Source organism: Carcharodon carcharias, chromosome 22, assembly GCF_017639515.1.
Source record: "Carcharodon carcharias isolate sCarCar2 chromosome 22, sCarCar2.pri, whole genome shotgun sequence".
NCBI lineage: Eukaryota > Metazoa > Chordata > Chondrichthyes > Lamniformes > Lamnidae > Carcharodon > Carcharodon carcharias.
Window position 1 is genome coordinate 10,510,642 of NC_054488.1, and position 72,089 is coordinate 10,582,730.

The window sequence follows — 72,089 nt, forward strand, 5'->3', positions numbered from 1 at the left end:
TGTTTACAATTTATATAAATGACTTGGATGAAGGGATTTGCTGATGACACAAAGATAGGAAGGAAGGTAAGTTGTGAAGAGGACATAAGGAGGCTACAAAAAGATATAGATAGGTTAAATGAGTGGGCAAATATCTGGCAAATGGAGCATAATGTGGGCAGATGTGAAATTGTCCATTTTTGCAGGAGGAATAAAAGAGAAGCATATTATCTAAATGGTGAGAGATTGCAGAGCTCTGAGGTGCAGATGGATCTCGGTGTCCTAGTACATGAATCACAAAAGGCTAGTATGCAAGGACAGCAAGTCATTAGGAAAGCTAATAGAATGTTATTATTTACTGTGAGGGGAACTGAATAGAAAAGTAGGGAGGCTATGCATCAGTTTTACAAGGCATTGTTGAGACCACATTTGGAGTACTGTGTACAGTATTGGTCACCATATTTAAGGAAGGATGTAGATGCATTGGAAAGCAGTTCAGAGAAGGTTTACCAGACTAATATCTGGAATGGGTGGGTTGTCTTATGAGGAAAGGTTATACAGACTAGGCTTGTACCCGCTGGAGTTAGAAGAGTAAGAGGCGACTTGATTGAAACATATAAGACCCTGAGGGGCCTTGATAGGATGGATGTAGAAGGTGGTAGGTGGGAAGCAGATTTCAGGTTACTATCAAATCAGCCATGATCTTATTTAATGGTGGAGCAGGCTTGAGGGGCTGAATGGCCTACTCCTGCTCCTTGTTTGTATGTTCATATGTAAAATATCCAGAATGTTTCAGCAAGATTGGCAGTTTCCAGCGAGCTGCAACACTAGGGTTGCAGAACAATCTAAGTTTGTCAATGGATCCACCATGCAGCATCCACATACAAGCCAAATTGAAGGTTGAACTAAGCACAATGGAAAAAGATGGAATCATTAGAAAAGAGCTCACAGCTTGGGGCAGCTTGATCACATGTGTCATAAAGAAGGACAGCTTGTTGAGAATATGCCTTGATCCACGACATTTAAGCGCAGCTTTGAAACGTTGTCCTTTTAAAATATCCTCAATAGAAGAGTTAACTCAGAGATTTGAAAGTGCAAAATTCTTCTCGAAGCTTGATGCTGTGCATGGTTTTTGGTCAGTACATCTCATGGAAAAGTCTCAAGAGCTAATCGAGTTTTGTTCCCCATTCGGACAATATTGTTTTCAAAGACTTCCTCTCGGGATCTCGGTTGGCCAGGATCTCTTGGAGTGCATTGCATGCACCGTACCAGGATGCATATGTATCACAGATGATGGAACTGTTGTGGAAGAACAAAACAAGAACATGACCATAATTTACATTCACTGAAGTAAGCGGCACTTAAAGAAGGATTTGTGCTCAACAGTCTGAAATGTGACATTAATGTGTATCAGTTTCTTTTCAAAGGAAAATCAGTTTCCTTGACTCTCTTCATTCAAGTTCCTACATATATATCTCAATCCAAATAAGTTAGAGGATATTCAAGCCATGCCAACACCCAAGATCAGGGAGATCATCAGAGATGCTTTGGTCTCTTTAATTTCATTTCTTCATACATTCTCAATTTTGTTCAGGAATCTTCATCACTAAGTGAATTGTTGAGAAAGGATGTGCCTTTCCTGTGGCACAAAGACCACCAATACCTCCACGGAGCACTGAAACAGATATTATTAGAGGCATCGGCATTGCAATTTTACGACCCTAGGGAGACAAGTTACAATGGAGACAGAGGCATTACACAAAGGCTTTGGAGCATGCAAACTATAAAAGGCAAACCTTGTGCATTCACTTCAAAATCTCTGTTTGTAATGCAATCCTACTATTCCAACATTGGGTGGAAACATTAACCTTAGTGTTTAAAATTGAGTTTTGATACCTATTTATTTGGTAAAATATTTGTGGTAGAGACCGATTACAAGCCATTGGAAATGATTTGGTGAAAACCATTGACCAGTGCACCATCCAGATTGCAACGTAACTTGATAAAGATCCAAGGTTACGACTGTGAGATTAGGCACAAGCCAGGTAACTTGATGGTCGCATTGGATACACTTAGCAGATTGTCTAACCCAGTGAAAACAGAAGATATTTCCTTAGACCTACAAGTTAACTTGATCGATATTGAAAGTAAATATGTTCTTCAAATTGATCTGATCACATTTTGTACAATGCAAATGTCAGCAGCTACAAGAAGAAATGGTGAAAGATTCTACATGACAGAAACTGTGGAAAACCATTTTGGAAAGATGGTCTTATTCAATTCAGCATGTCCATGAACATATGAGACCATTTTGGCCTTATCGGGATGGGCTAGGCATCTCCCAGGGAGTCATTTTTAAAGGCCGGCAGGTTCTCATACTGGAATGTTTGCAACCTGATTTTATTCACCAGCCTCTTCATTCACACAAGGGCACAGATTGGACAAGAAGACTCGCAAGAGAGACAGTCTGTTGGCTGAGCACGAACAATGGCATTGAAGTTGCTGTCAAGAACTGCGAGGCATGTTAAGAGAATCTGCCGATCAGCACAAAGAACCATTGATTCCACATGAAGTTCCTACCCATCTTTGGTCAAAAATCACTTTCAACCTCTTTTATGTCCATGACACTGACTTCATTGTCATCATCAATTACTTTTCCAAACATCCCATTATTCAACAGTTGTACGATACATCAAGCAAAACTGTTGCACATACTCTAAATGCTATTTTCAGTTTATTTAGTGTGCCTAGAGAGATCAGTTCAGATAACAGTCCAGTTTATTGGTAAGCCATTTCTTGATATGTGTGACAAGTGGAATATCAATCACACTACATCTTCTCCTCATTACCCTAGATCTAATGGCCTAGCTGAACAAATGATTCACATGGTAAAATCCCTAATTCTTAAACCTAGACAAAATCTATATATTGCAATGTTACATCTGAGAGTGACACCTTTAAGTGCAACCACTTCATCGCTGGCAGATCTTATGTTTAGCAGCCCACTGCGTTCCAATTTACCTACTCTTACCCACTCTTCTCTCTCAAAAATTAGAGCGCAACTTTTAAAACCACAATGGAAGGTGATCAATGTGCACATTGAAAATGCAGGTATAGAATTGCCAAGTTTAAAGTTGAGACAACAAGTTCATATCCTAAGATCCTACAGAAGGTATGTGGTAACCGGCTGAAGTGACAAGGGTTTGTTCAGAACCAAGGTCCCGTGAAGCCATTACACAAAAAGGCGCAATGGTGAGATGTAACCGAGGACAAATCAGATCCATTCTATTTCCTTAGTTCACCATGCAGCCCTATTTTATCTAGGACAAGATCCCAAATGCAACCAGGAATAACATCCAAGAATGACAATCTCACAGATCACTGTGAGCAATTAAAGAAACCTCCAGACAAGGTTTCTAACAAGATCTGGGCATACCAGCAGATTACTTTATGCTTTAGAGACTAGTGAATATATCAATTCTATGCAATTATGTAAGAGTAACTAAACATGAATATGTGTTGTAAATATTTATACTTCTAAAGAAGAAGGAAAGTCGTCTTAAAAAGAAAGGGGGATGTTGTAGAATAACTTTTGAGAACATGAGCATTTCTCTGTATACATCACTAGGAGGGAAATGTATTGTGTGTTCCAGTGTTAGTTTCAATTTAATTTAAGCAGCAGAGCAGACTAGACAGCTCCCAGTGTTTTCAAGGTTTACATCAACGTAAGACTGTTTTCAGGTGCCTAGTCTTAATAAATGAACACACAATATTGGGGCAGAACTTCCATGGAGTGGCAGTCACAGTTGGATTGCCACTCCACCCCTAGTTATTTACACTAGAATGCAGCTGCACATATCTTGCCCGACCTTCCAACTCAGGCCGGGTGAGAATAATGAAGTGCAGCGGGTTCCTGAGTGCGTCAGTTGAGGGCAGGAGAGACAGGGGACAGGAAGCCATGCTCCATTTTTTACACGCTAGCTGACATAAAACAGGTAAGTTTAAAGGTCCAGCCACTTTGAGAAGCCAAGGAGAAGGTAAGTGTATAAGGTAAATGGGTAGGATGGGGTGGGGGGGGGGGGGTGTGGGGTGAGTCGATTGGAGGGGGGAGGTGTCAGATGGTCAGTGGGGGGAGGGTTGAATGGTCAATGGGGGTGTCAGATAGTCAGTGTGGTGGGTGATCATTGTGGGGGGCTAGGTGGTCAGTGGGGGTCAGATGGTTAGCTGGGGGGAGTGTTAGATGGTCAGTGGGGGGGTTGTATGGAGGGTAGTTGGGGGTTGGGAGGGTACTCGAGGGTTGGGAGTAGTCGGGGCTGAGAGGGTATTCAGGGGTGAGGGTAATCGTGTGGTTGGGAGGATACTCGGGGGGCTGGGGGTTTGGCGGGGAGGTTGGATGCGTAGTTGGGGGCTGGAGGATACACGGGAGTCAGGAGGATAGTTGACGGTTGGGGGGCAATCGGATGGTTGAGAGGGCTGGGGGATACATGGGGAGTTGAGAGGATCATTAGGGGTGGGAAGGATAACTGAGGGTAGTAGGGTAGTTGGCAGGTGGCCAAGGAGTTGGGAGGGTAGTCATGGGGTTGGGAGCAGTCGGGGGCTGGGGGAACTATTGGGGGGTCCCATGGTGGGCCAGGAGGGTAGTTGGGGAGGTCCAGTGGGGTGTTGTGGGCAGGGGGCAAGGCGGGGAGGGGGGTGGAGGCGGTGGAGGGGGTTGAAATAATAGTATTGTTACCCAGGAGTTAGAAGTGGGTTTCAATTCGTCTAACTTTTCCTGACTAACTATTCTGGTAAGAGAGCCACAGCTATCCAAAGTTTGCCATTTAAACTGAGTTATTGGATGGTTCCATTCCAGGATAGTTGCCCAACATGGGGGCTTTTGGGGAGACCCCCAGTGCATGGGTATTCTCCTTCCCCTGGGTATGATGCCCTGGTGATCAAAAGTAATGGACCTATGTATTTACCCAATGCCTTATGAGTGATTAATGTCTTGTGTCTCATATAGTAAATAAGCTGAAAGACTGACATCATTATAGGAAAACGACACACTTTCAACTAAAATGTCCTCAACTCCATTCTTCAGCGTTCCACCTGGCTCAGCCTCGATGCTAGGCCTGGTCCAAAGCGAAGTTAAAAATGCTATTTGACAACTGATAAACAACAAAGCCCCTGGAGCAGATGGAATCCCTGCCGCAATTCTGAAATATGGCGGAGGTATACTCCTGGCACAGCCGCGCAACCTCGTTTCTCTTGGCTGGAATGTTCCAGTCCTTCCCATGGCAGGACAAGTCGTGGGTGGGAGAGAAAGTTTGGCGAGCCAGCAAAACATCCATTGACTCCCACCAAGGGTGCGAATGGAAAATCCCGGCCCTTATGTGGGAAGAAGAGCGCATGCCAGAGGTTTGCATGGACACTGTGAGTGTGACTATATTTAAGAAGGAAGGCAAGTCCAGTTATGGTGACTATGGGGAGGAGTCTCCCTACAGTTTGCCACAGGAAAAATCATTGCAAGGATCCTCCTTTATTGACCTGTTCAAACCATTCACCCGAAAAGTGACAAAAGGCCCTCTGTATCAATGGTCCTTGTTAAGCTTGTCACCACTTCCTTCATCCGGTATTGCAGGACAGTCAAAAAAATTCAACCAATGTCAATAATCAATGAGACTTTGACAAACAGACGATCTGGACAAAGTAAAAAGGGGCCATATATAAAATTCCCAAATGTGAATACTTACACACAGAAGATTGAACTAAAACTTTTACACCCAAGTGTTTAACCCATGGTGCTTTCTTTAACTGGAGGTTTCCTCACTCTGCTACCCCTACGAGGTGCTCTGCTAGTGGCTTCAACAGAGTTGGCTGAAAGCTGCTGTTGCTCATGCGAGGGATTCCTAAGGGGACCTTGGCCCCAGCTCCTGCTTTCTTGTGCCTGAGAGATCCTGGCTGCAGACTTCGCTCCAGCCGAAGCAACCTGGCCCAGCTGAATGTGAATGTGAGAGAAACAGAAGGAAGGGGAGAGAGAGAGAGAGAGAGAGAGAGAGACCAGGGTGGGACAGTGCCAAGAAAGCTGTGGTATCCTATCAATCAAACTCCCCTCTCTCCATTAGATCACATTTCATATGTTGCACAAGCTGAATGATGGTTTTATTACAGAGCAATGTGGAACAGCCTGGCTGAAGGAAGAAAAATGGCAGGAGCAAGTTTCAAACCTTCAACACACTCCCTTAACAAAAACAATTCCATCTTTGAAAATAACTGGCTCTTCTAAGCTTTATCGTCACTTACCCTGACAGCGTTTGCCCTCAAGATTTTTTTAATCATGTAAGCCATGAAGTACCCAACAAATTAAACCATAGAAATCTCCAATGAACGGTAATAGCTGATTAAATTTTTAAACTGGTCTGACATTTCATTCATGTGACACACATCATTGGCAGCCCCTGTTGCGGACAAATGTTGGAGTCTAAAAGTCACATGAAGGTCTTAAGGGAGCATTGTTCTGGGTCAGGGAGCTTCTGATGACCTGGTTCCTGAAAAAGCCTGCTGAAAATTGGAAATATTTATCGGGGATGAATGTGCTATCTGTCAGAGTGTAAATGATTGAAGCAGAGACCTTTGGTGGAATTTAATAACTGCAACAGGTGTCGGCTGGAGAACCAGTGAGAGCCCCATGTCACCCCTTTAGGGGAGACCCATTGGCTAACTGCCCATCAGGCACTTAAGTGGCCAATGTCAGGCCTCCTCCGGGATTTAGGACCCCAGGGATGGAAATGTCACCCTTGAGTTGTCAGCCAATCAGAGGCTGGCGGCTCTCCATTGCCCATCAGCACCCAGCAGAGGCCTAGGATCAAGGAAGGCTGTGTGGGGTGGCGGTCACATATGCAGGGAGTCAGAAGCAAGGGCGCCTTCTGTGCCCCCCACCCTTCCTGCTGTTGGGTTCCTCAATCAGGCACTGTTTATCTTTAAATGATGGACCCCATCTGGGAGCCTTCTGGTTTGCTTTTTGGAGTTCTCACATGTGACTCCCCTGCCCACTGCTGGTTGAATACCAGCGGTGACAGGATGACTCCCTTAAGTGGGCAGTTCATTGCCTGTCACTGCCATTCTTTTTGGTTGCCCACCTCTGTGCCAACCCAATTCGGTGTGTAAAAATCCAGCCTCAACTATTTGGGAGTAACCAAGGTGTTGGTGTGGATTTCAAGTGCTACTTAAAGGGGTACTCACCATTCATGATCACTTAATGCTGGAGCTGTGAAGAGAATCTCAGAAACACGTTGGAAGACTTTCTGGGACACTTTGTCAAGACTTCAGCAACGCTTGATCAATTTTTAATCTGCAAGCCTTTTGAGGACTTCACCTAAATAAAGAGCAGGAGCTGTGCTACTCCACCTTATAGGAGTTACCAGCAGAAATGGAGTGCTTGGTCTTGCTAAGGGTCCCTCATGGTTTGGACCAGGAATAGGAAGAGGACATGAAGTTAGGCAGGACAGTACCAGCTGCTGCTGGAGAGTGGGAGTGGAGGCTGAGGACGATGAGGAGGGCGAGGTGAGACCCTTGCCAGCTGCGGGTACAGGACAATTCTTCTCTTCTGGACCTCCTCCACCAGAACCTGTGTGCGAACTCTGTCAGTCCTTGAGCAATCTTGCGCCAAATAGTTGTGCATCAGCAAGCACACGCCACACCTTCAGTGGAAGTGGATTTGAGGAGTCCACATACACTTGCTCCACAAAAATTGCATCTAATCAGCACTTGGATGCTAAACCTGCAGGTTCCCGCTTTTGCACCTTCAAGCAAGTTCAAACTATGACAATTAGGAGTCAGGACCAAAATTGTGTGCCAAACTCTGACTTTCAAATAAACATGTCTTTTTATAGCACTGTACTTAGTAAGTGCCTGTTTTCATCCTTTGGCCAAAGTCATTTCCAGAAACATGTTACACAGCGTTCAAATTCACAGCAAAAATATTTCCCCTTGACCAATAAAAAATTCTATTTTTTTTACAATAAGTGAGTTAATTAAAATAGCTTTGGGGTTAGTCCCATGTTTTTTTCATTTTTTTTCTGTTGATGAGATATATTAGACGAGCAATATATATTGCTTCCCCTGCCTTTATTGTAATGTTTGAATTTATCTTCCACCTTCTACCGTGAAAATGTCTCAAAGTGTTTCACACAATGAATTACTCTTAAATATAATCATTGTAAGCGAGCACCCATCTTTCTGCACCAGTAACACTCAGATACAATACAGGATGAATGACCGGTAACTCTTTTCTTATCATGTTTGTTGGATGAGGGACATCAGGAGAATTTCCTGCAAAAGTTGTTGGAGATTTTAATAATCATCTGTACAGATAAGATAATATTTTAATACATATCCTGAAAGGGTAGCAGCCCTCCAACAATGCAGCATATTGTCACTATTTTGCAATGTCATTGCAGATTTTCCACTTAAATCTTGTTGTGTATCTCCAATGCAATGTTCCAATCTTGAGGCAAGAGTGCAGGCAACTGAGCCAACAAACATTTCCCTTAATCTTCTCCCATCCTCCTTCAACAGCACCTTCCAAATCCACGTTCTCCACCACCTAGGAGGATAAGGGCGGCACATACATGGGAACACCACCACCTGCAAGTTTCACTCCAAGTCACGCACCATCCTGACTTAGAATTATATCACGGTTCCTTCACTGTCGCTGGGACAAAATCCTGGAACTCCCTTCCTAACAGCACTGTGGGTGATTCTACAACACATGGACTGCAGCAGTTCAAAAAGACGGCTCACCACCACCTGCTCAAGGGTTATTAGGGATGGCCAATGAACGTTGGCCTAGCCAGTGATGCCCACGTCCCGTGAACCAATAAAAAAAAATTCCTCCCCTGAGTTAGTCAGCTCATGCTGATCTGTGGTTTCCTGGGTTTTCTGCAAATTTCCAGTACCCTGTCAAGAGGCAACTCTTGATGGCTGAACCTGTATGGTGAATGCTGGAACTAACTGGGAGGAGGAAAGAGATAAAAGCCAGCTTTTCATTGTTTGATCTGCTAACAGTTAATGATAGCCATTCTCCTATGTCACTACAACACACCTGGTGCGTGTCAATAATTTCCATGGGGCATTTGATTACTCTGCGCATGCTCATCTCCCGGAGCTTGTAATGTCATTTCTACTCAATTATTCATCAATTAATGTCAAAGATTTCTAATTTCTTTAAGGTAAAAACAAAATATTGCGATGCTGGAAATCTGAAACCAAAACAGAAAATGCTGGAAAAACTCAGCAGGTCTAACAGCATCTGCGGAGAGAGAGAAAAAAAAGAGTTAACGTTTCGAGTCTGTTTGACTCTTCTTCTCTCTGACTCTGAAGAAGAATCATATGGACTCGAAACGTTAACTCTGTTTTTCTTTCCACAGGCGCTGTTAGACCTGCTGAGTTTTTCCAGCATTTTCTGTTTTTGCTTCTAATTTCTTTGATCTATGGAGTTCATTCTAATTAGCACTGGACACAAATCAGAAACAATAGCTTGCTTTTTGTGTTGTAATATTGGTGAAACTGTCACGCCCACCACCACCATTATGATGTGAAACTTCACCGCTGGCTGCAAAATCCAAACCAAAGTTGGCACCAGTCCTTTTAAACTATAGCACATTATCCCATTTAGCAGGAAACACTTTCAAAACAGCTGGGCCACAGGCTGACCAGATATAATGGAAACTGAAAAATAGTTAGGCAAAAGTTAAAATCAAACAAGTTGGACCAATGTGAACAGTTCTATTTTTCGAAATTTGTGTTTATGCTTCATTGGACATAATTGGACCATTCTAATCACTTTGTTTGATATTCTTCTCTTTCCTTTTATCTTAGCCCAGTTATTTCAAACCAGATAAACCCCTCTTAAAATAAGGGAGGGAAGAGTATCAGGCAAAGAGGTGAAACACGCAAAAAACAGCCCTACGCTGTTATTTCATGGCCTATGTTTCCTATTTTACTTTACCAAAATGTTTTGCGTTGGATTTCACAGTTCCATTGTTACATTATTTGCCTGCACTGCATTTGTAGGAGCACATATTAATACAGTTAGTCTGTTGTCATAGCAACTAATTTCTTAATTAAGATATTTTGTTTTATTTTCAGGGTAGATGTCTGTTTGATTTATGAGCCAATATTGTGTGGAGGGGTCAATCCAGTACAAAGGCTGTCAGAGCAAATTACTATTCTTCCCAAACACTCTCCAGGCATAGAGTGTGTCTGTCTTACTACAAGCATTGATATGAAGTTCTGTTTTGAGTGGCCCCATTTGGTCGGATGACATGTGTTGTGATGTAACAAGTAATACCTGTCGATTCAAGGTTAGCAGAACTGGAGTTAATATGGCTCAAAATCCTGTTCAATTGACTTTTACTATTGAACTTGATTAGGCAGAGAGTCACCATGAATGTTTGGAAAGATTTGGACCTCGCATCTGGTTGATAATGCCTTTGGTGAGTTCCTGATCTTGGCTGTGCAGCATAAGGAGCAGAGAGCTGGTATCTCTGGGATTTGGGTGTATAATTAAACTGAGTCTCATAATACATCTCTTTCTCAAGCACCCTTGAGAAAGCCGGTGTTAAAAGGAACTTGTTTGAGGCAGTGGTATCAAGGCAGCTCACATATTTTGGACATGTGATGTGAGCAGGAGGAGAGTGTTTGGGAAAAGAGGTAAACATCTGGAAAACTTGCTCGAGGAAGAGCCAAGATAGCATAGATGGATAATATTGGAATGTGGACTGGCATCTCTATGGCTCAGGCAGTGAGGGCAATGGAGAAGAGAAGTCAGTGGAAAACAGTCAAACAGAGCCAAACAGAGCAAAAAGAGCCAAACAGAGCCAACCAGAGCACAACAGAGCCAGACAGAGCACAACAGAGGTAAACAGAGCAGAACAGAGCCAAACAGAGCAAAACAGAGCCAAACAGAGTCAAACAGAACAAAACAGAGCCAAACAGAGTCAGAATGAGGAAGGATGAAAGACAAGATAGACACATAAGACATCCCTCTCTCTCTCTCACCCACTCACTGTTGATCATCCAAGAGCAGCATTCGTGGCACCCAAGAATCAGGCAACATATTCCCTCAGCTACGAGGTGTGCTTTGCACAAAGGGAAAGGAGTTGTGGGCAGGGGTGGGGAGGGCAGAGTGAGTGAGGGGAGTGGTGTAGAGAGGATGAATATTTGCTTTCAAAAAACAAAAGAACATTTCTTTCGGAGGGTTAAAGTCCTGGAAGGGTGAACACCAATTTTCTTGTCTGATGTCTACATTTTAAGGAAGCTTTCAGCAAAGACTGGAATTTCACTTCAATTCTTGAAACCCTGAAATTCAGTGAAGTGGGAGAGCCTCCCCATAACTATCAGGGCAATGCAGACCAGCATCAACTCAGCTATAAGTAAGTGGAATGTATTTTCATGAGCTGTGAGTGTGAGAATAAATGATGGCATTCCTTCATCGTCAGCCTCTTCTCCACTTCCACGTCTTGCCTTTGCACCACTTCCTGGAGGTTGCAGCCCCTAGGTATCTGAAAGCAGAAAAGCACAAGGTTAGAGTTGTGTAGAGGAGGTGTGGGGGTTTGGGGAAGCAAGAGATGCAGCTTGTAAAGCAGGACAGGTTGATAGATGAGGGAAATTAGAACTTGAGAAGGAGGATTAGGTATAAGCAGAGTATCACCTTCAAGGCGTTCAGATCTGCTGCTGGTCAAATGCTGCTCCAACGACCGCCAGGGTGAGGAGATTCAGCCATGCCTGTCCTCCACCAATTGCTGGCACCTGTAGTCTTGCAAGAGAGAGGGATGTATGTCAGTGAGTGCAGTTTATTTGGGGCATGTGACTAATATGGCCTAACAGCTTTACCAGGCCAAACTCATTTTGAAACAACTTCCAGCACCTGCCAAAATGCACCTGTCCTTTATGAGGCACAGGCTGGCTGTAAGTAGTACGGGCTATAGTTTGAACGTGATTGATTTTGTAACCCCTGCACCGCCACACCCCACCCCCCCCCCACCCCCCCCCCCGCCCTTTCTTCGAGTCATACTGGCTCGAAACATTAACTCTGTTTCTCTCTCCACAGGTGCTGTCAGACCTGCTGAGTTTTACCAGCATTTTCTGTTTTTGTTTCAGATTTCCAGCATCTGCAGTATTTCGCTTTTATCGTAAATGTCAAACAACTTGGCAGAGTGCCACGTTTCTGTGTAAACTGGTGAATTTGACATTTTTTAATAGGAAACAAAAGTGCCAAGTATCATTCAGGCCACACAAAGTGCCAGAAAATGACAACCTCCAACACAAGGGGATCCAACGTTTCCCCTTAACATTCAATGGCCTGACCATTGCTGAATCCCCCACTTTCAACATCCTGGGAGTTACTATTGACCAGAAACCTAATGGGACCAGCCATATAAATACTGTAACTACAAGAGCAGGTTTGAGGCTGGGAATTCTGTGGTAAGTAACTCACTCCCTGACTCCCCAAAGCCATCCACCATCTACAAGGAACAAGTCTGGAGTGTGATGGAATACTCTTCACTTGCCTGGATGAGTGCAGCTCCAAAAACACTCAAGAAGCTCAACACCATCCAGGACAAAGTAGCCTGCTTGATTGGCACCCCATCCACCACCTCAAACATTCACTTCCTCCATCACTGAAGCACAGAGGCAGCTGTGTATACCATCTACATGATGCATTGCAGCAACTCACCAAGGCTTCTTAGACAGCACCTTCCAAACCCCCGACATCCACCATCTAGGAGGACAAGGGCAGCAGATGAATGGGAACACTACCACCTGCAAGTTCCCCTCCAAGCCACTCACCATCCTGACTTGGACTTATATCACCGTTCCTTCACTGAGTCAAAATTCCTTTGCTGAGTCAAAATCCTGGATCTCCCTCCCTAACATCACTATGCGTGTACCTGAACCACATGGACTGTGGCGGTTCAAGAAGACAGCTCACCACCACCTTCTCAAGGGCAATTAGGGATGGGCAACTAAAGTGCTGGCCTTGTCAATAACGCCCACATCCTGTGAAAAAATAAGAAAAAAAGCAAAATACAATTGTTACGACTGATCCCCAGGTGAGTTCCCCCAATTTGTTAACTTCCCAATTTTGTTATGTTCCCAGGTGAGAAGGGTTGAACTGGCTCCGCCTCTTTATTCAAACCCCTCAGTTGTTTGCAAGAAGGTTAATTTAAAAGGAATCCCATACCTCCGTGGATACCTTTTCCTAGTCTAAATGTATTTATTTTTTTAGAAGGAGCCAATTTAACAGGGGAAATAGTCATTTTGCACATTCTAAGGTATGAATCAACAGGAGATGGATTTTTGGGTAACTGCTGAGATGTGCAAATCAGTATTTTGTCTCTGCAACCACAGGAGATTAAAGTTCAGTCATCTGTATCTTTCCTATCTCCCTTTAAAGTGTCTCTGCTTAAAGAAGGCCTTGACACCTTTTCAGGTGCGAACTTCCATGTTCACTCAGGACAGGTCTGTCAGTATAATCCACATAGGAATCTTCCAGAAAGTGGTCACTTTACATTATCAGCCATCTTTTGCTCAGTGTCTTTGCTTGTGTTTCTTTAAAAAGCACACAAGACTTCCCTATAAAATTCAATACGCCCGTAAGCAATTTATGGCAGTGAATCAGCTTTTCATGACAATAATAGATGCTGAAAATTTTGAACTAGGAATACAAATTGCAAGAAAGGTTCTGATGAAAAGTCACCAAATCTGAAATGTTGAACTGAATTGTTCAGTGGGTTTTGGAAGCCCAACATTGAAACCTTAGGTCCTGAGCCCATGTTTGTCATCAAGGTGCCTGCTGGCGGGACTTCGCATGAGACGGGCTCTTAATCGTCTGCCTCAGCATTTGCCGACCAGTTACGAACAGCGGGCAGGTTTTTGAGGCAGGAAGCTCAATGAGAGGGCCCACAACACTGGCCTGCTGTCAGCCCCGCCGGGGCAGAAAGATGAACACGAGGGTGGCTCAAAATGGAGGTGCTTTCGCAAGCCTGCTGAAGATTTAAAGTTAAAGAGCGCCCACAGTTGTGGAAGTAAATTCCTTTACGGGAATGGTATTGGCCTCGGCTGCAGCCTTTTCACACTTGCAGCTCATTCATTGGGTCAGTGGAGAGGAGTCACCGATGGCGCCCCAAGCAGCTACCTACAAGTTATTGCCAGCCTCTGGGCTCAACGTGGGGGTGGGATGTCCAGACCGATGCCAGGAAAATGCCGGCGGCTTCTGAAGATGGCCCCTAAGTGGGGCCTTAACTGGCCTTTGGCTGCACATCTCCATGGAGCAGCTTGCTGATTCCTGTGGCAGGCAGCCCCTGGAAAACTCTGTAAATGGGACAGTATTGATGAACTGTTCCAATGAACAACTATTGGAATTTCCCTGTCCTCCTCTGCCTTCAAACCCGCCTCCTCCTCTGTGGCAAAATTCAGCCTGTTAACTCTGTTTTACACTCCACAGATGTCGCTTGATCTTCCAGCATTTTTAGATTTTATCTCTTTGAATTGCGTTGAGCTCAGCTTTAAGATTCAGAGATCAGTTTGTACAATTCGAGTATGAAAACTAAACCATTTAACACTATTTTGCTGCTATTGATTGTTATTTGTGAATCTACAAGAATTGCATTCTGAGCCAGCCGTGCTTTCAATCTTTAATGTGTAATGGCAAAACTAAATCAGATGAGCTCAAGCAATGAACCTTTCAATCAAGGTGCTTGATATTTCTACGAACCTTGCAATTAATATTTTATTCTAAACGTATTTGCGACCTATGAAATAGAGCTTTGCAGCTGATGCTTCAACTAACCTGCACCTTGGTTAAAGATGTCAATAGGGCACCACAAAACTGCCAGTGTACAACAGTATTGAAGGCAGTGAGATGCCATACATGCTTTGATATAATTTACGTTATAGTTTTTTTTAGAGGTGGTGGAACAATGTGCCATTTGCAAGTCCCCTCATAACTTAAAAGCCGCATTTGCAGAGATAAGGTGCAGGTTAATTGGTCATCCTGTAGTGCAATGAGAGAACAAAAACAACATTGTAGAATTCACAGGCAACCTTTATCTTGGAGTTCTGTGCGTTTTCCAATGTAAAACAGGGCCTGTTATTTGAAAAATATTGCTAGAAGGTTTGTTGAACTGTTTTCCTATTTAACATGGATTGGGTGTTTAATATGCAGTTGGGTTTCAGATACATGTTTGACTGTGAAATAGTTCATATTGTTTGCATAAAAATCACATTAATTGCCCAGAATGCACCGGATGAACAGAAACAAGAGTTGGTGCCTGAATTCCTTCGGAGTACCGTGTGGGTCAGACAGCTTGTCAGTGCTGTGTCTCTGCATAATTGATTGAAACTTTAAATCCAGAGCTCAGCCTGTACAAATAGAGTCCAAACACTAAAACATTGAGCAATGTATTGCAATGCTGTTGAAAATTGTATTTGAGTATTGATAAAAAAGGAGACATGCTGGTGAATCAGGACACTCATCAAGACAGATGCAAGAATATCAAATTTCAGGCATTGTGACTGCTTTGAATGAATTAAAAGTATGGGGGCCAATAGTTCTCTGGAGTCAACTTGTTAACCAATTAGCACCTCATCTTTCATGCAGTATAAATCGTTTCTCCCTTTGAAATTTGGCATTCTTGCATCTGTCCTGATGAGTGCAAGCCAAAAAGCTTCGACAGCATGTCTCTGTATTCAGCAATTTTCAGTTTCCGTACTACCAGGCAAAAGCTGTATCTGTTTTTTCTTGTCCTATTTTCCTCCAACAGGAGTAAGTTCAGATTCATTCACTCAGCTCCTATTTACAACTACGCAGCATTACACCATGATATAAACTGAGACTCAAGATAAGGGCCATTACACTGCTTCACTGTGAATCATAGGCCAAAAGATCCAAAGGCAGCTTGAATAAATTGGTCAGAATTCATGGGAAAGCTTTGAAACAAGTAAAATTCATTTCTGACCTGCAGGTAATATGGCAAAGCTCTAAGTCAGTTATTAAATACTACAACCTACTAGTGCATTGCTCAAATGATATTGCAATGGCCCCAACAAGGTGGGAGAGTTTAATCCAGGGATTGATTGACACCTAGGGCAGGATCTTCTGTTTGGCAAGCGGGGGCGGGGTCCGCTCGTCGATGTGTAAAATAACGCAGGATGATGTCGGGTGGAACTCTCGACGTCACCCCGCATTATTTCCATTTTCAGGTCGGCGGGGGCACAGCCGAGTCAGCTGTGCGCCCGCCAAACTGTCAACGGCCTATTGAGGCCATTGAGAAACTAATTAAGGTCATTAATGGACCTGTCCGTCCAACCTTAAAGTTGGCGGGCAGGCCGGGAGCCTTGGGGGGGCTTCGGAAAAAGCATCAAACCTCATCCACGGGCGGGATGAGGTTTCATGAGGGTATTTACATTTTTATTAAAGGTTTCAATAAAAGTTTTGGACATGTCCCAACTCATGTGACAGTGTCACATGAGGGGACATGTCAGGGAAATTTTTTTTATCATTTGTATTACAAATGTTAATTCCGATCCGATCTCCCTGAGGCAGCACTTAGCCTCAGGGAGATCTACGCACTCTTTCACACACACGTGCAAAAGAGTGCACTCCCGGCTGAGGGAATCCCCTCTGCCCGCACAGGGAGCGCATACCCTTAATTGGCCCGCCCATGTAAAATGGTGACGTGCCCCCGATTGGGGGCGCTGATCGGAGGCGCGCCCACCTATGCCCGCTCCTGCACTTTACCCCCCCAGTTGGGGGGGGTGGGCGGAATTTTCCCCTAGCCTTTTAGTGTTAGCTCCTAGAAACAAAAAATTTTTGAATGTTACAGCACAGGAGCAGGCCATTTCACCTGTCACATCTGTGCCAGTGTTTGTCTCTGTGAGTTAGTTAGCCTAAAGCCACTCTCCTGCTTGGTTCCCAGGTCTTTCTCTAAAAGGCATTAGCAACCATAGCATTAACTTACTTAGATGGCTGTCTATGAATCTGTGTGGGAAAGGTGAATTTCTACTTGTAACTTTGAGATGTGCAGCCACTGTATTGTGTGCAAACTATTGCTGCCTTTCAAGGAACTGAATCATCTCCCCTCTCAAACAGTTTTGCTGTGCTGAAAGGGATATCATTATCCTCTGTGCCCTGGGACGATCCCATCTGAACTCTCTCCAATGCCTTTTTGAAAGCAGGGTGCCCAAACTTGGCCAATATCTTTACTTGGAATAAAATGTCTGCCTCAGGAATACTCTTGAAATTTTCTCCATCGTATTGCATTAGGTTAGATAAAAAGCCAGGAAAAACTTGGGAAGATGTTCCAAACAATGCAAATCACTACTGCGACATCAAACAAGAATGTGAAAAGCCTATCTGCAACAAAAATGGGGAAATTAAAAGGGGGTGGAATTATCGCAAGCTATAAATGAATTGAGGAGGAACGCAAGGATACGATGCAAATTACCTTTGCATCAAAAGAAACATTAGGAGAGAAACGCTGATAAAAATAACTTCGCTGCAAAAGATAACATTGAAAGTGACATTGAAAAGATTTCAGTCAATGCTGTGCAGTTAAATCAAACACTCAGTGATAAAGGTAAACCGTCAATGGACAGATTGATGTCTCTACCCACTAATCAAGCGATTTACTCGCAACTCACAACAGGCCTGTTCTTGCATCACGGAAATCTACAAATACTCTTCACAAGCTCTTTCATGATGAAGGACTGTTTATACCATTAATTGGCTATCAGAAATGGACCCATTTTCTTTACCAGTCATTTATCAGAACAATGATTGCCCTGATAGTTTTCATTCTAGAAGCAACGTAAAGGAAATAGAGGTGAAGACTCCAGTAAATTGTAAGTCAAATTCCATACCTATCAAAGCTGTGGGATCTTTTATTACATTAAAGGTGCTATATATATGCAAGATGTTGTTATTGTGTCCTAGCGACCTCCATGTTTAATGAACATTCTTATATTCCTCCTAGAGATGCACTGGTTCGGAAACATTCTGGTGATTATGGGGCTCCCACAGTTGGTGGAGGCTGTAAAAATTTCAGTAATGGAACTGCTTCAGTGAGAATCCAAAATTTACATCAGGCTGGATTTTATGGTCACAAATCAGGCAGGCCACCTCCCCCCCCCGACCAACCCCCCCAACACCCCCCACCCCACGTCCCCCGGCGCTTTTGTAAAAGACTACGTGATGGCGTCGGGTCGGCAATCCAACATTATCCTGCTAGTTTCTGATAATACGGAAGGCGACTGAAATGGGAAGCTCTCCTGCCATTTTGACAAAAATAATTATTAGGTTATGGAGTTTGTTAAAGAGGGAATTGACTGCTATTTTATGCTGGCCACTCCATTTTTTGGCTGTCGCATGGGGGAAAACATTGGGAGTGATTTACACCAGGCATGAGGAGTTGACATAAAAACAGTAAATTCTGGAGAAACTCAGCAGGTCTGGCAGCATCTGTGAAGAGAGAAACAGAGTTAACGTTTCGAGTCCGTATGACTCTTCTTCATTAACTCTGTTTCTCTCTCCACAGGTGCTGGCAGACCTGCTGAGCTTTTCCAGCATTCTCTGTTTTTAATTCCGATTTCCAGCATGTTAGGAAATAGGGATAGTGTAAGTAAGTTATACCTGTACTTGTGGGTGTTAGGAATAGGTTTTAGCTTTAAAGTTTAAGCTTGATTTGCATTTTTGTATTTGTTTGTTAAAGTCAAATTGAGTTTGAGTTTCACTGTTAAGAGGTGCTTGCATTTCTAATGAGTCTTTTACAACCATTGCAGCTAAGGTAAATAAGCAAGGATGGAAGAATTGGGCTGTCCAGAGAGGCAGCCCCCCACCGCCCCCCACAGACACCCAGAGAAAAGCTAGAAACAACAGTTGGTTTTGGAAGCTGTTGGAGTTCAACTGGTTTTGAAGATAGTTGCCAGAGAATCAGTCTAAAAGGGGCAGTTAACCAGCTCCAAGCTAAAGAAAACCCCAAAAACCCAAAGCGAGTGGAACAGGGGAAAGGCCTAAGCAGACCTTCTAGCCAAAGGAAGGACAGGAACCTGGAAAAAGTCCTGTTAAGTGAAGTTAAGAGTGAGCAGCAGAGAGAAATGCTTCAAGCTTCAGGATTGAAGAGACAAAAGATGCAGAAAGCAGATCTAAAGTGAGAACAGCTTGTAAGAGGCAAGAAGATCCAAAGAGATGGCTGAAGATATGTAACTCTTTGCTATGGACGTGAAACAGTGGTACTGTTGTTGGTTGAGTCAGAGACGCAGAGTGTATAGAAGACAGATTGAATGTATGTAGTGACCCTGGGAAGGGGAACATCAGTAAGAGAGTTCGAAACCCTGGAGGTGAGCCCTTGTGGAAGGCGTCTGAGAGAAAGCATCAATTTGGGAGAAGGTTTCAAGGAGAGGTCTTGCAGAGCGGAGATTGTAAACCCTTGTGTGAAGGTTGGAATTCAATGAGACATGTTGATTCACGGTGTGACAAGTGTCCAGCAGGAGTTGAGGAGAGATCCATAGCATCTCGTTGAGGTTGCTTCTGTCACTTGGTTTCAGAGTGTATGTGTGTGACTACAGGGTGCCATAGGTGTTCATGGACTGGGTACTTACTGTGTACATTAAAGTATAAGATAGCTTTTGTAACTTGTGTTATCCTTACAAATCTGTATATATTTGTAAAGGTATAGTTGTGGGTAAAGGAGTGTTGTAATATAGTTTGTCATTTCCTTTTACTAAAGGTTTTATTCTTTTGTTAAAAGTTCATCAGCTGTCTCCTGTGACTCTGTTCTGTATCTACTATCCACTTATCTAAACAAACAAATTAAAGTTAGGATCTCTCAAGTTGGGCTCCACCCCAGGATCAGGCTTTTCCAGTGATAACCTCAGCTGAGGATCATAACAAGCATCCACAGTAATTTGCTTTTATGTGAGGAAGTGATAGAAAGGTGGATGAAAAGGCTTGCAAATGGGACCATGGCTGCATCTAGCAGCAGAATCTACTGCTGCTGGTGGCCCATTTTGTCTGTTTAGACTTGATTTCTTCAGTTTTTAAAGCCTGACGTTACAAATAAGGAGACAGTGAGATGGAAGGGGGTCCACAGGCATGGCTATCCTGGAGGGTGAGGACTCCAGCAGAGGAACAAGAGATCGCTGTCCCCATGGGGATCGTGCACTCTGGAAAAGGCTCTTCCAGTCAGGAAGAAATGAGGAGAAGGAGGCAGAGAAGGCCAGCTGTCCAGGGGCAGGTGTAACTTGCAGGCTAGGGATGAAGAACCTGCTGCTGCTCCACTGCTTCAGTGTTAGCTATGGATGCTACCTTTCTCAAAGGGTGCTGTTACTCAGAAGTAGATTTCTCCTGAAGCTGCCACCAGCCTGATGTCAATGTGCCTTTAAGTAGGTGGCCATGGTCTGACCCCTCTCCTGCCGGACATCTCACCTTACATGCGCGATAGGGCATGCAGCCCCTCTTCTCAATGTTAATTGGCCACCCTTCCTGCTGGTCAACCACTAATTGGCTGGCCAACACTTGAATCACCGTGACGAAATGGCAGGAGCAGGAGCAAGTGGACCACACATTGCTCATTCCGCCTCCCTCACCCTCCCTGCAAACTGAAAAACTCAGCCCATTAAAACCAGCCTCAAAGTCATTCTCAGGAACCATGATTTCTGAGACCAGATTTGGCACAAAGACTCTAGGTAGTACAGTGATATTCAGCAAGAACTCTTGAATAGTTGAGTTTGCCCATGTTGTGTCACTGGATGTTAACTCAGTCCCCAGGATTTTATCTTGATGTGTAGTAGAAAGTTCTGCTTTAAAAAAAAAAGACTGAATTTTGATCCATGGTAAATGTGAAATTTTCTTACCTAAGGGTTGATCATTCTGATTGTCTCAATAGATGGAAAAGACAACTAGACTGCTTTTAAGCTTCTGGCATTTAAAAATAAATTATTTTCTTACACACATTCAAGGTGTTTACAGAGGAATTGGGAATTTATTTTTGAGACCCTAAACAAGATGGCTACAAAAGAGAGAGACAACTTTACATTTCTTTCGATGGCCCATTCTGGTTCTTCATATTTTATTATGAAAATATCCCCATCTTTAAGGCATTTATTTTGCATGTTTCTTATCTCCAACTTGGTGCCAAGCCATTGATGACAATACTTTGCAACCAGATAATATAAAAGCAAAATACCGCGGATGCTGGAAATCTGAAATTAAAAACAGGAAATGCTGGAAAAACTCAGCAGGTCAGACAGCATCTGTGGAGAGAGAAACAGAATTAACGTTTCGAGTCCATATGACTCTTCTTCAGTAGCTCTGAAGAAGGGTCATTTGGACTTGAAACGTTTACTCTGTTTCTTTCTCCACAGATGCTGCTGGAAATACTTTGCCACCTGTTGCGAAGAGGTGAGGCCACCCAAGACTAGCTCACTGCTCTGACCTGCTATATTTGGACATGCCTATCATTTCATCCCTCTGACATCACAGCCAAGGAATTCAACACTTGGAGAACTGCAGTTTCATTATTGAACCCGCCTCCTTCCTTTTCATGGCACAACAGGGCCATTATTTATCACTTGTCCCTTTAATTTGACAACTATCCTTCACTCATGGAAAGGAATCGGGTGGACTTCTGTTTGAAACTATCCCCACACTCTCGGAACTGTGTTGTATAACATCAGGTATTGCTCAGGTCTTTACTTTACCTTTCTGCTTTTTATTGAATCATCTTTCTGTCAATGCTTTCGCTGGGAGAATGAAGCCATTTGTTTGACTTCCACATCAGTGACAATCCTCTGCATCGGTTACCATCGCACTTTATGGATGGAGCAGTTCCCTTAAGTGATTACATGAGCATTAAATGTTCCTTCCTTCCTTCTGGAATCAAGCTTTTCCATTCCAGGGAACATTCCATCTGGCACTGAATCTAATCAATAAGGCTTGTCCAATGGGTGTAAAATCAAATGATAATTTAGACAGATATTTAGGCATACCAAATGAAGGAAACACTCAAGCAGGTATAAAAACAAAAAACTGCGGATGCTGGAAATCCAAAACAAAAACAGAAATACCTGGAAAAACTCAGCAGGTCTAGCAGCATTGGCGGAGAAGAGCAAAGTTGACGTTTCAAGTCCTCATGACCCTTCAACAGAACTAAGTAGAAATAGGAAAGGGGTGAAATATAAGCTGGTTTAGAAGGGGGGTGGGGTGGGGGTGGGGGGATTGTTTTTGGGACAAGCAAGCAGTGATAGGAGGCGATAACCAAATGATGTCACAGACAAAAGAACAAAGAGGTGTTGAAGGTGGTGATATTATCTAAAAGAATGTGCTAATTAAGATTGGAGAGCAGGACAAGCAAAGTAGCTCTAGTGGGGGTGGGTGAAATAAACGATGAGTGGAATACATTTAAAAATAATGGAAATAGATGGGAAAAGAAAAATCTATATAAATTATTGGAAAAAACAAAAAGGAGGGCAAAGAAATGGAAAGGGGATGGGGATGGAGGAGGGAGTTCAAGATCTAAAGTTGTTGAACTCAATATTCAGTCTGGAAGGCTGTAAAGTGCCTAGTCGGAAGATGAGGTGCTGTTCCTCCAGTTTGCGTTAAGCTTCACTGGAACAATGCAGCAGGCCAAGGACGGACATGTGGGCATGAGAGCAGGGTGGAGTGTTAAAATGGCAAGCGACAGGGAGGTCTGGGTAAGTCTTGCGGACAGACTGAAGGTGTTCTGCAAAGCTGTCACCCACTCTGCGTTTGGTCTCTCCAATATAGAGGAAACCACATTGGGAGCAATGAATGCAGTAGACTAAGTTGGGGGAAATGCAAGTGAAATGCTGCTTCACTTGAAAGGAGTGTTTGGGCCCTTGGACGTTAAGGAGAGGGGAAGTAATGGGGCAGGTGTTGCATCTTCTGCGTTTGCATGGGGAGGTGCCGTAGGTGGGGGCTGAGGAGTAGGGGGTGATGGGGGAGTGGACCAGGGTGTCACGGAGGGAATGATCCCTATGGAATGCCGCCAGGGGGATTGGAGGGAAGATGTGTTTGGTGGTGGCATCTTGCTGGAGTTGGCGGAAATGGTGGAGGATGATCCTTTGAATGCGGAGGCTGGTGGGGTGATAAGTGAGGACAAGGGGGACCCTATCATGTTTCTGGGAGGGAGGAGAAGGCTTGAGGGCGGATGCGCGGGAGATGGGCCGGACACGGTTGAGGGCCCTGTCAACCACTGTGGGTGGAAAACCTTGGTTAAGGAAGAAGGAGGACATGTCAGAGGAACTGTTTTTGAAGGTAGCATCATTGGAATAGATGCGACGGAGACGAAGGCACTGAGAGAATGGGATGGAGTCCTTACAGGAAGCAGGGTGTGAGGAGCTGTAGTTGAGGTGACACTCAAGCAGGTCTGGCAGGATCTGTGGAGAGGGAAACAGAGGTAAGGTTTCTGGTCTGTAATTCTCAGCTGCCAGACCTAGTGAGTGTTCCCAGCACTTTATGTTTTTATTTCAGATTTCCAGCTTCGGCAGTATTTTGTTTTTGTATTCAAACACTCACTTTGACAGCTAGGGATACTCAAATCATTTTTCAAACTGCTTTTGTTGGTTGCTTCAGTAACACTTTGACCAATACCTTAGACTTTTCCTGTCTTGTTCCACTGCTTCTTGAGCCCCTGCTTCCTTAACAATGCTTAATTTTTCCTCTGCTTTTCATTTTCAATTACATCCTGACTCTGTTATGTTTTCATTTCTAGTTAATCCAGCTCCTTTCTTTTGATCTTTAGCAGTATTCTCCATGCCCGATCTGTTTACTTTTTATTCTACAGTTCAGCATTCACTCTTCTATTTTTTTGGTTAAATATCTGTTGCCTTAGAGTTTATGATTAAGATTTTTTTTGCCATTTATCTTTGTTCCTGATAAGACCTTTACAAATGCTTCTGTTTCTTATTTGAATCATCACTGCTGGTTTCTGTCCAGTGCCTTGAAGGCTCAGTGAGAGTCAGCTCATTGAATCAGACTCCTCAGAAGCAGCGAGATAAAAACAAAAAACTGAGGATGCTGGAAATCCAAAACAAAAACAGAATTACCTGGAAAAGCTCAGCAGGTCTGGCAGCATCGGCGGAGAAGAAAAGAGTTGACGTTTCGAGTCCTCATGACCCTTCAACAGGGTCATGAGGACTCGAAACGTCAACTCTTTTCTTCTCCGCAGATGCTGCCAGACCTGCTGAGGTTTTCCAGGTAATTCTGTTTGTATCTTCAGAAGCAGCTGTGACTGGATTAACAGTTCTTTCTTTTCGCATACTTCTGGGACTAAAAAAGGACATAACTGCTGTTCTAATATGCACATAAATATATATAAACATGCTCAGTGCACCAAATGCAGATATGTCTTCGACCCATTGTCAGTTGGGACTTTATGTTCATGTAGAGGGTGTCAGTTAGCTTTAATGGCTAGCGTGTGTTTCTAAATAACGCCAGGTTCGATTCCTGTTCTGCCTGAGGTAGACTTGGGGCCTGCCTCCTTGTCCTGCCCCTGAGAGTGGAAGGCCATGGCAAAACCACCACCACTGACAAAAAGCAACTGCCAAGAAGACAGCTCATGATGAAGCATCAGCAGACAATGAGCCAAGGACCGGCCTTCAGGCAGAGCACACATCATGTCAATCATGTGGAATAGTAATGGTGCCTGTATGATCTCTACCAAAATAAATATGGAGCCAAAAAGCTAAAAACAGCAAAATCTGCCCCCACATAAGCCTGTATACTGTACCCTTGGAATACCATTACAATTCTTACAGTCATTAGTAAAATAACATTTGTGACCATTTTATTTTACAAAACAAAAGGCCATTTTAGTTTCACTTATTGATTACCAGAGTCTTGTAATGTTATCAATAATTGGAGAATTATCATTGAGGTTATTTCAGTGATTTTATTTTGTTATTTTTAATTTGTACATTATTTTTAATTGCTCAATAAACATTCAATTTTGCCCGATTGTGAATTGTAAAAATCAACATTATAGCAATCAACTGCAGCCCACTGACAACCTCAATGTGTGCAATAAAAACAGAAAATGTTGGAAAAACCCAGCTGGTCTAACAGCATCTGTGAAGAGAAAAACAGAGTTAATGTTTCGAGTCCGTATGACTAAAAGTCATGCTGTTAGACCTGCTGAGTTTTTCCAGCATTTTCTGTTTTTGTTTCAGATTTCCAGCATCAGCGGCATTTTGCTTTTACCTTAGTGTTCAGTGTGTGCATATTGTTTAATCTTAGTTTTCATTAAGAGAATGCAATCTTCCCTGATGGATGCAACTGCAGACTTGGCAGAACTTTAACTTTAAATTACCCCAAAAGAATCTTCAAATTCCTGAATATCTTTCACCAAAGCCACATAAATATATACACAATATTTATAGAAACAGGTTCATATCAGTATTTAAGATCCACACAAGCCTCCATCCAACCTTCTTCAACTAAACCCATCAGCATCTCCTTCTATTCCTTATTTGTTTGTGCATTTATCTAACCTCCCTTAAATATATCGATGGTCATTGCTTAGTTTGCAGTGTGTAAATTTTCTCCAGGGAAAACATTGAAACATAGAAACAAGAGTAGGTCATTACAGCCCTTGAGCCTTATTCATTGTTCAATTAGATCAGGGTTGATCTGCCTCTGAACCCTGTCTACCTGTCTTGGTACTGTGACTCTTAATACCCTTGCCCAACAGAAACCTTATCAATCTCCCGGCCTCAACAGCTTTCTTGGGGCAGAGTTAACTACCCTGAGCTTAAGTCATAAAGAGGAAAATTGCACTGATGGTATCCATAGCATAGATTCACCTCAAATTGACTTGACATGCCTTCTCTTTCTCCTGCAGGAGGTAATTATGCCTCTTTATGCATGTTGTTTCTTAACAGTTGAGTGTTTGAGTTGTTCTGGAATATTTTCAAATGGTCAAGCTACTTTTGTGCACCCTGTGTTACACCATGTTCACCAAGAGGGTCAAATCTTGGACAATTTGTTAAGGCTCAAGTAAAGCTCCTTGAGCTTTTACAACTTCCATTTTGCAACTATATTGGAATGCACCAGAGGGAGGGCATGGTTTCTGAGACAGAGTAATGTGTGGTTGATATCATAGGCACAAGAGTGCAACGGAGAGTTGATATATTTATATTTGTAAACTACAGCAAAATCAACATGGTTTACTGTAAGACTATATTGATGAAAATCTGAAAGTAGATTATCTCTAGTATAATATTCTTGAACAATAGAATCACTATTTCATCGAGCTCTTCTTTTCATACACTATTTGACATTAACAATTCCTTTACTAATTTGTTTTGTGAAATTGGACGAGCGTCTGCATAATTCCAGAAACAAAGGAATGCATTTTCAAGTAATATTTGATTGATAAGCAATCATGCTTGTAATTCCATTATGAATATAAATTATGCCAGTGAAGCAATTGATGGCCTATACACAAGGGAACAGAAAAAGCTGAAACTTTGTTATTAATAATTGCAAAACATAATCAAAAATATTAAACATTACAAATTCTTATAAGCCTTGATTTTAACTTGTGTTGGGAACCGTTGGCTGAAGCAAGCCTTTTACCTCCGGGAGGCTGAACCCAAAAGACTGATCTTATTTACATACCCTGCCTCTGATTCTGAACTGAAGAGAATGGGAAGAATGTAACCTTTGGCAGATGAGAGTCAAAATTTGTGTGGGTGGATCAGAAGGTCAGGTCAGCATTGGATAAACAAACATACGAATTAGGAGCAGGAGTAGGCCACTCGGCCCCTCCAGCCTGCTCCTCCATTCAATAAGATCATGGCTGATCTGATTGAGGCCTCAACTCCACTTTCCTTCCTACCCCCTTTACCTTATCCCTTGTCAATCAAGGATCTATCTAACTCAGCCTGGAAAATATTTGATGACCCTGCCTCCATCGCTCTGGGGAAGGGAGCTCCATGGAATCACAACCCTCGGAGAGAAAGAAATTCTCCTAATCTCTGTCTTAAATGGGAGACCCCTTATTTTTAAACTGTGTCCCCAAGTTCCAGTTACCCCATGAGGGGAAATATCCTTTCAGCATCCACCCTGTCAAATACCCTCATTTTCTTATATGTTTTAATAAGATCATTTCTCATTCTTCTAAATTCCAATGGATACAAGCCCAACCTTTTCAACCTTTCCCCACAGGATAACCCTCTCAACCCAGAAATCAGTCTATGCACAGCATATGTCTCCCATTAAAGTAAGCAAGGATTTGTGAGGTGGGTGGTGGTGGGGGGAGGGAATGGTGAGTCAGAAAGTCTGCAATCAAGGCAGTGGAAAAAGCCCAAAGATATCCTTTGGGACCTGGAGGAGCCCCTTAAAGACAGAAAACCTTTAAGAATTAAATCAGTAAGAAACGCACGAGGAGACAGGCAACTATGCCAGAGTGAGACGGAGACTGAGTGAGTAGCGAGTTAGGTTCACATGGGAGTTCAGTGCATGGGGAAAGAGGTGTGGAATACATAGAAATTATTCTAAGTTAATTAAATGTGTAAATAAATTAAGTTAACTAAATAACATAAGAAACAATAGCAGAAAAGGTGTTATTTTGCAGATGTGGAATGTGGGATTTTAGACGCCAGGGCAATCCATGACAAGCATGTCTGCAGGAAGTGTAAGTAGCTAGAGGAATTCCAGATCAGGATTATTGGAAGCCACACTGCAGACACTGCACAACATAAGTGAGGGGGAGAAATACCTGGGGCAGAATTTTCTGTTCCGTGGGTGTAAAATCGTGTGAGATGACGTCAGACAAGCGTTCCCAAAGCCATCCTGCATGTGAGCAATCATCAGGTTGGTGGGCATGCACATGTGTCAGAGCTACACCCGCCATCAATTAAAAGGCCTGATAAGGCCATTAAAAAGGCAATTGTTCATGATTTTACGCTGCCCGTACGATTTCACACTCTTTGCACAGGCAAAATGGGCAGGGGGCAGCCCACCTTTAATAAAACCTCATCCAAGGGCGGGGTAAAAAGGGGCAGCAGCTTTGCCATTGTGAGTAGTGAGCAGTTTAGGAGATAATTTGCTGCAGGTTTCTTATTTGAACTTGACAGCATCATCCCAGTTCTGAGTTTCATTCTTAGCATTTCCTGGCTTTGTTTCATGACTGAGGCTGACAGCAACTTGTTCTCCCGGCCTGGCCTTGTTCACACTGTCTCCTGGGAATTCTGACCAGCTATCCTGCTGTCTTCTGGGAGCAGCTAGCTCACCTGGGCTTCAGTATTTCCTTAAACGCATTCCTTCCCTTTGATCTCTCTCTTGTCTCAACCAGTCTCTTCAGGAATGTTTTCTTCCTAGAATTGATTAAACTTGTTTCTTTACCCTAACTCTGAGACTTATAAAAAACAAACTTACCCTATCTTTACCTTACTTACACCTTTTACAACCTGCATATGCCCCCCTTTCAACTAAAACAACTCAATTCAAAACTGCTGCTGTTGTTTTATGTAAAACTCTGAAGATCCTCTTGGTTCATTAACATATTAAAACCACTTCTTACTGTTGGTTTTAGACCTTTGCAGTCACTCTGGCTCTTACTCCTATTACCATATTTACAAACCCCCAACAGCCTTTATTCTAGTACACAAAAACATGACAGGGATATAACCAGACAAAATATATTACAATTTATTGTTGTCTTGACATTATTGTTCAGGAGATGTAGTTCTCCTTTTTTCCTGTCAATTTTTCTAAACTCACTTCTGATTCTTGCTACCTCGTCCTGCAAGAGAAGGAAGAATGTCAATGATTGTGTAGTGCTATGTTTGGTGTGCCTGTCATGCCTGAATAGCTGGAGTATATGGAGGCAGCAAGGGGTGGGTTTGCAGCTAGCAGCATTGGTAGGTGTGTGAGGCTGAGGGAGAGTATCTGGAAGTCAGACCTGAGTCTTGAATGCCAGGCAGTGCTGCTGGACGAGTGATGGGGGTGTGGTACATTGAGCAATGTGAGAGTTTGGTGATGTGGTGAACAGGAAATATCATGTGAAGATGCATTCACTGACTTTGACCACCTGTGTGAGGTCATTAAACTTCTTGTGGCACTACTGCCAGACCCTCAGGAGCAGACTCTGGGAGTTCATCTCCCCGGCCACCTACTTCAAATCCCTTCTGAGGGTGGTCCTTGAGTTTCTCCTGCCCTCCCCTCCCCCATGGAAATATGCCCACCTCCCCAACTAACTCCTTCCATGTCACACTCTTCCCCCTGAAACACTCTCTCTGGTCTGGTTTTCCATTTTCCATGTTTTTTATTCCAGAAATGTTCTTCAGTGCAGCTTCCCTTTATGAGGGACAGAATGTTTTTAAGAAGAGCAGGCTGGCTGCAGCCTGGGCTGATCAGCCACTGCTGAGTGCACAGGCAGCCAGCAGCGTGAAGGGAAAGCCAGCAGCGAGCCAGATGCTTGAACTCACATGACACTCAGGTAAATATGAGCATACGAACATACCAACAAGGAGCAGGAGTAAGCCATTCAGCCCCTCGAGCCTGCTCTGCCATTTAATAAGATCATGGCTGATCTGATAGTAACCTGAAATCTGCATCCCACCTACCCCCGATAACCTATCACCTCCTTGCTTACCAAGAATGGATCCACCTCTTCGTTAAAAACATTCAAAGACTCTGCTTCCACCACCTTTTCAGGAAGAGAGTTCCAAAGGCTCACAACCCTCTGAGTGAAAAAATGTCACCTCATCTCTGTTTTAAATGGGCAACGCCTTATTTTTAAACAGTGACCCTTAGTTCTAGATTCTTCCACAAGAGGAAACATCCTCTCCACATCCATCCTGTCAAGATCCCTCAGGATCTTATATGTTTCCATCAGGTCACCTCTCACTCTTTTAAACTCCAGTGGATACAAGCCTTATCTGTCCAACCTTTCCTCATAAGACAGTCCACCTATTCCAGGTATTAGCCTGGTAAACCTTCTCTGAACTGCTTACAATGCACTTACATCCTCCCTTAAATATGGGACCAATACTGCACTGTACACAATACTCCAGATGTGAGCTCACTAGTGCCCTGTCCAACTGAAGCATAACCTCCCGACTTTTCAATTCCCCTCACAATAAATGATAACATTTGATTAGCTTTCCTAATTACTTGCTGTCCTTGCATACTAACCTTCAGCAATTCATGCACTAGGACACCAGATCCCTTTGCACCTCAGAGCCTGCAATCTCTCATTATTTACATAATATGCTTTATTCTTCCTGCAAAAATGGACAATTTCACATTTGCCCAGATTATAGCTCATTTGCCAGATCTTTGCCCACTCACTTAACCTATCTATATCTTTTTGTAGCCTCCTTATGCCCGCTTCACAACTTACTTTCCTACCTCTCTTTGTGTTAGCAGCAAATTTGGCAACTATCCCATCCATCCCTTCAATCGCTCCATCCAAGTCATTTTATGTAAATTGTAAGCAGATGAGTTCCCAGCACTGATCCCTGCGGCACACTACTCGTTACAACTTGCCAACCTGAAAAAGAGCCATTTATGCCTACTCTCTGCTTCCTGTTAACCAGCCAATCTTCTATCCATGCCAATATGTTACCCCTTATACCATGAGATTTTATTTTCCGCAATAAACTTTGATGTGGCACTTCATCAAATACCTCCTAGAAAACTAAGTACAGTACATCCACTGGCTCCCTTTTATCCACAGCACATGTTACTTCCTCAATGAACTCCAATAAGTTGGTTAAACATTATTTCCCTTTCACAAAACCATGTTGTCTTTGCCTAATGACCTTGAGCTTATCCAAATGCCCTGCTATAACTTCTTTAATGGAGTTACATTTGCTACCTTCCAATCTAATGGGACCTTCGCCAAATCTAGGGAGTTTTGGAAAATTAAAACCAACACATCAACTATCCCACTAGCCACTTCTTTTAAGACCCTAGGATGAAGTCCATCAGGACTCAGGCTCCTATCAATCTGCAGCTCCAACAATTCACTCAGTATCACTTCTCTGGTGACTGTAATTTTCCTGACTTCCTTCCCTACTTCCATTTCCTGGTTTATAACTGCTTCTGGGATGTTACTTGTATCCTCTATAGTGAAAACTGATGCAAGATACCTGCTCAGTTCATCTGCCACCTCCTTGTTTACCATTATCAATTCTCCAGGCTCACTTTCTATAGGACCAACACTCACTTTGTTAACTCTTTTCTTTTTTAAATATTTATAAAAACTCTTACTATTTGTTTTTATATTTCTGGCTAGCTTCCTCTCATACTCTAATTTTTCCCTCCTTATTAGCCTTTTAGTCATTCTTTGTTGTTCCTTATATTCTGTCCAATCTTTTGACTGCCACCTGGACAATTATATGCTTTTTCTTTAAGTTTGATACTATCTTTAGCCTTTCTAGTTAACCACAGATGGTGTGTCCATCTCTTAGACTTTTTCTTACTCGTTGGAATGTATGAGGTGAGAGGATCAAATTTTCCCACCTCCAATGGAATGGGTGCAGGTGGGTCCAGAATTGTGATTCCTGTGCAAAAAGGGTGAATTTTCAACCTTTTAAATTTAACATATTTTATGACCTGGCGGGTGATATGTGCCAGGCAAACCAAATCCACGAGGGAAACTTGGTCTCGCTATCACAATGGTTTTGCAATTTATATTTATTTCAATATGTATGAACTGAATTCAGAAGTAATAAGGCCACCAAAACTTTTAGAGATTAAAAATAAATAAAATATTTATTAACAAAATAATGGATGTCAAGCACATGCATAAGACTACAACTGCTGTTATAATAATTCCTAAAATTCCTAATTAACCTGACTCCCAGTTACACTCCGTTAAGGCAACATCCCAAAAATAGATTTTAGATTTTAAACAGATACAGCAAATTAATACAATATCCTGGACAATGGAATTCCAATCACTTTTCTCCAGTGTCAGTTCTGGTAGACAGTAGACTTTGCAAAAATGCTGGAGGCTTCAGTAAGACTATTTCACACACTTCTGTTGGATCTTACAGGACCTTCTCCTGACACATAGCCTCATTCTCCTTTATATACATTTCCCTCTTTCAATATGCAAATTCTATTGTTTCATATGTCTTTGAAACCGTATCTTCCTCACAATATAAAAGCTTTCATGTTGCTACTATTTATTGTCAGTAACCTTTGGGAAAAATAAATACCTTCCTTAGCCTTAATTATCTGGCTAGTTGTTAACAGACTAAAATCCCTCTGAAATCCAAATCTCATTTCATTTATCTAACAATGCAAATTCCTTCACATCTTACATGCTAAGATAGCATCCATGTTTACTCATTAGCGTGTCAAGCACCTTACTTCTTTTGATGAGTTAAAGCTTGCAGTCTACTTGACTTTAAATGTAATTAAATCACACACAGGCAGACTCAACTTTACTTAACTCCATAAACCTGCTTTATAATAACCAGAAAATATTATGAAAATTATTATACTTTCATGGAACATAAGTTGACTAGCAAAAATTTACATTCTTAACTGATGTAAAATTCTATTTTATATTCACTACCATGTGGACTAGTTGAGGTGAATAGCAATTCACAGAATCACACAGTGCAGAAAAGGCCCTTCGGCCCATCGAGTCTGCACCGACACGTGAGAAACACCTGACCTACCTACCTAATTCCAATTACCAGCACTTGGCCCATAGCCTTGAATGTTATGACATGCCAAGTGCTCCTCCAGGTACTTTATAAAGGATGTGAGGCAACCCGCCTCCACCAGCCTCCCAGGCAGTGCATTCCAGACCGTCACCACCCTCTGGGTAAAAAAGTTTTTCCTCACATCCCCCCTAAACCTCCTGCCCCTCAGCTTGAACTTATGTCTGCTAATGACTGGCCCTTCAACTAAGGGGAACAGCTGCTCCCTATCCATCCTGTCCATGTCCCTCATAATCTTGTACACTTCGATCAGGTCGCCCCCTCAGTCTTCTCTGCTCCAATGAAAACAATCCAAGTCTATCCAACTTTTCTTCATAACTTAAATGTTTCATCCCAGGCAACATCCTGGTAAATCTCCTCTACACCTCATCCAGTGCAATCACATCCTTCCTATAATGCGGTGACCAGAACTGCACACAGTACTCCAGCTGTGGCCTCACCAAGGTTCTATACAACTCCAACATGATCTACCTACTTTTGTAATCTATGCCTCAATTGATAAAGGCAAGTGTCCCATCTGCCTTTTTCACCACCCCACTAACATGCCCCTCCCACCTTCAGAGATCTATGGACACACACGCCAAAGTCCCTTTGTTCCTCAGAACATCCGAGTGTCATGCCGTTCATTGAATACTTCCTTGTCAAATTACTCCTTCCAAAGTGTATCACCTCACACTTTTCAGGGTTAAATTTCATCTGCCACTTATTTGCCCATTTGACCATCCCATCTATATCTTCCTGTAGCCCAAGACACTCAACCTCACTGTTAACCACCCAGCCAATCTTTGTGTCATCCGCAAACTTACTAATCCTACCCCCCACATAGTCATCTATGTCATTTATATAAATGACAAATAATACGGGACCCAGCACAGATCCCTGTGGTACACCACTGGACACTGGCTTCCAGTCACTAAAACTTCCTTCTGTCATCACCCTCTGTCTCCTACAACTAAGCCAATTTTGAATCCACCTTATCAAATTACTCTGTATCCCATGTGCATTTGCCTTCCTCATAAGTCTCCCATGTGGGACCTTGTCAAAGGCTTTGCTGAAATCCATATAAACTACATCAACTACACTACCCTCATCTACACACCTGGTCACCTCCTCAAAAAATTCAATCAAAGTTGTTAGGCATGACCTCCCTCTGACAAAGCCATGCTGACTATCCCTGATCAAACCTTGCCTCTCCACGTGGAGATAGATTCTCTCCTTCAGAATTTTCTCCAATAGTTTCCCTACCACTGACGTGAGACTCACTGGCCTGTAGTTCCCTGGCTTATCTCTACAATCCTTCTTAAATAGCAGAACCACATTAGCTGTTCTCCAGTCCTCTGTCACCTCTCCCGTGGCCAGAGAGGAATTAAAAATTTGGGTCAGAGCCCCTGTGATCTCCTCCCTTGCCTCCCTCAGCAGTCTATGACACAAATCATCTGGATCTGGAGATTTGTCCACTTTTAGGCCTGCCAACACCTCCAATACCTTGTTACTCCCTGTATCAATTTGCTCAAGAACCTCGCAGTCTCTCTCCCCGAGTTCCATCCCTTCATCCTCATTCTCTTGGCTGAAGACAGATGTGAAGTAGAGGAAACCAAAATACATACATGAAGGAGAAAAGAATTGAAGAACATGCTGTTAGAGTGAAATGAATAAATTGGGAGGAGACTTGTGTGGAGCTTAAACAGCAGCAAACCAGTGGCCGAATGGTCTGTTTCTGTGCTGTAAATTATATGTAACTCTTGCCCTATGCCTTAACTAGCTGCTCCTAATAAAACCTAGGATGCCTATCAATAAGGTTGTATTACAAAGCTTTGTTACTTATGCACCTTTAACCAATAAGTTCACTAGAGTTACACTTGATTGAGGAAAGAAAATTTAGTGCTAGTGTTTGTGGTGGCATTGTGGTATTGTCACTGGTTTGGTAGTCTAGGAACCTAGGGTAGTGCTCTGGGGGCCTGGGTTCAATTTCCACAATGGCAATTACTTCCTCTTGCTAAAATTTTATTTAGATATAATTTAAAGCACAATGTGACCAAAGGGAGGCATGCTGAGCCTGTCCACTGATGTAACCTTCTTTGTCGTGATGGCAAGGGCTGCTTTTACACAGCAGAGCTAAATCAATTACATCCTAATAGTGCGCTACAGCATTAAGGATTTAGCCCCAGGAAGCAGGGGTAAAACGTGGATCATAAGCGTATTATTACTGTCTACAAATGAAATAGTTGTTTTTCTCTCTGCAGAAACCTGACATGTACTATTATGGTTACTGATACATCAGGTTTAGCATAGGATTATTGCCTTATTGTTTTTATTCCCACAAAGTCCTCTACAAACAAATAAGATCACAGGCGGAGCAAAATCACACAACCATTCTGTTTGTGTGCTTAATAAACTGGAGATACAAATTGACTGCTAATATGATTGCTGGCTATAATAGCCTACTTAAGAATAACATTGATTAGTCTAGATAAAGCTGCATAAATTTAACATGCAATTATTTAAATTGAATTAATAAATTACTACCATGGATCCTAGACCAACAATGTGCAGTGCTCAGCAAGGCTTTAACTCAGGTTAAGAAAGGAAACAGAACGATGTGAGATTAAGGAATGAATTCCAGCACAAGAGACAGAACTCCATGTCACAAGTGAACAAAGATATCTCAGCAGTGTAAGGAACCATGCTCAATTGGGAGCTTCCAGCAAACATCAGTTTTTGCATGAAATTTTGTTAATTATGCGGCAATGCTTTGCGAACATGATGCCAGATTTGTCACTAGTCATTTCTTCACACACAGCCCTATTTTGCATGCACCACTGGCTGTTGGCAGCCATTCAGAATGAAGCTTGGCAGAAAGAGTGAATAAAGAAATGTCAGTGGATTTGAATAAGTGGACTCAGGAATGAAGTCTGTAAATCACTGAGGCTTTGATAGTAATCATGATTGAATGAGTGGAAGCTGAGAATTATGGCTGAAAATGATGAAACTGCAGCATTTTAATAACATCACATACTTTTCCATGTTTAGTTGACAGGCTAGAGTGAATTGAATGACATGCGCAGTGCATATGGAGTCAGGCCAAACTGAGTTGCCGGGATGAAGGGAAAGCAACATGACCAGTAACCAATGGCACTGTTTCCCTGTCAATGCTTTATGACCTTCCAATTCTATTTCGTAGTTTAGGCAAATTATCTACTTAATCTAAGATAGGAATTAATTATCATAACTGCACCACGTGTGCTGTTGAGTCACTTTAATACTCCATCATCTCTGCTTTTGTTCCACATAGTTTCTGTTGCATTGCTAACTTCCCTTTCCTCTCTATAGTCCTTGAATATGTTATCACTTCTGAACTCTGTGCCTATCACTCCCAAAACCCTTGTTTGAATCCAGAATGCATGCTGCTCAAACCTCAAGACTGCCCTGGCCATAATTACAAACAACATTCCTTTCTATCATGGCAAATTTATGCCATTTAACCTACTTAATCTCTGCAGCACTCAGAATGGTTGACAGTGCCACCTCATCCATCTTTTGACTTTGGACAAATATATGTCCTCCCCTTTATTTTATTCCTAAGGCCTGTCCATTAATATTCTGCATCTTCAAATCCCTCCACATCCTCACCCCATCCAATCTGTACTCACTCTGCAAAGTCCAAATGTGGACTCCGGATGAGAACATGATTGGATTTGACCTCTGACTCTCAGCCAGCTAATAACAGATAAAGAATGGCATTAAAACAGAAAATGCTGGAAATACTCAGCAGGTCAGGCAGCAGCTCTGGAGAGAGAAACAGAGGAAATGGGAACAATCATCCCAAATTTGCACTAAGTGCGGTAGCAGGCAGGTAAAATGATCTTTTATCCATCGGCTGCAATGGTGGGTTTTCATACTGTATTGTCCCAAACCTGCCGCATTACACGCTGTTTCCATGGGGGTGGGCTCTCATTTGCCAGCCACACCATCCCCTTGCCACTTTGTCATGCCAGGCAACACATTTAAAGTACAGCCGTGCTCAGTGCCTCCAGCCCAGGACTGCAGCAAAGAAGACATGGCTCCGAAAGGCAAGAAGACTGCAGCCCTCGAATGCCTTTTGGATACTGTGGAGGCTGCTGCGGTGTCCTCTAAGCCTCGCTCTGGCCACAGGAGGGGCAGCTACATTACATCTCTGGCTTGGCAGGCAATGGCAGTGGTGGTCTGTGCCAATGCTGCACAGAAGAGGTTGGCCATCCAATACAGATAGAGGATGAATGATGTCATCCACTAGGATATGGCAACCATCTCATCCCTCTAAACTCACACACTCTAGCCCATCACATGTTCACTGGCATCTCACTCACTGCCAGCTCAAGGGACATCACCATCCTCACACACACCCTCACATCTCCCCCTGGCCTCATATCCTCTGCGGACTGCCTCCTCAGCCCTCACCATCTTGAGACCATTGCACAGATCAACTTGTGCCCCCACACACACCCTGGCATAGCCTCCTTCCCCAGCCCAGCCCTCACCCTGCAGCCTCTTCCCTTGCCTGAGGCCACTTCTCCCCCTTCCCCAAGCAAGATCTTGCTCTGTAGCCATTGAAAAGCCACCCACATGTGGCTGACCTGGTAGGTAGAGATCTACCTGTGAGCCGCCCTAAAAGTGACGTGGTGCTGTCTGTGAAGCCTGGCGCTGATGACTGTGAGTGCTGACCGAAGCAAGGTCGGGAAACAAACCTCAAAGTCCCGAGCGCAGTGCAGCCTGTCAGGTGCACGTCGCTTATGTGCTGTTGTGAAACACGTCGGCGTGTTTTCCTGCCAATGTGGGTGGATGATCCAGTGGGAGGGGGATGGGTCTGGCGGGCTGGCCTTATAATGATATGCTGATGTATGACAATGAGGATCCCGACCTCCGATGGCGGGAAACGTGGCCTGTCATTGGCGGGCTGAGCGGACGATCGCAAACTGGTTTCACGCCGTCATGAAACCGATCACGCCATATTGTCCACTCGCGCCACTGAACCCCCCCCGACAACAGTGGGCACTGAAAATCCCGGCCAACCTTTCAGGTCAATGGTTACTTAGGGATTTCCAGCACCTGCAGTATTTTGCCTTCGAGTGAAGAATGATCATTTGCTTAGGTTATTGGGGTGGCAATCAGTACTCATGAAACCATCCATCCGTGGCAAAGGAGAGGGGAAAATTGTATATAAAAAAGAATAATGGATATGAGTGAATATCTATACATGGATGAAAAGAAAATTTGTGATTCTTTCTCATTGCCCTGTGGAGATTTATGTGCTCTCAGCTGGAAAACTAACTATCAGTGTGCATTGATCCCAGACGTGCATGTTCAGTGATCTGTTTTGTGTACTTTGGTATTATAATTCTTGGTTGATGTGATAACCTGTGTACAACTCCAGACTGGTACCTTTCATTTCGAATCAGTATTAGTTCATCAAGCCATCTCCTTTCCTAAGTGATCCTAACCCTGATATAGTAAAGGAGGTGTCTTGACTAACTGCGATTGGTTTGAAACAAAAAGGACAGGTATAAAGAGGCTACATCTGCATACCATCTTATCATGGCCTCGCGTTACCCTAAAGTGTTTCACTCCCAATTAATTATTTGAACTTATAGTTGCTGTATAGAGAAATACAATAATCAGTTGCCACATGATAACATTTCACAAAGAGCAACTTTTTTTTATTAATTTGTGAGATGTGGGGCAAGGCCAGCATTCATTGCCCATCCTTAATTGTGCCTGGGAAGGTGGTGCTGAGATGCCTTCCTGAACTGTGGCAGCCCATGGGTTGTAGGTACATCCCCCATGCTGTTGGGAACTGTAGTTCCAGGATTTTGACCCACAGCGGTGAAGAACAGATATATAATTCCAAGTCAGGATGCCTTGGAGGAGTGCTTCTAGTTGATGGTGTTCCCATGTATCTGCTGCCCATGCTCTTTGAAATGGTAGAGGTTTGGAAGGTGCTTCTGAAGGAGCCTTGGTGAGTTGCTGAACTGCATCATGTATATGGTACACACTCCTGCCACTGTGCATCGATGGTGGAGGGGATGAATGTTTAAGGTGGTGGATGGGATGCCAATCAAGCGGGCTGCTTTTTCTTGGATGGTGTCGATCTTCTTGAGTGTTGTGGGAGCTGCACTCATCCAGGCAAGCGGAGAGTATTCCATCACACTCCTGACTTGTGCCTTGTAGATGGTGGACAGATGTTGGGGAGTCAGGAGGTGAGATACTCTGCAGAATTCCCATCCTCTGCTGTGGTAATTGTGGTTTTATGCAATGTGTAGTATACATTTAAGAGGGATGTTATAAAGGAGGATCACATGATCTTATGTAACCAATAGAGGAATAGCGCGAGCTACCTCTATGGTCAGTAGTCTGAGTTAGTAAGGAGGAGTATGGAGACAGGGTTTGAGTTAAAAGCACTCAAGTGTAGCTGCTGAATACCTTTGTAAATAAACAGAATGTGTTCCACCTGTCTGCTGATCAACTCTGCCCATTGTACCAACTTGGCCATCCCAAACCAAGCAGGCAACCTGGATCCATAATTCCTAACAAACTGGTGACCAGGATCCAACATCTAACCTGTTCTTATTGCCACAGTATTTATATGGATGGTCCAGTTCAGTTTCTGGTCAATGGTGACCCCCAGGATGTTGATGGTAACGCCACTGGATTTCCAAGAGAGATGGTTAAATTCTCTCTTGTTGGAGAAGTGAAATGAAAGAAAGTTAACCTGCTTTGTCGTGGTGTTGGTTAAGGAAAGAACGTTTTGAAAAAAGAATGTTGATCGGGGAACCCGATACTTTACAATCACCTGAGCAGGCAGATGAGGCCTCATTTAAACCAAAAGGTGGAGTTTACGGCAGTATAACACTCCATCAGGTTTGCAATGAGTGCTGCCTAATGGCCATAGATTATGCAATAAAGTGGGTGAGATTGAGCTTGCAGAAACAACAGTCTGATTCAGCAATGAGGGAGCTAAACTGACCTTCGATAATATTTGGATCAGGAAGCCAATCCTACATATTTGTTTAATTCCTTTAAATTTCATTTTGGTGCTGTTCTGTCCTACTGAACTGGCTAGTGAGAATCCATGGTCTGGATTTATCGGCCCCCAGCTGGCTGGTTTGCAGGTTTTGGGGTGGAGGAGAGGGAGCGGGGAGGAGGGGGGGGGGGGTGGTCCTGTAAAATGCCATGTTTGCTGTACCTGACCACCCTCCCCTCCCTCTGCTACAATTTTACCAGTGGGGGGGGGGGGGGGCACTGGTGGAGGCATTGTGGGGCTCCCCCAACTGTGGGCCTATTGAGGCCCTTAACTGGCCAATTGATGTGCACTTTAGGGTCTCATCCTGCTGCTGGGATTTGACCAGCAGTGGGAGAGGCCCAAGCTAAGCTTCCTGCCTAGCAGCTTTCACTGTGCGGTGAGTTGGCAGACAAGTGATACCTCCTTAATGGGCCCCCTGGGCCAATCAGAGGCCCCCCAACATGTCCTCCCTCCTGTTCCCACCCCCGCCTGTCCTGTCCACCTCGGTGCCCAATTCTCCTCAGTCCCCGTGCCTGGGTCTTCTAGCTTAGCCTAGGCAATTTTCCCCATCCCTCACCCTAATTACCTTTCACTCTGGTTCTGGCTCCTCAGTGTTGGGGACAGTTGCAGTCCCAGCAGTGGCCATTGCTTCTGGTGGCGCTGCTGGGTAAAGCAAGCTGCTGGCCATTTGATTGACTGGCAGGTCTCAGGGGCAGGATTTGCTCCCTAAAAGCTATAAATGCCCCCCTGAGTGTTAAATGCCAGCGGCGATAAGCTCACCCCCAACTTTTTTTTCATGTGTTTGGAGGCACCCCTTTAAATCCAGACCTATGTAAATATGTTCCATTAGTTTGAAACAAATACAGAGGCTTCCCTTTTTTAAAAATGCAAATTTTCAGAACCGCTGGGTGGGATTGTCCCTCAGTGGACTAAGTACGGTAGCGGATGCAAAAAGTGGCTCTTTCCTCGTTGACCAGAGTGGCGTGTTTTCATGCCCGATTGTCTGTTTCTCACCTCATTAAATATGCAGCAGCTGGAAACACTGTTTCACCAATGGGGGCCTGTGATTCGTCCACCCTGTTGTGACCTCAGCGGATCTGCACTCCAGCCGCCATATTTAAACCGCACCCACACTCAGGACTTTCAACGTCTGCAGCCTAGGACTGCTCCAAATGAAAAATAGCCCCCAAAAGCATGAAGGGTGTAGCCCGCCCCCCCACCCCCACCACCAAGTTTAGTGATGCCTTGCTGGGTCACCTTCTGGACGCTGTTCAGACTCGTCTTGAGCTTCTCTACCCTCGGGGCAGCTGGCAGAGGTCCAACAAGGTCGCCAACCCGGCTTGGGAGGGGGGTGGCTGGGGTGCTGCTGGTGGTGAGCGCTAACTCAGCCCGCAGGAGAACAGCGATACGGTGCCACCAACGGATCTCACCCGCACAGCCAGGGTAAGTCAACCTTCTCATCCCTCTCAACTTACATTCTCACAAGCTCCTCACACATTCAGAGGATGACAGTCCACAGGGATCCCACACACGACCAGCACAAGGGACGTCACCATTCACTCTCCCGCACACACACACACACACACACACACACACTGACATCTCCATCTGGGCTCACATCCTGTGCAGTCCTCATCCTGTACACAGCTCCACTTGGCACCTACACAAGGCAGGCGTCCTTATCATCTGCCTTGGCATGCTTCCCGCTCACAATGTCTCCATCTGTCTTCATGCAAGCCTAGCTCGCCCACAATGAAAGGGGCAGGCCCCAGGCTGATGGCAGGATGCCAGAGATCAGGGCCCTCACCCAGTATAAGGAGTGTACACCTGGTCGGAGAGGACCAGGGCTGTGCCTGTGGCGACAGTGAGGTCAGGGTGCAAACCCAAGTGAGGACCCTGCACCACTTATGTGCTTCTGTAAGAGATTCTCTCCCAATTCTGGCCCAGAGGACGTTTCAGCCCCTGCCTCCCCTCCCCTAGTCTTGTGTCTGAATGCAACCTTCCCCAGTCTTCCCCCTCCCCCCAGTCAAGCCATTGACCTCCAGTCCATTCCCTCGCCTTTGTCTTGTCTCCCCCCGACCGTACCACCACCGCCACCCCCCCACTCCCCCACACCCGACTCCCCAAATCGAGCCCTTGCCCTACAGCACATTACAACCTACCCTCGCATTACCGTTGGTCTGGTACACAGAGAGTTGCCTCTGTAATCCCCCCTTGAAAGTGAAGGGGTACTGCCTGTGAAGCCAGCTTAGGGTCCGAGGTGCCTCGAGCGCTGGGCCATGTAAGGTAGGTCAACACACCTTGAAGTCATGAGTCAAGTGCATGTCGGCTGCTGCATGTCGTTTATATGCGATTGTGAATCTTGTCGCGTGGGGACACGACTCTGGTGAGCTGCCTGGATAATGAGCATTCATGATATTCTAACGTTTTCAAATAGTATCCCCAACATGGTGCAGCGGGAAAAGCAAACCCCCATTGAGGGCCGGAGCGGACGATCTCAAACCGTTCTTACGCTGACTGGTCACTGACCCGTTCGCTGCCGTGATATTTTCCCCTCCCTCCCGCTATTACACCCACCATCGGAGGGACTGGATAATCCCGGCCTCTCTCATAATTTACAAACACAGACCTAAATTTTGCTGCCTTAATTCAGCCTTTCAAGTCGAACATCAGTCAGTATTTGGAACGATAAAGCACCAACTTAATGCCACCAGGACAATGCTGGGGCAGAAAGAACCTAATGACCCATCCAGCCTGTCCCACAGAACTGCAAATCCTTGTGCGTCACCATGTCCACAACGCACCCACCACTCAAAAACAGGGCCACCAACCATCCCATCTCTTACAGGGTCGCTCCATATTTGCACTCATTGTCCCATTGTCTCGTTTTTTGTTTTCCTGGGATGCTACTTGACCTGTATTTCTACTGCATCCCGTATGTAGTGATCCGTGAGTCTGCTGGGAGTCTCCCCTTGCTGCTGTCCATCTGTGCAAGCTGCACTGCACTCCCTCCACTGGCCACAAGGAGTCCCAACCTAGAAGATTGTAGGTCTGCAATGCACCCATCTTTTAGTTAGCGGACCAGTTTTGAGGAACTCCCACACTCACCGGCATTCCCCTCTCACCAGCAACCCCCACCCCCCCCCCACCCACCCTGCCACCACCGCCCCCCCCCCCCATATTTGAAATACCCCTTGTTTCATTTCATATGAGCTGGCTACTCCACCGAAAAGCTATGTGATCTCCTGCGAGAGATGAAAATACAAATAAATACCTAGGCCCAATTAAGAAAAATAATTTCCTCCCTGATCTCTCCAGGACACTACCTGGCACTAATTAACGTCTTGCAGTCCTACCTTTTTGTTTCTGCCCCAGCCAGAAACAGGACCAGCTCCCACTGGTCCAGCTTGGTCACTGTGCAAGCTTGGTCCCCAGGCCCTCTATCCTCTGGGAAAAGAAGCATGTCCTAATATTTGAGATAGTTTTGCCTTAACATGACTTGAAGCATTACCGTCCCCCACTATCAACATCCTGGGGGTTACCATTGACCAGAAACTGAACTGGACTAGCCATATAAATATTGTGGCTACAAGAGCAGATCAGAGGCTAGGAATCCTGCAGCGAGTAACTCACTTCCTGACATCCCAAAGCGTGTCCACCATCTACAGTTCAGGAGTGTGGTGGAATTTTCCCCACTAGCCTGGATGAGTGCAGCTCCAACAACACTCAAGAAGTTTGACACCATCCAGGACAAAGCAGCCCCATTTGATTGGCACCCCATCCACAAACATTCACTCCCTCCATCACTGATGCACAGTGGCAGCAGTGTGTACCATCTGCAAGATGCACTGCAGGAATTCACCAATGTTCCTTACACAGCACCTTTCAAACCCATGACCACTACCATCTAGAAGGACAAGGGCAGCAGACAAATGGAAACACCACCACATGGAAGTTCCTCTCTAGGTCACTCATCATCCTGACTTGGAAATATATCGCCGTTCCTTCACTGTCGTTGGGTCAAAATCCTGGAACTCCCGAACAACGTTGTGGGTATGCTGACATCGCATGGACTGCAGTGGTTCAAGAAGGCAGTTCACCACCACCTTCTCAAGGGCAATTAGGGATGGGCAATAAATGCTGGCCTAGCCAGCGCCGCCCTCGTCCTGTGAATGAATAAAGAAAAAACACAATTTACTCCCTTCATCATTTTACTTACCATGTTCAAACCACCCCTTTGCTTCTTGAAAGTGTGTGTTCCAGATCTTTGAGCCTATTTTGGTAACTAAAAAGCATTTAAAATGATTATTAATCTTCTGGCCCAAAGAGGAACACTGGCAGACTTCAAATCCATCTTAGATCTATAGAAAGCTATTCTGTTTCACATGATAATATTGGGTGATGCAATTAATTTTTAGAGATTTTCAAAAGAAGAGGATTTGCAATTCAAAGCACAAATTATGCGTTTCTTTTTTGGAACTGTGGCTTTTTAACAGCAGCTGATAATAGAAACAAATCAAACAAAATTCTGAGAAAACTTTGAGAGAATCACTGATAGTTTATTAAATCTATAGTCCTGGCATGTCTGGGACATGGAGGTAGCAGAGGAGGAATTAGATTGGAGAGAGAGCACAGGCCTGGGAGGCAATCATAAATACTGTGAATAATAAAATAAACCAAGTAAGGACAAGCTGCTTGTAAGCAGATGAACAGAACATATAGTTAATATACAACAACAGCAACTTATATTTAAAAAGTGCATTTAATCTTATAAAATGTCCCATGACTCTTCGAAGAGCTCCCAAGAGCATTGCAAAGCAAAATTGGAAATCACGCCACATAAAGCAATAGTAGGGCCGAGGCCAGAAGTATAGTCAAAGAGGGAATTTTTAAGGAGTGTATTAAAGGAGGAAAGGGAAGGAGTGAGGCGGAGAGACCTAAAGAGACAATTCCAGTGCTTAGGGCCCAGGCATCTGAATATATGGCTGACATTGGAACAATTCAGTCAGGGATGCTCAATAGGAAACAATTAGATGAACCCAGATATCTCAGAAGGTGGTGGGGCTGGAGGCGATTACAGAGGTAGGGAGGGGTGAGGTTATGGAGGGACTTCAAAACAAGGATGAGAGTTTTAAAATCGAGGCGCTGTTTAACTGGGACCCTATGTAAACCAGCCAGCATGGCGGGGGGAATGAATGGGACTTGGCACAAACAAAGACTAGGGCAGCAGAGTTTTGGATGGCCTCCAGTTTATAGAGGGTAGAATTGGGGACACCAGCCAGGAACGAGTTAGAATAGTCAAATCTAGAGGTAAGAAAAGCATGGACGAGTGTGAATATGTGGTCTTAGTGTCAACCACATTCGGAGGAAAGAGGAGATTCAGGTTGTTGAGAATATGGATTGGAAACTGCTTTAGCAGAAGCAAAAATGAGTAACACTGCTCAAATGAAAGAAAAAAGCTTAAAATAACAAGAGTGACCAAAAGTGGATGCTTTATGTGCCTTTGAGGAATTGAGTGGCCTATCATGCTGTGAGGTTAGTACGGAGCAATGCATTGTTCCATAGTGTTACATCATTACAACAGACCAGTCAGGACTGTTAAAAGTTCCCTGCAGAAGTACAGACACACTGTCATACATTACAAACAAGGAGGGGTTGATAATCCACTGTAAGCGTGTGACACATGATTTCTGCCTGAACCCAGCGAAAGGCACTGACCACCACAGCAAAATATGCAAATTCTGTCATAGCCCTGTCTGTAAAGGTGCATCAGACGCGCCACCTCCCTCCTCCATTGATCAAGAGGTCCACTCATTAGGGGACCTCAAGGCTCAAAAGTTCTATTGTAAAGGAGAGGAGAGCAGATTGTATGTTGACCTTTCAGTAGGTCAATAAAACTACAGTGGTCTTTGCAACTTTTGTGCACAGAGTTGTTATTGTAGCTGGTGATCCTGTAATGTTAACATAAATATGAATTTGGATCTTTGATCAGACGTTGATGGTTCCCAGGAGGAAGCGCAAATGAAACCATTGATATTACTGGTGGTAATGGTCCGAACTGGTTATTTTCCAGTTTAATAATCAGTGATAATTTTGGTTTAGCAAATGGCTCCAGTTGTGAGCTGGATTATTATATACACTTATATTTTATTTATATTTTATTAAAGTTTATTTTTATGCACTTATATGTTCCAGGCTTGAATGAGGACCAACTGATGTCAAAAACCAACTGAAAGTACACAGTCCCTTTCCGAAACAAAAACAGACAACAGAGCTCTGAAGAAGGGTCATACGGACTCGAAACATTATCTCTGTTTCTCTCTCCACAAAGGCTGTCAGACCTGCTGAGTTTTACCAGCATTTTCTGTTTTTTGTTTCAGATTTCCAGCATCCTCAGTATTTTGCTTTTATCTTAGTCCCTTTCCGGTGTGTTTTGTGTGTGTGTGCGTGCGTGTGTGTGTGCGTGTGTGTGCATGTGTGTGCGTGTGCGTGTGTGTGCATGTATGTGTGGATGAAGGTATTGTTGTGGATTAAGTGTGATTCTGAAGTAGAATATGAGGTTACATCTCCAAATATCCAGACAACACACTTAGAACAAAAGTTCAAGTAAAAGCTGTGCAAATTTTATTGTGAGAATCAATCCTTTCGCAGCCGTTGAGTTGCTTCACATGCACACTTTCCTCTCCAACCATGGCAGTCATTGTGGGGGCTGCACTCTGCATTTGACTGGGCGTAGTCATGAGAACGTTGAAGGGCTGGTTCGATCCTCGTCCTGCAACTGAAGCAAAAAAAAGTTTATCATTTTTATATCAGAGGTTGGGAGGGGACATTTACACAATTCCCTAATAAATCTATCATCTTTTTCTGATCACAGGGATACAGCATGAGCCAGCATTGAAAGAGATGTGGCAGGTAACTATAAATTGTAGCTGTGCAGACAAGTATACTGCTCTGACTCAAGGCCACAAGAATTTCTTCTTGGAGGCAGCGATTCCTGGAAATATCCTTTCCTGCTTCCAACATCCCCATCTTACCCGGCAGCTCTTCCTGATACTGGGCAGTTTCCATCACCTGCCCTCGGGAATGCGAGTTTGGTGGGACTGAGCTGGGGGTTGAGGCCACTGCTGACCTTCGCAGACTGCAGCACTAATTGAGCAGGAGCTGTGTGGCCCGGTCCACTGTCAACTCAGAGACAAGGTATCCGCTCGCGGTTGCCATCTTACCATAAACCTCACAGCTAGGCTGGTTTTGTTGCTGCGCCCAGTCTCTAATTGTCTCCTCCTCTGCCATCTCAGCTGCTGGGGGTTTTCCAATGCTAGATGTTCGAGCCATTGGAGCGCACGCCAACCTTCCCCTGTCACTTCTAGTTCTGGCACTGTCCCTCGAACTCCTTGCTAGCAAAGGAATTGAACTCCCAAGGTGAGGTGAGAGTGGCTGCCCTTGACATCAAGGCAGCATTTGACCGAGTGTGGCATCAAGGAGCCCTGGCAAAACTGGAGTCACTGGGAATCAGGGGGAAAACTCTTTGGTAGTTGGAGTCATACCTAACACAAAGGAAGGTGGTTGTGCTGGTTGGAAGTAGGACATCACTGCAGGTGTTCCTCAGGGTAGTGTCCTAGGCCCAACCATCTTCAGCTGCTTCATCTTCACCTTCCCTCCATCATAAGGTCAGAAGTGGGGATGTTCACTGATGATTGCACAAAGTTTAACACCATTCACAACCCCTCAGATACTGAAGCTGCCCATGTCCAAATGCAGCAAGACCTGGGCAATATCCAGGTTTGGGCTGACAAGTGGCAAGTAACACTTGCATCATACAAGTGCCAGGCAATGACCATCTCCAACAAGAGAGAATCTAACCATTGCCCTTTGACATTCATTAGCATTACCATCGCTGAATTCCTCACTATCAATATCTTGTGCGTTACTATTGACCAGAAACTGAACTGGACCAGCCATATAAATACTGTGGCCACAAGAGCAGGTCAGAGGCTAGGCATCCTGCAGCAAGTAACTCACCTCCTGACTCTCCAAAGCCTGTCCACCATCTACAAGGCACAAGTCAGGAGTGTGATGGAATACTCCCCACTTGCCTGGGTGAGTTGCAGCTTCAACAACACTCAAGAAGCTTGACATTACCCAGGACAAAGCATCCCGCCTGATTGGCCTCCCAATCACAGACATTCACTGCCTCCACCACTGACGCACAGTGGCAGTAGCAATGCTCTGCAGGAACTCACCAAGGCACCTTAGACAACAACTTCCAAACCCAGGACCACTACCATCTAGAAGGACAAGAGCAGCAGACACATGGGAACACCATGACCTGGAAGTTTCCCTCCAACCTACATATCATCCTGACTTGGAAGTATATCACCGTTCCTTTACTGTCGCTGGGTCAAAATCCTGGAACTCTCTCCCTAACAGCACTGTGGGTGTACCTACACTACATGGACTGCAGTGGTTCAAGAAGGAAGCTCACTACCACCGTCTCAAGGGCAACTAGGCATGGGCAATAAATGCTGGCCCAGCCAGCGATGCCCACATCCCGTAAACAAATGAAAAAGATCAGGAGAACAGTGTTACAATTGATGGTTGGTGGCAGGGGAGGGGGGTTGAGGTGGAGAGGGTGAGTTGCTGCAATCCTGGGAGTTTCTGCAATCGTTGGGGGCAGGGGGAGTTGCTGCAATTGAGGGGGGAGAAATGGGACTGCTGCAATGGGGGGAGAGTTACTGCAACTGGGGAGAGGGAAGTTGCTGCGATCAGGGCAATGGGGGGGCTGGGGGATTGGTGCATCTGATTGGCCAGGCTGTACAACCCAGAGAAACTTTCAAAATGGCTGGTGGGTACAAGGGTAAATCCACCGCTAATGAATAATAATGGAATAAAAGTGAATAACAAAGTCTGTGATTGACGTCATCAAGTAATCTCGTTATTGTTTTTGTGGTTTGGAATCTTGCCAATGTGTTAGTTTATATAAATACTGAGTTTATTCTCAAGAGTCAGTTAAGATCAGATATACATTCCAACATGTGCGAATCTCCACTGGAATTGTCACTTACATAATTCCTGCAATTTTGCTTCTGCACAAAATAATGAATAAAATGAGACAATGAACACGCCCTCTTTCTTTAAGAGAACATGTCCAATCAAGAGAAGAGGCAGTATAAAATAAAGGTTAGTGGGTGCAGGAATGGGGAGGGTGGAGACTGGGGATTAGGCGGGGGGTGGGGGGGCAGAGCCGAGAGAGAGGGGTAATGGGGGTGAGGTGAGAGAGACAGCTGGAGGGGAGAGACAGAGAAATGAGAGTGAGGGAGGTTTTCACTGGTGTACTAGTTTTAGTAATGTTGGCAACAGGTGAACTGGTTCCAGCCGAACTCAACTGAAAAGTGCTGGTGCCAAGTCAGCAACTCGGAAACCCAACTGGATTTCTGATGATTCCAGCAAAGTTACCAGTTGATTGATCATCTCCAGTAGAATCCAGCTGAGACCAGTTCAAAACCAATCCCTTCAAGTTCAGGCCAATTCAATCTTGAGCTGGTGTTGAACAGATTTTCCCTCCTGGGAAGGATGACATCCTGTTCCCTCACCTTCCAATGCTATCAGCACCATCATGTGGAAAGACTCCCTATCAATGACGGCTTCAAGGTATTGTTCCTGCTGCAAAGCAAAATTATACAGCATACAATAAACCACCAAATGTCCTGCTCCTACTCCCAGTTCTTGTGATCATAGGTGACACCAGAAAACCACCAGACCTGCCTGGGCAGGTGAAATATTGTTTGAGGACTTTGATGGTTTGTTTGATGAGGGCTCTGGCTGGTCCATGAATCTGAATTGAATGCAGCTCTGCAACCACCCAAGAGGAGTCATAAGCCAATCATGTAGAGAATAGCTCTCATCTGCAAGTAGCCATCTTTAACTTGCGGAGCGGTGTAAAACAGTGGAGGGGAGGTTGAATGACATGATGCAAATGCTGGCAAAAAAGTGGACACAGGACTGGGCATTAGGTGCATATTAATAGAGCAGAAGGATTAGAATTTTGATTAAGAAAGTTGAATGTTATAATGCAAGTTATATGGCAACATGGGCAGAGTCAATCATTTGCAGTCTGTCCCTGTTCATCATCCTTCCCAGGAAGAAAAATCTGGTCAAGAGCAGTTTCAAGATTGAACTGGCCTGAACTTGGAGGACTTGGGGCTGGATTTTCCTGTCAGCGTGTGGGGCAGGAGGAACACCAGGCCCCATTTAAATTTTCAGACAGGTGGGGGGACAGCGAAATCAGCTGTGCGCCCGCTGACCTGTCAATGGCCAATTGAGGCCATTGACAGAGTCATTAAAGTAATTAAAGGACCTGCCCGTCCAACCTTAATGTGGGCGGGCAGGCCAGGAGTCCCGGCCGGCATTGGAAAAAGCATCAAATCTCATCCACAGTGTCTGGGTGGAACCCAAACTGAGAATCCCTGACAGTCACATGAGGGGACATGTCAGGGAATTTTTTTTCTTCTATTTTTTAATACTTTTGACAGTAGAGGCGATCTCCCTGAGGCAGCACTTAGCCTCAGGGGGATGAATGCTCTTTCGTGAGCATGTGCAAAAGACCGCACCCTCAGGTTTAGGGATCTACCCCCCGCCAGCACAGGGAGTGCTTAGCGCTTCTGTGCAGATGTCATGCCGGGCGGGCTTTAATTGGCCTGCCCACGTAAAATGGTGGCACGCCCCCGAATGGGAGCGCCGATCGGAGGCCCACTTCCACGTGCCTGCACTTCAACTTCGCCCCCGACGGGTAGAAAATCCTGCCCTTTGTTTTGAACTGGTCTTAGCTGGATCCTACTGGAGATGAGCGATCAACTGGTAATTCTACTTGAGTTGGCAGAAACCTGAAATCGATGTGAACACCAAACCCCTATCCTGGTACTTCTGGATGTCCATGGGGAAAGTGACAACTATGTTCCCTAAGGCACCAGTCAAATATTTAATATAAATATGATCTGTAGGCTCACTGATGTTACTGACATCTCCTGTGGAGGTCCAGAAGGAGATGAGGGCGGGCAAGTTCAGGGTTGTAGTGATCTTGACTGCAATAGGTGGTATGGTAGTTAGCTGCAGGTCTTCTTGCAACTCTGTCAGCCGTTGTTGAGAATCTTATTCCCTACTCTTGAATTGTCTGTGGTCGGGCTCCTTGATGCCACACACAGTCAAATGGTTCCCTGATTGTAAGGACAGTCACTCTCACATCACCTCTCGAATTCAGCTCTTTCGTCCATGTTTGGACCAAAGTTGTAATGAGGTATGGGGCTGAGTGGTCTGGGCAGAACCAAAACTGAGAAGGTTATTGGTGATTAAGGATTTGTTGATAACATTGTCGATGACACATTTCAGCACTTTGCTGATAATTGACAATAGACTGACGGGGTGGTAATTGGCTGGGTTGGATTTGTCCTGCTTTTTGTGTTCACACAAGATACAGGACATGCCTATGCAATTTTCCACATTGTTGGGTAGGTGCCAGGGTTGTAGATGTACTGAAACAGCTTGGATTCATCCTGAAACACAAGTCTTCTGCATTACAGCCAAGATGACCCCTAACATTTGGTGTGCCCAGTGCACTCTGCCATTTCTTGATATTCTTTATGGTAGCATTTGAAATGAGCACCTCGGGACTTGTACCTTCCACACTTAGTGGGTAGGTGAAAGAAGTGACATTAGTCAAGCAGAGAGATTAACATAATTAGACCATAATTTGAACTCATAAGGCTCCTGCCTGTTTAAGATGGAAACTCTGGCCATCAGAATTAATGTCCCCATGAGACCAAACCAGATGTTAGAGCACCAGTATGAGGGTGGGGAGAAATGCTTTTTTACTTCTGCCCTCAGTGCCCCATTTATGAGTGAAATTGGGTGATAAAAATGAAAACTGCTATGTGCGGAGTTGCACTCAGCCTTATTTGAGGGTGCAGTGGGTTGGTTTCGTTTACCTGAGGGGATCGAAAAAATTTTTTCCAGCGTATTCTTTCCCTTACTGGCCTTGGCTTTTTTCCCTGTTATTTTTTTGCCTCTCACAGGAGACAAAATAGCTGTTGGGGTCTTTAGTCAGATTGCTTTAGCCACCACGAGTGTGCATTAGGCTTGATGGATCAGTATGCGCCTGCTCAGTATGGCACTTGGAATTTGACTGTCACCTGTGAGGTAGTGAAATGAGAATATATCGGACACCACCCCTCAACCACCCACAGAAAGCAGCTTATATATATCATTATCTCATTAACGTCCATAGGATCTTGCTGTAGTCAAACTGGCTGTTGTGATTCCCACCCTGCAACAATGCCTACAGTTTAGAAGTACATCATTGGCTACAAAGCATTTGGGAAAGTCTCAAGGTTGTGAAAGGCACAATATAAATGCAAGTTCTTTATTTTACATAATTTTGCGCAAGATTTTGCTTCATAGATGGTAGTGCTTTAAAAATTGTGACAATAGTTTATTTCTTTTTAATTATCAAAATGTATATTGAACTTGTAGCATGTTCAAATATGAAGCTTGTTCTGTTCCACTTCAGTTTTCCAGACAAAGTTGATGTGCTGCACTAGCTTTTTACAGCCTCTTCTGTCTAGGATTTTTTTTTATCCTTTATTTACACTTGTATAATATGCTTCATTTTTCAATAAAGGATCAATTATACTATTTGCCTATTAGTAAAAAAGGCTCCAAGGGTGATATTAGGCAACGTATCTGACTGCCAGCAAAATTTGGTCCATTTATCTGACAAAAATGAGGAAATGGTTGGCAAATGCCTGAAGTAATATCTCTAATTGTAACCATTTCATTGATGCTTCAGTGCAACAATCAAGAAGAGCTTTCCATGCATCATTAGCCAGTCTGATTGGGAAGGAAACTGAAATTTGACGAATGGGAAAAGGCACCAAAAGATGCTGCTTTTACAGAACAGAATGCTAGGTGATACTTACAGTGAAGGAGCAGGCAACATTGACAGATGGAGAAATGCAACCAAAGAACTTGACATTTGACAAATACAAATCCAGTGAAGCTTTACAGTTTGAGTGAATTCCATATTCATTTAGCTTTATTAGCTTTAAGACTTTAACTCACAAATCTATTCACATGGAAATTGCTTTCTTCTGTTGAGTGAATGCTACGATTTCTTAATCCTGTTGCTGCAGCAAATAACAGTTTTACAGCACCCAGAGAGTCAATTCAACTATTCGTAAGTGAAAACAATTCTCGAAATTTAAGGGTTGCATGGATTAGTCCGTATGCTTTTATGGTGATCCTGGTGTAATATCCGGGTAATGCTATTCTGGTTCAATCATAGAATCTCAGAACGGTTACAGCACAGATGGAGGCCATTCAGCCCGATATGTTTGTACCAGCTCTCTGAAGGAGCAATTCACCTAGTGTCACTGCCCTGCCTTCTCCCCATAGACCAGCATATTCTTCCTTTTCAGATAATAATACAATCCCACCACCCCCCCACCCCCTTGCATGCCTTGGTTAACCCTGCCCCCACACATTCTCAGGCAGTGCATTCCAGATCCTAACCACTGGTTGCATTAAAAAGTTTTTGCTCATGTCAGCATTGCTTCTTTTGCCAACTACCTTACATTTGTGCCCTCTGGTTCTTGATTCTTCCGCCAATAGGAGCAGTTGCTCCCTATCTATTCTGTCCAGATCCCTCATGATTTTGAATACCTCTATCCAATCTGCTGTCAACCTTCTCTTCTCCAAGGTAAACACTCCCAACTTCTCTAATATATCTACATAACTCATCCCTGCAGCCATCCTCATGAATCTTTTCTGCACCCTCCCTAATGCTTTCACAACCTTCCTAAAGTCTGGGCATAATACATCAGTTTAATAGCAATAATGTTTATTGGTATTGGTACGGTTTATTAGCAGTAACAAGGTTAACTAATAAATGAAGAAATGTCAGGACTGCTCTGATCTCCATTATGCACATCCTGTGCTGTGTGGGAACTTCAGGATGCTTCTTGTGTCCTGGATAATAGAATTTCCTACCTAGGTCCCTCTTTCTACCAATGTCATTGATACTGATGTGAACCACAACTCCTGGCTGCTCACCCCCCCTCCCCCCACCCCCCACCAAGGCGCTCTGCAGCTGTTCAGTGACATCTTTGACCTTGGCACCAGGAAGGCAACATACTACCCTGGATTCATACCTGCAGTTGCAGGAACATCTGTTCACTTAACTATTGAATATCCTGTCACTATTGCTCTTCCAGTCTTCCTTGTGCCCCACTGTGCAGCTGATCCAACTGTGGTGTCAATTTATAAAGATTGCCAAGAAGCGAACAAGTTTACTCCATTATAGCTTCCCATTTACAAGAATGGTTAAAAATACCTAAAGATTCCATAAACTTTAAAGTTTGAAGGGTATTTCCTTCAGTGTTCAATCAACCAATATTGTTCAGGTAAATATTAATGACAATTCTGAAGACTGGAAGAGGCTTGGTGCAACTCCAAAATTAATTTGAAAAGGAAGATCCACCTACATAACAGTTTTGTGATGCATAATTTAGTCACTTCTCAGAGCCAAAGTTTAACCATTTGTTACAATTATGTGGTTTATAAGATTGTCATATTTTGGGACTGTGGCTTTAAGATAAAATGAATGGTGTCATGTGGCCTGTTCTGAAGTTTGTCTGTCAGCAAGCCTGGGTGATTTAATTGTTAAAGATGTAAGGGGGCCCAGGTTGTTATATTGGAAAGAAGGTGCAAGGTGTTTACATTTGGAGAGAATGGCATCAGGGCTGTGTGCTAACGGTGGAAAAACTGTGAGTCTCCAAAGTCCCAGAAAAATGTCAAGTTATAAACAGTTGTACTTTAAACTGTCAATTTAGTTCCAAGATGAAAGAGAATTTGGCTGTCATAGGTAGTTAATCAGCACCTCTACCTGGATACATGGCCCATGATGCATGTTGCCATGGTGATGAAAACTGAGATGGGAAGGGTACAGAGGACGCCATTGTGATGTTGAGTTAAAGGCTTCCTTAAATTATAACTGAATATCACAGACCCATTTAGTCTGCCAGGGCCTTGGGTGCGGCGGTGGGGTGGGGGGAGGAGAGAGAGAGAGAGAAAGAGAGAGCAGCTGGAGGCTACAAATTTCTATGGTTTATGCTGTAATGCTGGTGGAAGCTCGTGCTTGGACTGAAAACATGAAATTCATGAGGAGTCAAAACGGGGCTGGAATATTCTCTTAGTTTACCCCAGGGGAGGATCTCCAGTAATACTCTCACTGTGAAGGACAGTTCTGGGGTTAGATGTTACCAGATTGAGAAAGGAAAAGAACAGAAGTAAACCCATGGGAGCTAAGAATCATTTTGGACTGATTCTGGGAGAATTGAATGTCTGCTTAAAGGACAGTATAACATATGTTATATAACATATAACCCATAGTACGGTATTCAGTTGTGCTAAAAATAAGGATAGGGCATTCCATTCTGTCGTTTGAAATATAAATTGCCTACAAAAATAGTATTTAGTAAATAGTGGTTTTAATCTATTTGCTAGAGTAAATGTCTTAAAAGATGAAATTTTGACGTGTCATTCTTTCAGATATTAACAGTCAGTTCATATTTATTTTCAAAAGTTACCAATCTCAATGCAGATTGTAATAGATTTGAAACAATGGGCTGGATATTATGAACCTCACCAGCATATTTGAAGGTGTGCGGAGGGAAGTCTCGTAAAATAAAGTGGGTGGTCTTCCCATGGACTTTCCACCCACCCCCAACCTATCTCCCAAATTACAGTGGGTGAGGAAGGCATCAGGTAGCCTGCCCACCCTTAGACTTATTGAGGCCTCTGCTGCTAACTTACATGCGGGAAGGTCAGGTGGAGGCATGTTAGGTGGTGGGGGGGGGGGGGGGGGGGGGGGGGGGGGGGGTGGGGGGGGGGGGGGGGGGGAGGTGGTTGGGGAAGGGGGGGGTAGGTGGGGAGGCAATGGTGTGGTGGTATTGTCACTGGACTAATAATCCAGAAACCCAGGGTAATGCTCTGGGGATCTGGGTTTGAATCTCACCACAGCAAATGGTGGAATTTGAATTCAATAAAAAATCTGGAATTAAAAGTCTAATGATAACCATGAAACCATTGTCATCTGGTTCCCTTTTGTCCTTTAGAGAAGGAAATCTGCTGTCCTTACCTGGTCTGGCCCACACATGGCTCCAGACCCACAGAAAAGACTCTGAAATGCTCTCTGAATGAGGGCAATTAGGGATGGGTAATAAATGCTGGCCTGGCCAGTGACACTCACATCCCATGAACAAATAAAAAAGAAGGTAGACTGGTAGCTTCCAGTGCTTGAGCTACTATCAGGCAAGAAGGGGCAGGGAGGGGACCTCATTTTAGGGGCTGCCCCCAATCTTAATGCACCCTCCTCTCTAACCAACCCCCCTCCCCCACCCTCTCTCTAGGGTTTCCCAGCCAGGCCTGTCCAGAATAATGGACTTAACTCTGAGTCTCAGCTCCATGACACCTCTTCCTCGTGGGGACTCCCTGTAGTCCCAGCAGTGACCACTGCTCGATCCTGGCGCTGCTTGAACTACAGGGCTACTGGCAAGTCAGATTGGCCCGCAGTTCTCTAGTGCAGGACTTCACCCCAGATGGGGGTCCCACTCTGAGTCAATTAAGGGTGCACCTAGAGTATTATTGCTGTGGGGCAGACAGCTTCTGAACTGTGGGCTCTTTAACGACTTTCTATTGGTGGGGACAAGGATTATATCTCCATGTAAAATCCACTCCTGTGTAAATTTGAATGTGAGCCAATGGGCAGAATCATCCCAGAATTGCACCAAGTGTGGTAGCGGGCGTGTAAAACAACGTGTTACCCGCCGGCCACAATGGCGGCTTTTCATGTCATATTGTTCCCTTCTTGCCTCATTATTTATGCAGTCACAGGAAACAGTTTCGCTGGTGAGCTTCCTCCGATTGGCTCGGCCACCCCATCACCTCGCCGCTTCCTCACACCGAGCGCCATATTTGAATTGCAGCCGTGCGCATAGTTCTCAATGGTTGCAGCCCAGGAGACTTGGCCCCAAAAGACAAGAAGACTGCAGCCCACTGTTTCTCTGATGCATCCCTGGAACACCTTTTGGACACTGTGGATGGCCGCCGCAATGTCCTCTACCCCAGCTCTGGCCGCAGGAGGGCCCATCAGTCTCACCACTCCAGCTAGGGAGGCGGTGGCAATGGTGCCCAGTGCCAACACTTGTACACAAGAGGTGGGCCAGCCAGTGCAGAAAGAGGATGAATGATCCCATCCATGCTGCCAGGGTAAGGATCTCATCAATCTGAACTCACATGCTACTAAGGCCATCACACATTCACTGGCATCTCACTCACTGCCAGTTCGAGGGACATCACCCCTCACTCTCTCACACACACCCTCACATCTCCATTTGGCCTCATCTCCTCTGGGGACTACCTCCTCAGCTCCTGCCTCCCCCTTTCCCAAGTAGGCCCTAGCCCTGCAGCCGTAGAAAGACCACCCCCCGCTCTATATGCTGGTCTCGTAAGTAGGGACCTGCCTGTGAGCTCCCCTGAAAGCGATGTGGTGCTGCCTGTGAAGCTTGGCACTGTGAGTGCTGCCCGAAACAAGGGGGGAGGCAAAAAGACCTCGAAGTCCCGAGTGAAGTCCAGCTCGCCAGGTGCACGTTGCTTATGTTCAGTTGTGAAACATGTCGTGGGGGGATGGTTGGTCAGGCAGGCAAGATTCCGGCCAATTCCTCCAAACCCACATTAAAGTTAGTGCAGACTGGAAGCTAATTACTGTTTATTTTAATAGATAATAAATGCAATTGCTAACATGGTTGTGCAACTGAACAGTTGCAGAGTACTCAGTACCTCACATTGCAGATCGATTTCAATTGTAAGGCAGGTGAAGTGGTCAGATGGCTCAGAAGGTGTTGTTCAGCATTCCTGATTGCAAACCAGTTCCTGGAGAGCGAGAGAGAGAGAGAGAGGGAGGGTGAGAGAGAGAGAGGGAGAGAGAGAAAGTGTTTGTGTGTGTGTGTGTGTGTGTGTGGGTTGTTTGTAGCCAGTGTCCAGGCTGACACATGGAAAAGCACCATTTGGTTCAGATTCTGAAGGGCCATCACTACCTTTCAATGCAGATACATCAGCATGGGTCATTAGCCTCAGAAGAGGACTGGATACGTTGTTGAAGAGAGGGAGAGAATGAAATAGAAATTTTGTATTTTTCACATTAACTCATTTCCCTGAAGCATCATCCATTGCTTATATAATCACTTGTTTATGTAATTACCCACTGGGTGTATATATATCTTCAGCACATCACTCCAGCATGTATTGCAATAACAGTTAGCTTTCAGAATGAGCCTCAATATTTTGAAATAATTATAGCGAAGTCCCTGATCAAACATTTTACTTTATCTGTGCCACTACTCTGTATCTTCTCTCTGTGGGGTTTCAGTTCTTGTTTGGTGTGCATCATCATGTCAGCCTACGCACTTTAACACAACCATCATCAGTCCCTCCATCTGCTTCTTTGGGCCATTCCACTTCTCACCCCTGGCACATGCCAATATATGCCCTTACTTCCACTTTCTTTAACCGACAGTGTTGATGCACAGACCCCCCACATCCAACTGGCAACCAACTCTCCACCCCCCCAGCCCTCCAATGTTATCAGTTTAGCACCCACTAGATATTTTCTGAGACCAATAGAAATGACATAGATTTAACTCTTTCAGCAGGCTGGGTACTTCCTAGATTGTTCTCTTTAAACTCTCACACCACCCCCCCTATCTATTTGTGATAGGCTTTTTAATGTCTTTCACGTTCGTAATTGTTTGGTGTGTGTACAAAACTTTACCATTGCCTATCTTTTCATATTGTCTTTCCTTTTATTCTTCTGTGTGTCCCCTTGCCTTACTTTTCCCTAAAAAAGTAAGGCATGGTATTGTCCACTGTCTCTGCTACTTATTCTTTCTTCTGTTGCAGGTCCACATTGATGGCTCCTCATACAGCAGGTAGCACTCAAATGTCCCGATAGCTTCTCTATACCAGATAGTACCATTAATTCTTATTTTGCATTTTTGTTTCCCTTCTAAATAACCCCCTCTTTCTCCACGTCCACTTTTTGGACTTCACAAATAGTGTCCTTCATTCAAATCTTCAATCCCCCACAAAATTAGGTTTTTCTTTGGGATGAAGCAGGTGGGTTTGATTTAAGAGGCATTAGAACTGATAGGACATTTAGCGCAGGACATTAGGCATTTAGAAAAACACTGTTGTTACATTTGATTAGAGGGGGAATGACCACTAGGACTTTGCAATCTGACCCTCAGAGCTCAGTTAACATAATTCTATTTGTAATTACATTTCTCATATTTCATGTAGTGCTAATATTTTTCACTTTTTTGTTTTGTCCCATTTGAATTTTGAAGATTTGTAAAGGGCTAATTTTGTACTGTTTCCTCATTGGTGAATAAGTCTCAGATGAGAACAGCAGACCTTTTAGCATGTGGCCCTCAAAAAATAGAATTTTGGACACCACCATATTAGACAGCAATGTATTTGTATCATTTTGCACTATGATTGAAGGCTGTGTTACAGTCTTGTAGGTACAGCTATTTTTTCTCAGCACTGAGCCCTTTAACAATGGACATCTGCTGCGTATTCAAACAATGCACTGTAGCAACTCATCAAGGCTCTTTCGACAGCACCTTCCAAACCTGCGACCTCTGCCACCTAGAAGGACAAGGGCAGCAGATGCATAGGAACGCACCATCTCCAAGTCCCCCTCCAAGCCACGCACCATCCTGGCTTGGAAGTATATCCCCATTCCTTCACTGTTGCTGGGTCAAAATCATGGAACTCCCTGCAGCAATGCCCACATCCCATGAAAGAATAAAAGAAACGAGCAGTTTTAGATTTTTACAGGCTGAAGGGTAAATTTGGAGAATTAGTTTAGTCCTGGCACACTAGGCTCCTGGCAGAGTGCATAGAATGAGCATATGTTTGAATGGATTGAGGGGACCAATTAAACATTGGTGAAGTCCATTTGGTTAAAAGAATGTGTGAGACTCGAAGGGTACAATTAGCTCTCATTGAAACAGTGTTAAATTAACCCACCATCTGTTAATTAGGTCCTGTAGATCTCAGTCCAGCAATGGCAATAGATATTTGGAAAGGCGTACAGCCTTTCCTGCTGCTTACGGACCATGTAGACAGAAAGTGCAAGTGAATGGGGATTGTGAAATATAGCCTAAGATTTTTGTGGCCAGGTGTTCCATGGGGCTTCTTTAACTCGCTCACTGCCGCTTCAAGGAAAAGCTGTGGAAAGCTCAGAATTTATCTTGGATGAATACTGGTTCTTAGTGAGATCATTGGTACCCTATTATCAGGCATTCATTGCCTTTACGCTTAACTTTTTTGACTTCAGATCCCCTCTGCCATATTTCTGCCACTCACTTCTCTGCTGCTATATTTTCTGGAATCCATTTATGGCTATATCGGGTGCTCAGCATTTCTTGGGTATAATTATTTGTTATAAATCATGATGCACCAACAAAGTTGTGTGTTAATTTTGCATGCCATTTATGTGGAACTTGTTAGTGTGAAACACTTTAAATTAAAAGTGACCATAAAATAAGTAGACAATTGGGAAATTAGACTTTAGTAAACTCATGTTTTATTATAACATCTGCTTTGAATCCAATCTATAACACAGGGGGCGAAAGCTTGATTTGAACTAACCTTGGAGGCTTTGCCTTCACTTATTAATTGGTGACTTTCATTTCTAATGAAAGTAACTATTTTCTTAAACTGTTGTTAGATCTATTGTGCTTTGGCTGCTGCAGACATACTGCGAACAACCCGCAGGCATCTATATTATCCTTAAATGTTGGAAGATCTGAGGTTGTTTTCTCTGTTGTTGCAATGTTGTTTGACTGTCATGGGTACAGAAGTTTTATGAATTATCTGCTTCAGAATTATTACTTTTTTGACAAGAAGACAATACACATTACCAAAATTTATGACTCAATATAGCAATTTGAAGAAAGAAATGTCCAGAGGCAAAGATGGATGAGAATGTCAATAAAACACTGTGGATTATGGCCAGATTAATATCTTACTTAAATACCTACAACGTCCCCGAGTAGTAATAATAACTCTCCATTGGTTGAAATAGTTGGATATGCTTGGAATAGAAGGAGCTTATGATTGCATACAGACAATATTCCGTTATAGTACTAATGCTGAAATAAATTAGATGTTCCAGATACATATAATGTACACAATTAGATTAGAACAAATATAGATTGGAGAATTATTGGAAGTGTATTACATGTTGGTAATAGAATTATGGCTCTGAGGAAGTACTCTACTACAAAAGTGGATCACAGGAAGTGTGTCATATTTTCTGAATCATTTGCACTTTTCTCTCCCAAAGTGCAAACGTTCTAGTTACTGTTATTATCTGCATGGAAATACTGTTGATAGCTTTTTATTTCCAGCTCAGTTTTAAAATGCTTCCACCTAACACAAGCTATAACGGTCCACCTTCTTCTACAAATTACAGCCAGGCTATTGAGGGACACCAAGCGTCACTTCCAGCTCTACAACATGAGCAAGATGATTGTCAATTGTCACTTCATCTGTTGAAACTATGGAGATGGCTATTACTGTGTACCTGCTGCTTGAAAGTTCTGTCTCAGAAAGAACATGACCCCCGACTTCCCAGCAGCCTTAGGTTTGGTGGAGCAGTCATTCCAGGTCCCTGCCACAAGATGGAGCCGAATTTAATGGCTGAGTCAAGTGGTTTTTTTTTAATTGAAATTCTACAAGCATACGTTACCCACCCAGCATCATCTGATGCAAGTTGAGAAAGAAAATAATCTCATGTTATGCACTCACAGCCTTTCAATATAATGAACAGCAATGTAAAGCCCTCTCCAGAATGTATTATATCCTGCATATTACCAACAGATGTTATGGGAATTGTTTGGTTATATAAGTCAGCTAAAAGTTGAAGTTGTTGGTAGAATAATATACCTAAAAAGAAAGACTGAACGGAATATAGAAACTTGGCAGTTTTCATGCAAGTTTTACTTTTTGTTTCATACTTTTCCTTGTATAAATAATGCGTGTCCCCTCTCCCTGGTCTTGGAGTACAATCAGAATCTTCAGCAGAACTGAACCACATACTCACACTCAACCCTTGGGCCCCAGGGATTTAATAAAAATAGATGTTCCAATAATGTCTTCCAAATGAAGAGTAACACATGAAGAATTGCGACTGCTTATAAAGTAAGTTTCACATGGCTCAGGAAAAAATTGCAAGTCTTCACTTTCAGCATCTACATAAACTGGCCAGCTAGTAGAAAACCTGAAATCTTGCCTGCAAGCCAAACACATGCTTGGATGGATCACAGTAGCCTTGCTGCTTAAAGGAGGAAAGTGTAATTAGAATCATATCAGTACAATAATAAAGCACTGCTCACTGCTGTGGTAAGAACTGGTCCGTTTTGCTAACGTTAATTTGCTGCTAAGTTGATATCTTAAGTTTTGCTCAATTGCTTTGAAGATCAGGGAAGATTTTAATACTTTCTCTTTGGGTGTTTTGCCTCAACTTATCTGTCAGAGGCAAAATAAACCAGGGTAAAGGCCTGTGATGAAATACATTGCACCCAATTCAAACATGAAGATAGAATGGATCAAGAAAAGTCCACACATCAAGTCTGTCACTCCCACATCTCAGATAAAAGGATAGATGACCTCCGTTTATTTAGCATCTTTTGTGTCCTGAGAATGGCCCAACCAGCCTTACAGCCATTGAAGTACTTTTGAAGTGTAGTCACTGTTGTAATGCAGGAAATGTGGCAGCCAATTTGCACACAGCAAACTCCCACAAACAGCATTATGATAATGACCGGATAATATACCTTTTTTTAGTGAGTTATTCAAGGTAAAATGCTAGCAAGCACAACAGCAAGAACTCCACTACCCTTCTTTGAAATAGTGTCATGGAATACTTTGCATCCACCTGAGAGTGCAGATGAGGCCTTGGTTTAATGACTTATCCAAATGAGAACACCCTCTGACAGTGCAGCACTTCTTTAGTACTGCACTGGAGTATCAGCCTAGATCTTGTGCTATCTCTGGAGTGGCCTTAAACCTTCTAACTCAGAGGTGAGAATGGCATAGTGTACACTAAATAAGTGGGATGGAATAATGATCATGAAGAATTATCATGTAAAAGAAAATTTATGAGAAACTTCTTCATGCCTTCCAGTTGAATGAAGCTCCACAATATCTGTTCATTTCCATTATTTTGGTCCTTATTTCTAATGAGTAAGAGTTGTCTCGCATTGTTGAATTAAGTCAATTATATAGAACAATGGATCACAAGATCAATTCCACATCCTGTCTCAATAAAAAAACAGTATATTTTCTCTTATTTAACTGAATGAACTGTCTATTTGTTTTCTTCGTTGATACAGAAAGCAACATCTGGAGATAACTCTGCCCATATTTGGTAATGAGCCAAATTTTCACGGCTGTTGTTCCAGAAAGTTCTATTGGAAGAGACTTATAAGTGGAAGCAATAGATTGCGCATTACCCAGGGAATTCAGGACTTATGGCAGTGCAGAATAACACAGCAGTGTGTTGTGACTAGAAATGTATAGGTAATGAAGCAAAAAGAAAGAGGAATAAAGGGGAATACTTCACAGACTGTACCAGCTGTCAAGTATTTAAAAGAGTTACTTTCATCACATGATAAATCAGAAGCTTCTCATACAGTAGAACTCCGAATATTTGTGAATTCAACATGAGACAGTGTGGTTGATTGATCGTCTCGGTTTATTGTTCAGCTGCTTTGTTCATGGAGAAAGCATAATTTCATTTTTGTCTTAGTAGTAAATTGCAGGTAGCAAGATTAGTTTTGTGCAGCAAGCTCATCTCTGTTGGGGATTATGTTGATGAAACTAGTATTAAATCCCTTAATGGCCATTGAGAAATGGAGATTTTCTTTGCAGCTGTCTTAGCTAGATTTTAGCCTAGGTCCCAGAAGCAAAATACAAGTGTTATATAACCCACTGTGGGATTGAGTAGGAAATGTAGAAAAAATGCTAGGGCTATAATGATATCTTGACTTTGTGAAGCTTTGTAGATTCAAGGAGTATTGAAGCTGAACATTACAGTTTAAAGCTCAATCTTCATCCATATCTATGTTTTCCTTGATTTAATAGTTTTCTTTCTGGACTACAGATTGCCCTACCCACTCCTCACCTCCTGTGATCTCATTTCATACAATCTTAATTCTCCATGGCAAACCGCTGAAATAAACCAAAGAGAATTCTGGAAATACGTGTTAAAAACAGTAGCATTTATATGTTTGTGAGCCTTCAGCATTTGTGAGGAAAGTTTTTCACCCAAAATATGAATCAGTCTTTTTCTTTAAAATACCCAACATGATTTTTATAGCATGGTCAATGCATTGGGTTGCGGGGGGGGGGTGTAGCACAGCAGATTTGGTTTGACCGGTGATAAAAGCAAAGAACTGCAGATGCTGGAAATCCAAAACAAAAACAGAAACAGAAATACCTGGAAAAACTCAGCAGGTCTGGCAGCTGCCAGACCTGCTGAGTTTTTCCAGGTATTTCTGTTTCTGTTTTTGTTTTGGATTGACCAGTGCATAGCTAAGGCACGGAAATTCATTTAGATAGCTCTGGGTATATCAACCACGATGTCTGGACATTGAAGGGATTTTATCGTCAACTCCCAGGTTTTTTTCTAGGTGGTCCTCTGCTAGTTTGCATTATATATGCACAATGCATAGTTTCTTTTTTTGAGCCATGTGACAAATTAGATCTCTCAGTTTTCAATTTAATTCACCATTAATTGCCCAATCGTAGAACCAATCAAGAATCTTCATCTGTTCAACCGAAATACACTGAAAATCCACAGCTTGCTCTATTTTAACAAGGTTAGAAAACTTCGTGTTTACATTTGGTGGAGTTCATCATAGGTTGAAAAAAAAAATTACTGAATTGTTTAAACAAATAACACCCTGTTATGTTAATAACTCACTGCTTTTCTTTAAGGCCAGAATTTTACATTTGGTGAGCGGGCGCACGCCCCACATGCCGGAAGGTAAAATGACGCGTGATGACATCGGGCGCGTGTTGGCCAAATCAGCCGCCGGGTCGCCATTGGACCTGGCGGACATTGAGCACCCGCCCCTTCTCGTCGTTGCCACTGTAGCGTCTTACGCTAGGCGGGCCTTAATTGGCCCGCCCATGTAAAATAGCAGTGCGGGGCCGATCGCGGGCGGCGGGCGGGTTTCCCGACTGCCTCTGACCCCTCCCACCGAGCCCGCCCAACCAATATAAAATTCTGGCCTCGGTGTTCCAGAAATACTGTTATGACAGTGTCGTGTCTACCGTATTGGACGAGCAACCCAGGGATCAATTATAACCCAACTCACTCGTCAGGAAACTGACAAGATGGGACGCGATGCTGATTTTTAGATTTTTATTCACATTTAGAATATTGTGAGCAATTCTGGGCCCCGTATCTCAGGAAGGATGTGCTGGCCCTGGAGAAGGTCCAGAGGAGGTTCATGAGAATGATCCCAGGAATGAAAGGCTTAACTTATGAGGAACGCTTGAGGACTCTGGGTCTATACTCGCTGGAGTTTAGAAGGACGAGGGGGGATCTGATTGAAACTTACAGAATACTGAAAGACCTGGATAATGTTTCCATTAATAGGAGAGACCAGGATCTGAGGGCACAGCTTCAGAGTAATGGGAAGACCTTTTAGAACAGAGATGAGGAGAAACTTCTTTAGCCAGAGAGTGGTAAATCTATGGAATTCATTGCCACAGAAGGCTGTAGAGGCCAGGTCATTGAGTGTATTTAAGACCGAGATAGATAGGTTCTTGATTGGTATGGGGATCAAAGGTTACAGGAAGAAGGCGGGAGAATGGGGTTGAGAAACTTATCAGCCATGATTGAATGGCGGAGCAGACTCGATGGGCCGAATGGCCTAATTTCTGCTCCTATATCTTATGGTCTTTTGGTCTTTTACATGTTTCCTGATGTTATGGTCCATTGAATTTAATGGTAATTAATATTGGGCAGGGTGCAAAGACAGAGTTCCATCTATTAGTGCATTATCTGATAATGTTTTGTTCAGTATCATTAATGTTATTGGGCATTTGTCATCGGGGCTTCACTATGACACCATTGCAAATTACAAATCCACACCATCTTTATCAGCCTAGCTGCATGATAATGAAGTCCAGCTAGCACAATCTTCCATGAATTGTCCAGCCTGCCTTGTCTCATTCAGTGCAGCAAAGTTAATGTTCTGAGATCCCCCGTCTATCTCCCATCTCTCAGGAATATGGTCCTCCATGAAGCTATTGTCAAGTTCTTTTTTTTTAAGTTGCCTGTTTTAAGACCAAAATATAAAGGAATGTCTCCCTCCCACTAGATTAGCTGGTCTGGCTGTCATGAGATTGTGTAAAGTTTTCTAACCCTCATCAGGAATAAAAATGCCCTAAAATTACATTAACGAGAGAGGCAGTAGTTAGGCTGAACTCCAGAAAACCAAGAAAAAAAGTCAATATCAAACAGAACCACGGATGCTCCTCACAAGAACTGTTAAGCCGAATCCATTATGGCCACAACTCAGAGGTGGGCTTTTAAGGAGACTAACAAGAATGTCATTTAGCTTATTTTGTGTACCCACTTGCTAGAAGTAAAGCTGATAAATTATGGAAGCGAATCAGGATGCGGAATTTAATGTCCTCCCTAACGGTGATTTTGGTTGTGGGGGGCATTTAATCCAGTGGGAGGGCGGTGGATGGGGACCCCACCACCTTTGTGCCTCCACAAAGTCCATGATGGGAAGGCCCGTGGATAGACTTCCCATCCTGTCGCCAACTGAGGCTCTTAATTGGCAGTTAATGTTGTATGTCGCTGCATGCTATTGTGATGTAAAGGCGCTCAGCAGAGCAAGGGTTAACATGTGACTCGAGAATAGCACTGCTACTGTGTGATGTACAGAGTCACATGATATTAGACTCACCGAGAACATTCTAGAAGCACCTGATGACAGTTGGTGGTAGTTGGTGACAGTTGGCAGCAACACCATACATGCCATTAACTGGGATCTGTACATAGTTAAAGGTTAGTAATGAATGGTTCATCTCTAAATGTACAAGTTTCAAGATCTCATCACTGGGACATCAAACAAACCTGTAACTCAACATGGTGATCAATGGTGATATGTAAGGTGGCATTTTAAACGATGAACCCAAAACAGGATCCCAAGATACGAAAAACTAAAAGCAGCTAAAGCCTAGCCAGGGAAGTGTGTACCTAAGAAGAAAGATTAAAGAAACAGTTGAAGAAGCTTCATTACAGAGTTAGAAGTTGAGGAATCCACCAGAGACCCCTGAGTGATGCAGAGTTATAAAAAAACATGGTCAGGTCACAAAGACAGGTGAGCACCACTACAAAAATTGCAAGACCCTGAGTGACACAGGGTCAGAGGACCTGGTTCGTTCACCAGAGCGTGGGCAAAAATTACAAAAAAGAAGCTGTACTCACATTATGGAATAGGTGGCAGTTCCAGGGTTTAGCATCTAAAGGGTAGCTGGAGGGAAACTGCAATGCCAGCCAGTGCCATATAACACCACTCTGAAGAAGGGACTCGAAATGTTAACTCTGTTTCTCTCTCCACAGATGTTGTGAGACCTGCTGAGTTTTTCCAGCATTTTCGGTTTTTTGTTTCAGATTTCCAGCATCCGCAGTATTTTGCTTCTACGATGTAACACCAGGTGGCCGAGCTGAAATAAAAAAGAAAGTTAAAAAAAGAAAAGTTGATAAAAAAACCTGAATAGGAAAAAAAGGCAGGTAGAGCAGAGGAGAAACTGCAGAGTTATAGAGAGAACCCTGCAGAGTTTAAAAGCAGAAATCGCGGCAGTTTGTTTCAAAAGAAAGAAAATGTTTGCAAAGTTTACAAGCTTTAAAAAAAGGCCTGAGAATCTTGGGAAAAACACACAGGCCAGGACTTTGCATTCAGTATGCAGGGGCTGGCTCGACAGGCCAGAACATAAAGTGACGCACAATGACGTTGGGCGTGTGTCCTGATGTCATCGCGCAGTCTCGTGATGTTTCGCTCAGCGGGCGTGTGCCGGACTTGGCAGCACGCCCGCCGATAATTATAAGGCCTGTTAAGGCCATTAGCAACCTTATTAACTTGAAATTTGTATTGCCGGTCTAACCTAACGGTTGGGTTTGGGGGGGCAGGCGAAAAAACCAAGCGGCCTTTACATTTTTTAGGAAACCTCATCCACGAGTGGGATGAGGTTTCCTAAAGCTTTTACAAATTTAATAAGAACTTCTTTGAGAAATAAAAACACGTCCCATCTCATGTGACACAGTCAAATGAGGGGACGTGTTTCATTAAATTTTTTATGTTTTTAATAATTTCTTGATAAAAGTGCTTCAATCCCCCTGAGGCAGCTCCGTGCCTCAGAGAGATTGAAGCACTCTTTCACACGTGCTGGACCCGACTCTCCCCACCCTCACAGGTAGCGCTCTACCACTTTTGATCCACGCGGGGTTGGCCTTAATTGACCCGCCTGCGTGAACTTGCGGTGCGGAGCCAATCGTGGGTGGCGGTTGGCTCCAGAACCAGCCCCGCCCTCTCCCACTGAGCCTGCCCGACGCTGGAAAACTTCAGGCCACAGAAAAAAAAAATCGGCAAATGCAGAGACAGCCTAAGTAAAAAAACAGGCAACTGAGTAAAAAAAAACTGGTTCCTGCACACACTGTTTTAAAGGGGCAATGACATTTGAAGAAGTATCTACAAGAAAAAAAAAACAGCCATGGACAGCAAATTGGAAGAACCAGAAATATTTTGGCTAAGGAAAGGGCTAAACCAGACCGAAGAGTGGGGGACTTGGAGAAGACAATTTTTAGTTTACAGGAGACTTACAACATTAAATAAGGAATCAGAATAAGTACAAGCTGATAAGTTTTTATTTATTTTTGGTTCATTTGCTGGTGGAGTACTTCACAACCAACATATAGATCAATACTCGATAAGATATTAAAAGGCTTTGACAGATATTTTAAACTCCAATTTGTAGAGAGCGTAGACCCTAGAAGAAAGGCTAGCACACCCCCAATAGAGCACCAAGGGCAATAAAAGCCCCCAGAGCGAGGGCAACAAAAGAACCCAGAGTGAAGAGAACAGAAGACCCCAGAGTGAGGGAGACAATATTCAACTAACTGCAAGATGGCTGCCAGCCATGTCAGTGCAATGAAATACTCGAGCCGAAGGATTTAACGCAGAAGAAAGAATGGGCTGAGAAGCAGCTGAAAAGCTTATAAACAGGGTCAGATCAGATGGGCACGGTGGGCAGGCCCAGGAGCAGCCACAAAACTGGTTTCCGCTCGCGATTGGGTCCCAACCCAACCCCGATTTCATGCTGGCCGGCCAATTAACAGTGTGAATCACACGCTGAAATGCTCTGCGCTGCCTGGGTGGGGATGGGGGTGGGGGTGGGGTGGGGTGGGGTGGTGGTGGTGGGGGGAGAAGGACGAGCATGGAAGTCAGTGCAGGCATGAGGCTGCGTTCACTGAAAGCTTCCTGAAGGCGCAGAGAGGGGCTGAAGATTTTTGCCATGATAAATAAAGACTGGAAAAATAAGGATAACATGCACCCACGTGTGACTCTGTCATGTGACTCTGTCACATGAGCAGGGACATATTAAAAGTGAGTTTTAAAAGTTTTTATTTTTTTAATCAATTGGCTAAAACCTCATCCTGTCCGTGGATGAGATTTTGCAAAAAATGCAACGGCCACTTGGCCTATTCGCCTGCCTGACAACCGTAAGGTTGGATGGACAGCGGAAAATTCAATTTACTTAATTGACTAAGGGCATTAATAGGCCTCTTAGTTGTTGGCGGGTGTGCTGCTGCCACTTGTGCATGCCCGCCGACTGAAATATCGCTTGAGTGCACAATGGTGTTGGAACGCTCGCCTGACATCACCGCACACTATTTTTCTCCTGTTTGGGTCAGGCGTGCGCCCACCCGATGAGGGAAAATTTCTGCCCATAAAGTTTTTTTTGAAAATCCTGATACAGTACCTAACCTGCAACATCAGATGGCAGTGCAGAGTGAGCAGATGGCTGTGAATGAAGGAAAGCTATCTGGGGGTAACTAAAAGAAGCAAAACCATGCAAAAATAAACGAAGGGGTTCTGCAGGAAAATGTTGGCATCAGAGCTGAACTGGAAGATTTGAAGCAAAAGATTCAAGCTGAGTATATACCTTTGGAAGCACATGATAAACTGAAGTCTTCAATGAACCAAGCTGTTTGAGCTCTGAATAAACAAATTTCAGAGACAACACAAAAGTGCCAGGAGGAAATAACTATCAATTCCACAGTTGGCAAATTCATGCAGCAGTTGGAAAAACTCACCAGATGTACAGCCTGGCAAACCAGCAGGCAGGAAACGCACACAAAGAAGTTGTGACCCTGAAAGTCTCCTTGAAAAATCAACATGCAGCCATGGAAAAACATGAGGAGCTATAAAGGATGTTGAATATTACTTCAGAAAAAGCTGCGCTGGAACTATCAGTAACAATGAAATGATGACTGAAGGCCAGAGTGAGTTGGCAAGAGGTCATCAAGAAACTAAACAGCTGAAAGAACAGCCGATTGCCCTTCAAGGTGAATGCAAAAGGAATATGTAGCCATTCAGCAACATGAAGAAATGAAGACTGTCTTAAAGAGCAGAATGGAAGCAGAGCAGAAGAAACTTGAGGAGAGTCTACTGAATTACAGGAAAACTCAGGATGAAGCAAGTGAGCTTTGCATTATGTCCAAATGCAGCAAGACCTGGACAATATCCAGACTTGGGCTGATAAGTGGCAAGTAACATTCGTGCCACACAAGTGCCAGGCCATGACCATCTCCAACAAGAGAGAAGCTAACCATTGCCCCTTGACATTCAATAGTATTATCATCGCTGAATTCCCTACTGTTAACATTATGGGGATTACCATTGTCTAGAAACTGAACTGAGCTAGCCATGTAAATACTGTGACTACAAGAGCAGGTCGGAGGCTCGGAACCCTGTGGTGAGTAATTCACTTCCTGGTTCCCCAAAGCCTGTTCACGATCTACAAGGCACAAGTCAGGAGTGTGATGGAATACTCCCCACTTGCCTGCACTGCTCCAACAACACTCAAGGAGCTCGACACCATCCAGGACAAAGCAGCCCCGCTTGATTGGCACCCCTTCCACAAACATTCCCTCCCTCCACCACTGACGAACAGTGGCAGCAGTCTGTACCATCTGCAAGATGCACTGCAGACACTGATCAAGGCTCCTTAGAAAGTATCTTCCAAACCCATGACCACTGCCATCTAGAAGGACAAGGGCAGAGACACATGAGAACACTGCCACCTGCAAGTTGCCTCCAAGACACTCACCATCCTGACTTGGAAATATATCACCGTTCCTTCACTGTCGCTGGATCTGAAACTCCCTCCCTAACAGCACTGTACGTGTACCTACACCACATGGACTGCAGCAGTTCAAGAGGGCAGCTCACCCCTACCTTCTCAAGCGCATTTAGGGGTGGGCAATAAATGCTGGCCTGCTAGCCAGTGATGCCCACATCCCATAAATGAATTTTAAAAAAGAAAACCTGTTGAAAGATCTTCACACTCTACAAGAATCCCTCAGGACACAATTTATTCCTGTGGAAAATTTTGAAGAGAAGCAAAATGAATGAAACGTCACTCTGAATAAACTGAAGCACTAGTCGGCAGAGAAGACTCAGCAATGGTCAATATTCCAGGAGAAAGCCGGAAGCTGCAAGAAACAGACTGAAGAACTGAGAAAGCAGTTATATGGAAACGAGGAGGCATTGAAAGGAAAATCTATACAACTTTCCAAATTGTGAGCGGATAACGAAGTGACGAGTAGCACAATTACAGAACTGAATCAAGTTAAGACTTCGCCGGAGACAGACCTGGCCAACAGTGAAACCAACATGAAAGATGAAGACAAAGCTGTGCTGCAGACAGAGAAAAAGAAGACACAAGTAAGATCGGAAAATATAAATAAGACACTGAAGCACCAGGAACTAGAAGAAAGAGGACTGGGTGTCTCAGACATACCGAGAACCATTGAGCCGAATGAAAAGATTCATAAGCTTGCAAAACAATCTGAGAATAAAACAGCAAACAGATGTTTAGCTGAAATAGCGAAACAAGTGGG